Source organism: Lycium barbarum, chromosome 8, assembly GCF_019175385.1.
Source record: "Lycium barbarum isolate Lr01 chromosome 8, ASM1917538v2, whole genome shotgun sequence".
Classification (NCBI taxonomy): domain Eukaryota; kingdom Viridiplantae; phylum Streptophyta; class Magnoliopsida; order Solanales; family Solanaceae; genus Lycium; species Lycium barbarum.
The window spans coordinates 98,714,157-98,786,245 of NC_083344.1; the positions used below are offsets into that span (position 1 = coordinate 98,714,157).

A 72,089-nucleotide genomic window follows, 5' to 3' on the forward strand; every position below is an offset into this window, starting at 1 on the left:
TATAGCTGGCTTAGAAGCCCACGAATTACATAAACATGACTTGTAACATAGTATATAAGTATAGTTTAACATGAACATGGATAATAATACATATATAACTTGTATGAAACATGCAAGCATGTAGGATTTTCATGGTATTGATCATAATAGTTAATAACTTACATTTAAGAACCCATGGAATGCAACGTATGGGTTTTCATGGATTACTGACAGATCTGCAATAACCAAAAAAGAATATTAAGAACACGATAACTAACTATTAATACAAACATGGTGTATCATGGTGCATGTTCTTAGGGTTATCATGAACATGTCTAGAACCCTAGTTTTGGTGAACTTTTGTATAATCATGGAAGAGCATGGCGTGGGGAATAACAATGATGTTCCCACATGTAGATAGAAACCATACATACCTTTAACGCTCCAAAACTTGTATAAAAGTCTGAACTTTGAGAAGAAGTCCAAAAGCCTTAGTCTTGAATTCTTGGGATGGGCTTTCTATAAAACCCTAGGTTAAGAATAATGAATTCTTATTTAGAAATCATGGATATAGGTTAGAATTCACTTGAAAGGCTTATCTTGCTATTTGGGAATGATGGGAGGAGAATGACTTCGTTCTAGGGCTTGGAGAATATGAAAATAACATAAAAGACTGATCATTGCGTATTTATACTTTTGCTGAGTCGGGAAATGTACGGGCACCACGTATGACCCGTACAATGGGGCCGTACCTGGAATGGCAAATTCCAATAACTTCTAATTATTTCTGATGAGGTACGGGCACCATGTATGACCCGTACTTTAATGTATGGCCCGTACAATGTGGCCGTACCTAGAATGCCACATATCAGAAACCTTGAATTTTCCCTTATGAGGTACGTCCTCAAAATATGCCCCGTACATACATGTACGGCCCGTACAAATGATGTAACACGTCATTTTACTGATCTGAGGCAAAAGTTTCAATTCCAACATTCCCCGTCTTGGTCTCTAAGTCCCTGAATCTTGAACAAGGCTTAGGTAGAAGGTACGAGGTATTACAATATCTCCCCTTTGGGATCATTCATCCTCGAATGATGGGTCATGATTAAGATTGGGACTGGACATGGCTTGAGTACATGAACGTGAGGAAACGAGACAAGGAATATGGGGCTGAAACAACATGACGTGGTTTCATGGAAACATGAACGCTGGAACTTGAGACATGAGTAGAGAATACATGGACGTGAACGTGAAACGTGAGGCATGAATACCTAAGGGACATAACTTGGATATGGAGGTTATTTACCTTGAACGTTCTCTGCTTGCTCCTCAAACAAATGAGGATATCAGGATTTCATGTCCTCCTTGGCTTCCTATGTAGCCTCTTCAATTTTCTGACTCCTCTATAACACCTTTACTGAGGCTACTTCCTTAGTTCTCAACTTGCAAGTCTGACGATCTAGGATAGCTACAGGGATCTCCTCATAGGTTAGGCCATTTTTAACCGTTATAGTGTCAACAGGAACAACCAACGACGGGTCTCCCACACGCTTTCTCAACATGGATACATGGAACATTGAGTGCACAACAGCCAACGCTTGTGGAAACTCAAGCTTATAAGTGTTACACCCCGTGGTTTTTGTGCGTTGGTATTCGTCGTGTGTTAGTGGCCCTAGCCTTGGATACGGCAGATACCAAGGTTAAATGAGATTAGATGAGTTTATCTTATAGTTAAAAAGGGTTAAGTTCATGTTTAGTAAGTATTGCAAGGATTAAAGGTTGAACAAATCGATAAGAATATGTTTCGGAAAAATATGGGTCTTACGGTCAGATATACGGACCATATAATTTTTACGGACCGTATATCTGGTTGACCTCCACCGTAAATTGATTCCAGAAAAGGGTGAACCACTGGTGAGATTTTACCGTCCAATTATACGGACCGTATAATTTTTACGGTCCGTAAAGTTGACCGTAAATCCGGATCGACCTAGATTTTTTTAAGTTATATATTCGACCCTTACTCAATTTTATTTCATTTTCAACATTTTCCAAGTTCTTAAGAGCTCTAGAACCTTTTTCCAAACATATTTAACCAAACCTAAGTGAAATCAAAGATCAAGAGGCAAAAATCAAGAGATTCAAGTGTTGGGAGGCTCACTAGGGTTTGTAGAATTCAAGAATTCCTTTGGTGTTGAAGTTGGGGTTTCACTCAGGTGGATAATTTGATCCAAAGCTTATCTTCACGTGATAAAAGGTTAGTTTTCACATCTATTTCATGTTATTAAGAATGCTTGGTTGTTGAACAACTTGATTGAGGAAAGAAAGTGGAAGAAGAAGTTCAAATGTGGATTTGATGATATTTTGAGTAGTAATTAACTTAAGTTATTCTTGTTGGAATGTTTTGAGTATAGTATTGTTATGAAGGGTAATAATAATAATGAGGGAGTGTTGTATACAAGTACATAACGATTGTAATGAAGTTGTGGTTATAAATGGATTATGAGAATGAGTTTTGGAGTTATGTTGGATATAATTTGAATAAAAATCTCTTAATCATGATATTATTGAAGTTGTCATTGTTGTTTGGGAGTTGATTTGGAATATGGTGGAATAAGATGGAATAGGGGAAGTGCTGCCCAATTTTCGCTAGCTTACTAATTATTCTAGCTTGAACTTATGAGTATTTCTAAGACTTGACGTTAGTGTGAATCCTCTTGAATGTAGATTGTGAGCTTGGAAGGAGAAGCATTAAGTAGTTAAGGAAACGTACAGGTATGTAAGGCTAACCCTTCTTTCTTAAGGAAAGATTCCGCTGTTGTGAACCTATACATGAAATTCATAATGTATTCCATGATGACTCCATTCCTAGAAGTGCTAAAGCTCATAGTTCTTGATACTCTCATGCTATCATTGATCTCATCCTACAATAGTTGATCCTCTAAGGAAAGATATAGTGATAATGATAATGATGATGTTGTTTTTACTTATGTATTCCTATGTGTAAATAGATATATATGAAGCTATGTTATGACACCGAGCCTATATGGCCGGGTATGATATCTATAGCGCGCGCACCACTGTAGTTGGGTACGGACAACACCGAGCCTTGTTATGGCCGGGTATGGATAACACCGAACCTACATGGTCGGGTATGGTATCATTATATGTATATGTATGGAAAGCTTTCTTTAGAAAAAGGTTAAGTAAGCATGATAAATCTCAAGAGGTATAAATGGCCCTCATATCTTATGTTAATCTTTATACTCTTATCATGTTATTACTCATTCCTTACATACTCAGTACATTATCCGTACTAACGTTCTTTTGTTTGTGGACGCTGCGTTCATGCCCGCAGGTAGACAGAGAGAAAGACTCGACCCCTAGGCTTCTTCTTCATTTGATGAAAATTCGTGTTATTTGGCGCATGCTAAATATTAGTTAGCCATGTGGCTCACCTAGATGTGATTATGAGGATATGTTAGGAGGTGCTCGGTAGGTTAGCTTCGGGTGCCCATCATGGCCCTCTGGTTGGGTCGTGAAAATAAGCTACTTGACCAACCCTTCACAAGATTCTGTAAGGTCCAATATATCTGGGACTAAGTTTCCCCTTCTTGCCAAATCTCATCACACCTTTCAACTTGAAACTCAAAGTCTCTTCGTCACACATTTGAATAGGACGTCTGGCGACTCTGAGCCGTTCTTAACGCTTTTGAATCAAATTGACTTTTTCCATGGTCTGAGAGACCAAATCTGGTCCAAACAACTCTGTTCACCAACTTCAAACCAACCAATGGGTGATCTACACCTTCGCCCATACAGAGCTTCAAACGGTGCCATCTTGATACTAGCATGATAACTATTATTATAAGAAAATTTAATGAGAGATAAGTGATCATCCCAATTACCTTTAAAATCTAGGACACATGCTCTCAACATGTCCTCAAGAGTCTAAGTAGTACGCTCTGCCTGGCCGTCTGTCTGAGGATGAAAAGCTATGTTGAGGTTTACCTTGGTACCTAATCATCACTGAAAGAGTTTCCAAAAGTTCGCTGCAAACTGAGCACCACGAGCTAAAATAATGGACACTAGGGTCCCATGCAATCTGACAATTTCATGAATATACAACTTGGCGTAAACTTCTGTTGAATCTGTGGTCTTGACTGGCAAAAAGTGTGTTGATTTAGTAAGTCGATCCACAATCACCCAAATCCAGTCATGCCTTCGCGACGAGAGAGGTAGACCTGTTATAAAGTCCATATTTATCATCTCTCATTTTCAAACAGGATTATCAATACTGAGCCAACCCACCAGGCTTCTAGTGCTCGGCTCTCACTTGCTGACAATTCGGACACTTAGCCACAAAATTTGCTACAATCTTTTTCATGTCGTAATCCTTTAGCAGTTTGAACCATCTCCTCTGTCTAAGATTCAGCTCTATTTGCTTGAAAATATACTTCAAGCATTTGAGATCGGTGAAAATATCAACATGCACTCCATACAAATAGTGACACCATATCTTAAGTGCAAAAACCACAGCTGCCAATTCCATGAGTCGGATAATTCTTTTCATGAGCCTTAAGATGTCGGGATGCATAAGCCAAAACCTTACCATGCTTTATTAAGACATATCCGAGACTAATTCCCGAAGCATCACAGTATACCATGAACCCTTCGGTTCCCTCTGGTAGCGTCAAAACTGGAGCAGAAGTCAACCTCTTCTTCAAGTCTTCAAAACTTTGCTCACATGCATCTGACCATTGAAATTTAACTGAGTTAACTTAGTCAATGGGGCTGAGATAGAGGAAAATCCCTCTACAAAACATTTATAATAGCCTGCCAAACCCAAGAAACTTCTTATATTGGAAACTGAGGTGGGTCTGAGCCAATTCTTTACAGCATCTATTTTCTAAGAATCAACCTTCACACCTTCCCTTGAAATCACGTCGCCGAGAAATGCCACTGACTTAAGCCAAAATTCACACTTTGAAAATTTTGCATAAAGCTGACGATCCTAAAATATCTGCAACACTATTCTGAGATGTTCTACAATATCAGTTTCACTACGGGAATACACCAAAATGTCATCAATAAACACAATGATGAATAAATTAAGATAAGTCTTGAAGACTCTGTTCATAAGGTCCATGAAGGCAGCTGGTGCGTTTGTCAACCCAAATGATAATGACCAGAAATTTAAAATGACCATAACAGGTTCTGAAAGCGATCTTCGGAATTTCAACTTCCTTAAGCTTTAACTGATGGTATCCTAATCTGAGGTCAATCTTGGAATAACATTGGGCACCCTGAAGTTGGTCAAACAATTCATCTATTCTGGGAAGAGGATACTTTTTCTTAACGGTGACTTTGTTCAACTGGCGGTAATCAATACACATGCGTAAGGAACTATCTTTCTTTCAGAAAAACAAGACTGGTGCGCCCAAAGGTGAGACACTTGGCCTAATAAATCCCTTGTCAAGAAGATCTTTTAATGGGGCTTTTAACTCTTTTGACTCTGCTGGAGCCATTCTGTATGGCGGAATAGATATCGGCTCAGTGCCGGGAAGTAGATCAATTCCAAAGTCTATCTCCATGTCGGGAGGAACTCCGGGAAGATCTTCTAGAAAGACTTCTGAAAACCCATTAACGACTGGTACAGATTGGAGAGTTGCGGTCTGGGTATTTGTATCCCTGACTCAGACTAAGTGATAGATATACCACTTGGAAATCATCTTTTTGTCTTTGAGATAGGAGAAAAATCTACCCCAGGGTACTGTTACAGTTCGCATTTTACGGGCGGGGTTAGCGCTCGAAAAGCTACTTCGAACTTGCTGGTGCTCTTTCGGACTTGTTTTGAAAAAGAGTCGCCACCTAATTTTGAGGAAATTAGAAAAAACAGTTTTGAAGGATTTATTCATATGCAGTGAAAAAGCCTTCGTAATCCAGAGTTCTAGGTAAGGGTTCTGATGATCCCCTAGGGAAGGTATTAGGCACCCTAGTATTAAGGATTCGTATTATACGGTTGACCATTGAATTCCAATGTGTGAATATTTGCATGAACTGCTTATTTAAGTGCAACATTTCCGCATTTATAAAATCTGTCATTTTATTGCATATGTTAGATTTGGGAAAATTTTGAATATACTCCCTTATATATGGGTTATCTTAGGTTCGGATTTATAATATCCGGATAAGTATAATTCCTCTTAAATATGAGGATAGGATATTTTGTTTTGTAAAAGGAGTTGTTTTGGTTTTATTATAAAAATTGGAAAAGAAGTGTACACAATTCAATTCATGCTTAATTTACACTTGGCTTTCGGGTTGACCTCATACACGTTTAGAACGTCTCACTTATCGCTTTACGATTACGAATATATTTCAAACTTATTGAGAAAGACGTTTTTTAGAACTTTTTAAAAGGATCTGATTCGAGTTTAAAATTGGGCCGTTTGAAAAGATCATGGATCGGGACTTACTCTAACAAAATGGGCTAGACGCCCAAATAAAATTTTGAAGGTAAAAGGGACGTTTTCAACATTAATCTAAGTGTCTATTTGAGAAAAATGTTTCAGTCCAATTACTCGTTTTTTTTCCGGAAAAAAGATGTGATGGGCTCTGGCCCAAAATGTACCATCTTTGTTTTTGAAGCAAAAACAATTTAATCTAGGCTTAGCCCAATTTAAAAGAGACCTTTTGAAACGATAAGTTTGATGGGCTTCGGCCTAAAAATCTAATGTTCTTATCATGTGGACTTGGTCCAAAATATACCAGTTTTTCCAAAATGAAGCATGACATTTAATTTAAAACATGGGCGAATATTTACATAGAAATATTTTGTCCAGAATCCTCTTTAGAAAAAGGTGTACACTTTGTAGTTTGAAAGCAAGATGAACAGTTTGGTAAAAATGTTACTGCTACCATCAATCCCTTTTTTGCAAGTTTAAGGGTTGTTATGAAAAACACGTTTGATTTACCTCTTTTTAAACTTTCGAAAACGTTACTCGGGTTTAGAAAATTCGCTTGGGACCTAAAGTCAATCTAAACAGCATATGTACCGTTTGCCTAAGATGTCTAATTCTAACCACATTGGTTTCCAATAATAATGTGAGTTTTACAAATACGATACAAGCAATAAAGTGAATAATGAAAAAAAAAAAAAGGAAGTCACAATTCTTATCTCCTATTAGCTTTTACCGATAAGGATTTAAGTAGTGAAAAGGGGAATTCATCACCCCCCCCCCCCCCCCCTTATTCCTGATGCCGCACAAGTTCCAAGAGGTTTCTCGAACCTCCGGCATGGCTGGACACCAGGGGAAGGTTCAAACTAGGCCCCCAAATAACCACTTTAGTTTCCAAATCAGTATAACCAAAGAAGAAGAGAGAGTGACACAGAACCCTTCATCCACACACAAGCAACAACACCAACTAATATATAGGTTAACCAACACAGATGAAGGTAGAGACATAAGGCAAATAGCAGCCAGAACCAGAACACAGAGTAAACAAGAATAGTTGCAATATATGTACAGGAATAAACTATAACACATAGCCATGGGACAGGTAAAGACAGTTACAGTTCATGAACATGAAGTGGGCAAGTAGCAGTTAACATGTGAACACAAACGAGCAAGAAGGGATTATAACACGTGATCACAAAAATGAGTGAAGGACAGGACCATAACACATGATCATGAATAAGCCAAATACAATCATCACATATGTGTACATAGATTAAATAGAAATAGTTAAGCAATGATTGAGTTACAAACTGTCTATGACTTTTCAAATATGGTATGGGAGAGGTAGTCACACACAGATGGGCACAACCAAGACATAGGACTAAACTGTAGGTTTCCAGGTTCATGGAGTGACTCAAGGAAGTACTTCACAAAAACAACAATCTATATAGCAACTTAGAATTCACACATATTGAACTAGAACATGTTTTAACCTCACAGAGATGATGGGTTCAGGACCATAGTATGGCATACCAAGACAGTCTAGGATTACAAGCAGACATGACTATATTGACTGTGCAACAAAAAAGTCCCATTGAGCCTACTGATCACTGCAAAGTTTGATATTTAAGGGAGTCTAAAGCTAATAAGGTAAGATGTGTATCTTTCTATACACACACAAGTGACAAGAAACATTTCCATGTTTTAAAACTGAGTTTTGACATGATGATAATAACAAGCAACAAGAAATATTCAGTTTGGTTTAAAAAGAGTAATCAGTGGAAAGGAACAATAAGTTTCACACTCAGACTTATCAAATAAACTAAACATGAGGACAACATTGTATTTTAAAACAAGAAACACTTTACTCAACACCCCCTAATGCTATGGAAAACTCTAAAATGGACTCAATGTTTTCATCTTCAAGGAATACTAACAGGGAATGATCTTTTGAAATGTTCATTAAGTTTTCAAAAAACGTTCATAGGTAAAATCCCAAAATTTAGACACATTTAGTAATTACAAAACAAAACAATTAAGGCATGGATAACATGTACTATTTTTAAAAGGATTTCTCTAATCTTCACTTAGATACCTGGTTTTATAATCTAGCTCCATTTTTTTATTTTTAGAAAGGTAGTTCAAAGTATGCCCTATTCATCCATTTAATTTTAACAAAGACTTAGCATACAAGAACAACTCATTTCTTTAAGTGAAGTAACACCAATTATATTGTTCAAAACAGGTGTATAGTTAGATTCCTTAATGCCTAAATAAGCACCATTATAGCATCATTAACCCATCATACAAATAATGAACAATTATCTTGACTAATCTGCCTAAGCTAGAACAGGATTGACACAGCAGGCTAACACTAATCACATCTAGTGGGCTGTCAACAATCAACAGGTGCTATACCACATGATAAGCCATAATAACTACTAAATAAATAGCCCTACTATAGAAACAACAACAGCTAAATGAACAACAACAACGACTGAAAATGGCCATAACCCATGATCAACAATTAATAAGCCAACATCAAATAGATAACAACAACTTGGATACACAACAACACCAACCAACACATAACAACAGCTGACTAAGCAACAAATGGTAAATGACAACAGCTAACTAAGTAACAGCAACAACAAACAAATAAACAACTAATAGCCAAACATCAAATAGGTAACAACAAACCAGATAAACAGCAGCAACACTAAAAAGCTAAATAATCAACAACTAACTAAGCAACAACTACTAAATGACAACTAATAAAAAACAACTTAAACAACAACTAATAAACAACAACTAAGTAATAACAACTAAATAAACAACAACTAAATAACTAATGACAAGATAAGCAATTACCTTTTTAAAGTGCAGCCGGACTCAAGAATGGATTTTGAAGCCTTTGTGCTTCCAAACCTCGTACTCAGCCACACAAACCCCAAACGATAATAAATTTTAGAACTAGAAACTTTAACCTTTTAAAAGTGAAAGCTAAAAAAAGTTTAACTGAGAAGCTTGAAATTCAAAATTCTAGCCTCTTGAGGTTGTGAAAACTTATTTTTGTGAGAGGGTTGGGGTTCTATTTATAGAACCCCAAAGTTCATTCAAAGATCTAAACAAACGATGTGGTACCAAGTGGTTTTCAGATGCAAACATTCAATATCAAGAAATTAACGGCTAAGATCTAAAGAAGACTAACATATGCGGTTGGATATGACCTCTTCTAGGTTGATCCGCCCTAAACTCTTAAGGACCAATGACAATAAAGTGCGTACAATAGAAAAAATGCAAAATTCGTGCTTTGATTTAGAAAAAATGAAAGAAAAAGGTAAAAGGAAGAGATCAATACTGCGTTTGGGGAGACAAGCATGAATTTGGATTTAAAACATTGATTATTTCACGCAAATAGCCGTAGCAGGCCTGTGTAAAGCCTAGGTTCTCTGCACCGTTGCCATATTTGGCATGAAAGAGAGAGAATACTGAGGCGACACTTTAGGGTTTGGGGAAAAGGGGAATGGGAGGAGAGAGAATGGCGTAAGGCTGCGTTTGTGTATGAAATGAAATGGAATGAGGGAGTATTACTCCCTTCCCTTATCTGATGCGTTTTTTGGGCCGGGTCTGGTCCATTAAGTGGATTGGGCCAGGTCCAATTTAATAGAAATAAACATGGCCCCTTTTCCCCATGTATATCACATGTGTATATTTATGTATACTAGATGTATATACGCGTATAGGGGTAGGATGGGTAATTTAACAAAATAGATACACACTTTAAACAACTAATTATTGACCATAGTACTCAATTACAAACAAATTAGGACGTAACTAATTTCGAAACACGGCTAATAAGCTCAATTTACAACCATAGCCTTAATTGGTTTTAAATTTAAATGAGTGTTGCAATTATGGTCCTCCTGTTAACTAATTGCAATAATGTCCTTAGTTAATCTTAATCTAATTAATTATTCCAATCATGACCTTATTTATCTAATTAGCCAATTAAAGCTAGATTTTCACTAATGACCTTAATTGATTTGCTAATGGATTTGGTCATTTCAATTAAGGCCACTGAAAGGCTAATTTTGCAAAAATGACCCCAATTGCCTCAACTATGAATGATTAATTCAATTGTGGCCATAATGTAAATAACTAAATAGTTAAACCAATTTGCAATAACGACCCTCTAACTGATTAATTAATCTAATTTAAGCACCAAACAATTTATTAATTTCAAACAATTATCCAAACACACAGGATTAAAGATTGAGGGGTAAAATGGTCAATTCTTTCAATTACTCAAATTCCTTGGATTTAAGGGAATAAATTATTATTTAATTTAGACTTTTGACAATTTAACAATTAAATAAACAATTCTTCAAAATTGATTTGCTCTTGATTAATTCTAATAAAATGTTCCATAAATGTCACAAAGATACCAATTAATTTCTAAATAATTTATGATGTCATAAAAAATCTCTTTATCAATTTAAAGAAGTATAATATTGACCTGAACAATTACAATAGAAATTATTTAAACCCTTTAAGATGCATAGCTCATTTTATTTATTATTCAAGGACTCTGAGTGATTAAAATAAATTACGGGAGGTCAAAAATTAGGTGTCAACAGGTACTACTGAATTGCCCTTACATTCTATGACTGGTTCATTAGGAAACTCAAATCTTATTATTTTGGTTCTACAACCTACTGTGGCATAACATGAAGCCAACCAATCTATACCCATGATTACGTCAAAGTCTACCATCTCCAGCTCTGCTAAGTCAGCTATTGTTCTGCGGTGATAGAGTAAAACTGGGTAACACCTATAAATACGTCTATTTATGACTGACTCTCTAACTGGAGTGGACACCTCAAAGTGTTCATGCAACTTTTCTGGTTCTATCCCAAATTTCTTACTAATAAATGGGGTTACATAAGATAGGGTGGATCCTGGGTCAATAAGGGAATAAACGTCGAAAGTGAAAATTGTTCATGTACTTATGACAAAATCTGCACGCGCCTCTATATCCTGACGACTTGCTAAAGCATACAAGCGGTTCCAACCTCCGCCTGCATTACCAGACTTAGCTGCACCATGCCCTGACTGGGCTTGAGAACTTCAAGAAGCTGCTGAATTTGTGGATTGAGCCACATTACCTCTGGTACCCTGTATCGCTGATGGACAGTCTCTCTGAAAATGGCCCCGCTAGCCACACCCATAGCATATATCCATACCCATACGACACTATCCTGGATGTCTCTAACCACACTTGCTGCAAACCGGATTATCATAAGTCTTTTGACCCATACTAGCTTGAGAATAGGAGTTTGCCGGCCTGAAATTCTGTCTCTTCTGATCATTCTTGAACTTTGGGGCTGGGGCACTGGTTGTAGATGGAGCGGGTCCTGATGATATGTTCTTCAAGAATTTTCTTCCTCCACCTCCCCATAGCTGAAGTTACCGACAGACTTAGCTCTTTTGTTGAACCTGTCCTTCTCTTTTTGAAGTGCTTCTTCTTCCTTTATTCGGTCCTCATTACCCTGAACAAAAGCAACCATCTTAGTGATGGCATTTCTTTATTATGAACAGTAATATTTACATCACCATACAAGTCGGGTATAAGGCCCAACACAGATCGCCTAACTCTGGCCCTCATATCAGGGACCATGTGAGGAGCATACTTGGCCAAAGAAACAAACTTGAGGTAATAGTCATTCACGGCCATATCATCCTACCTGAGCCTCTCAAATTCATAGGCCTTTGCCTCCCTGACCTCAAGCGGCTGGAAGTGGTTAATGAAAGCATCTACAAACTCCACCCAAGTTGCTGGAGACATATCTTTCCCGCGAGACTATTCCCACATCTCATACCAAATATGAGCAACATCCTATAACGGATAAGCTTCGAACTCTGTTGCCTCTGTCTCAGTAGCATGCATAACACGAAAGACTTCTTGAAGCCCATCGATGAAGTCTTGCGGATCCTCCGCCTTAATAGATACTGTGAACACCTGGAGGTTTCATATTCAGGAATTCCTTGTACCTAGAACTGTTCGGACCTCCACTAGCACCTGCACTAGGAGCCATTTCCTGACCTTATGCTTGAGTAGCAATAATCTGGGTGAGAAGCAAGATAGCTCCCCTGATATCCATGTCTGTAGCACTAGGCTGCAGAGTAACTGTAGGGTGGGTGTCAAAGTCATGCATGTTTTCATTATACTTATGATACACATGTTATAGCCTAGGTGGCTATATGATATTTTATGATGTTCATGTTGCGGCCTTGCCAGCTAGCTTATGTATACAGTTGTTCACAAAGAGGTTATGTTATCCTTGTGTTGGGCCTTTGTCACAACCCAATCACGGATCATGCGGGCACCCACACTAACCTTCCTTGGTGGGCGAACCCTTCCCTAACTAACTCAATTTGACACAATATACGGAATAACAATATGTAAACACACTCCAACAGTTTAAATATTAAAACCAATACGGAAGACATACCTTTATTATAAGACATTCCCAAAACCTGGTCTAGACTCGTACAAGAGCTTGTAAGAAGTTTATAATTTGAAGTAAATAACAGACTCAAACTGGATATGACTTCTGTTTAAGGATAAGGAATAATAGAAATGTAAGAAGAGACTCTGGGTTGCAAGATCTCAAATAGCTCACCCAAACGCCTCTAACGAATGCCTCGAAACGGTCGCGAGACTCCGAACATTGCCTGAAAACAACTCTTTACTCCACAAAGGAGTGTAGCTTGAGTAGTATGAGCACAACACAAGGCTTGTAGGTATCATAGGCTGACAATGGTTAGTTCACGCATATAAACAGGAAGCAACTAACAAGTAATAGCAGATAAGAAATCAAACACAGTCACAAATCTAGCAATATAGAAGTCTTGCAGTAACGATAGTGACAAGGATTTCAATATCTCAGGTTATCAGCCTAGGTGGAAATCTCTAAACCTCGAGTCCATCAAGCCTCTAAATAAATACCTTACAAACAATAACTCAATAATTCACCAATCAAGAATCAATCAGAGAATGTACCATGCAATGACATGAATAAAAATTCAATGGAGTGCGATACAATGCAATGTCGTGCTATGCAATGCAGTAGTTACCTCTCACGCTCCACTCTCGTACACACATGTTATGACAATGCCTCATAGTCATGACCCATGGGGGACCCGCGAAGTCCATGTACCACTCGTGCTCTCCGACAAAAACCTCGAAGGCTATAAATCACACTCAATCTCCGGTAAAGACCTCGGAATCTCTCTGTCACTCTCAATCTCCGGCAAAGACCTCGGAATCTCCCAATCACTCACCTCACCACCAGGACAACAAAAGAGTAATATGGAAGCATGTCATGTATGACATCAGTCTCAACTATATCACCAATATGCAATCAACAAGTACAAGTCATATTATGGTCCATGGTTCAATAATCAATATTACCCTTCCCTTTCATGGGATGAGTGAGCTAGTACGTGACAGAGATACAACTAGGTGATAATCACATCAAATAACACATAGAATATGGGATGCATGCCTCACATGAAATCAACCTCAATAATCACCGTATCATAGATTCCACAGATTCATACTATGAAATGCAATTCAATATTCAATTTCTCCGTAATAACCTTCCTCTCCCATATAACAAGTGAGAGAACAAGAGAGAGAGACAATTATATCAAGTACATGAAATCACAAAAATGGTGACAAGCTCACATAGCAATATCACAATAATGGCAACAAGCTCACATAACAATATCGCAATAATGGCAACAAGCCTACATAACAGTATCACAATAATGGCGACAAGCCCACATAACAACTGACAACACCAATCTAAATGGAATTCACCTCCACTTCATGCCTGAAGACCTATCATGCTTTCCCCATTAATCACTACTATCTACATACGTTTCGCTAACCGGATTCTAGACATAACGTAAGCCGTAACCTACCTCAATGCCGAGCGAGTGCCACGAACGATCAAACCAATGCCTTCCATTTGCGTAGAGTCTTTGAATGATCAAAAACTACCAAATATGCGATCTGCATTAGAATACGGATCTAAGGACACCCATATTGCTATACTTATATTTGAAATCCCAAAACGCACCCCGAAAAGTGATCCCGAGCCTACAAGAGCAAAAATGGAATATTATTAGAAAACCAGTTTACCCATAAGTGATAGAATCCAAATTTATAATCAAGTTTCAATCTGGATTTCAATTAACGGGTCAAATCTCATATTTCCTAATTTCAAGCTTAGGCTAAATATCAATATTCTACATCCCAATTCATGGATTTAAAAATGAAAACATATATTATTACCACAATTCATCTAAGTATCAAATGTTATCTACCAATATATTAACGTTCTTGTTCCAAGGTAAAACATCCTAACAATATATGAAAAGAAAATTGAACCAGTGGCTTCTATAGCCTATTCTAACTCTAAAAACAGAAGCTATTAAGCTTATGATTGCCATTATCATTACTTCATCCATATGAACTCACTACCGTCATTAATGCTTATCAATTGTTACTACGCAAAGCATTTTCAAAAGGACCCATAAAGCATTTACATGGCTAGAAGAAAAATTAAAAAAAAATAAAGAACGTGACCATTGTTTGCAGATGTTGATTTTGTTTAAGCTAACATCTACTCCATTCGGACTTTACATATATTATTGAGTTCTAGAAAATCCTTATCTAACAAAAATAGAAGAACCAATAATCTATAGACTAAGTAAACTTTTACCTTAAGCTTAAATTGAAGAGTGCTTCACTGTCGGCTCATCCAAAGTCCCAGTCACTTCCTTCGAGTAAATCTTATTTCCCAAGAGCCAAGAGCTCTTTTACCCTAATATATCTCACATCCTCATATGTGGGCTAGGAATAAATGGGCCTAGCCCACCTTTCTCGTATAAATTATTTAAATTACTTAATCACCCAACTAACCTGTAAAAGTATAAATTAGGCTCACCAGGCACTTATTTAATTCTCCAACTAATATCTTATATGTGTGCAAATAATATTCTTATGAATAAAATACTCATACACATTAAATAGATCAATTCTAAAATTTACCTGTCAATTATATGACCGTACCACCTATCCCCGCAAGTCAAGAATATCATTTCCAAGCTACGGAAAGGGTAATTTAGGGAAAGGACTGCAAAACGCCAAAATGATCAATCGGGTCGTTACATCAGATACCAATTAAACAATAGTTCCTCCTCGAATGATGAAGGAGAGTACGAAAGATGACAGTAACTAAGGAATCTATATTATAACCACATGGAAGCCTCCACGGGCAAGAAATACGCCGATAGTACCGCTTGTTCACCATATCAATTAAAACTTCCTTTAACTTAACTCAAAGACCCAAATTTCCATCTTTCCATTCCCAAAATTTCTTCCACCGATGATCCCCATATATAAATTTCATGATTTGATTATAATCACACCTCTGAACACGATCGATTGGTTCCACAAATATCACCTTAATCACCACAATCCTTGAGTTATAGCCACACACCATTGTCCAACCTGTACTGATAAAATATTCTGATTCTACTAATCCTCCTTCTACACCTTCCAAGGCCATCCTTCGCACCAAGATTCCTAAAGACACGTAGACATACATCGCGATCCCAAATCATGACTTCCTTTTTGCCCAAAAAGAAACCTTGCTTTATCTGAGAAAATTCTAAGCAATTCCATCAAATATTTAGATATGAGTTATTCGAATAGCCCTAAATCTCTTGGAAATATATCCACGAACTACCCGGCATAAATGCACAGACCTAATCCGGTTATAATGCACCTTTCCCTAAATGCCAATAACAATCACCCCAACTATCTTGAAATCTTTATTATATGGACCGTAAATATTCCATACGTCTGTGGTGACCCAATCTAATCTGTCGTTCCTGAATACTCATATTCGTGCTGTCGTTCCCAACCTCAAAAGCTGAAATTTCCTAAAGTCGTCAACCGAGCACTGATGAACTATACCTGATGTTTCAAAATCTTCCTGTTCCTCAACTCGCACTAGTCACCCAAATACGATAAATTCATGGAATCTAATTACATCGAACTCTCCTCCTTTTACTTTTACTAAACTCGCTCATAGCCTCTAGCACTCTAATGTAAAGCCTACGGCCCCGAACATAACCCTTCACAACCATAAAATATCTTAGTGCAATACCTTATTATGCCTTTTAGCAAAATCCAAAATCATCAAAAAAAAATTACAGTCCATGTGCCTTACCACGCCCAATTACTTCGACAAATTCCACTACCATTGACATGGTCTTACCTCGAAATTATACCCTCAACTTTCCATTGTAGATATTTCTTCTTATCAATCAACTTTAGCTCATCTATATAAGGATGCTCTGAAATTACCCATCTTGGTACCATACAATTCGCTTCCTCATCAAACTTGCCAAACACGGCATCCAAAATATGCATCTCTTCCGTCACCATCCGCAAAGTCCTATAGCACTTGCCATACCCCATATCGAATTGTCCATCGACTTCCTTCCTCAATAATACTTATCACTTTTGCACTCTATCTGAAAGATATAATATAATGTCGCCATAACTCGTACATGATTCAAGTCATCACATTACTAAAAGTTCAAACCCTGTCCTTTTCTGAAAATGTACCTTGCTCCCTCCGATTCAAGATTACTCATGTCTCACCTTAATTCCTTACTTCTCATATTCCATTTCAAGGTCACAATCACCGCTACCGACAAAACATCACTCAAACCCACTCGAGAGTGTACCGCAATATCATAAGTCTTACAAAATAGTTGAGTCAATCCTGGAGATAGTAGTATGCCACACACTAGAACAACCGAGAGTTTCCTCATCTCACCCGACTTCGAAACGGATTTCTTTGCTAAATTCGGCGCATTACCTATACAATTCTTCAAGAACCCGCTAGAAATACCGACATACTCTAGTCATCACCACAAGAATCAATCATTGTCGATGCTATATGCCAAACCACCACTGAACCGATTCATAATCTGTAGGGAGATCCTTAATTTATGAACTAGAATGACCCTAATCAAATCATGCGGTCAATCCTTCTCTTTGATTAACTCAATCAACTCGTCACACCAGTAAAATCAGGAACTAGCCAAAACTTACACAATAGATACATAGCCCACACCCCTTGTCCAAGATTAGATGCAATACCCGAAAACTCTTTGAGTAGTAAAATTTCACATTTGCCCATCACTAGAGTCATTTCTATTAGTCAACTACTGGCCCCCATTATCCTACGGCATAACCGAACATACCAACTCATCCATGATCCCTTACGTCTATTCTACAGTGTATAATCGCAACATAACTCTCAAATCAACAAGTTCTTGATTTAAACGTAACTCTCAAATCAACAGGTTCTTGATTTAAACGATCCCCTTACCAATCCTCTAAACACAATGACCCTGTGAACACACCCCTTACTGTAGGACCAGGACCACAACTGCCCAATACCTTAACTCCCCAGTCGTTACAAGTAACCTTCCTTCTGATCTAGAACCGATAACCATTTTCCAAAAGAAACCCATAAACCACTAGTTCTTACTCCACCAATACCATTTTGTCATGTCGAAGCCCAACTTAACTTTTCACAACCGAATACGAAATCCACTCTCGTGCATCTTGCAACCTTATCCTGACGAGCACGTCAGATACCAATTATTCCCTTCTTAGAGTGGAGATTGATCTATCCAAGTCCTCTTCCTTACGTCTTTGTCCTATAAGACAAAAAGTACTCTTACCAATATACCCTAAGAAATCTTACCTCGTTACACTTTACCACCAAAGGCGCCTTTCCTGTCCTTATCCTCAACTCCTTTCTCAATACCTTAACACGGTCACTATTCTCTTATTGAATCTGACGATCCTTCCCAAGCTACACTTGTTTCCCGATGTTGATATTAATACTCTACTGTTACTAAATTTTTGAATTGCCACTGATACACTTATGCCACAAACCATCACACTAAACTTGACGACGCTAAAAATTACCCATACAAACCACATCTCGTGCAAAACATTCTTGTGAAACCATAATATTACTCCTCGACTTCTGAGCAAGTCAACCGCTAAAGACATGGAGGTCATAAAGTCCTCTGAATCATCATACCACCTCTCCATACCGAACCTAAGAGTCTAACTCATAGCTGAAAGCTAAACTTAGTCACGCGTACATATTAGAATACTACATCTCCCACCGTACCCCGTCACGTCATATCAATTGTTTGCGTAAGAATTTAAGGACGAGTTCCTAATATCCATGAGAGAATAAGAAAGGGAAATTCAGATACCAATTTGGATCGACCAGATACCAATTTGAATGAAATAGCACGATAGTAATGAAAGAATGGAAGTTTCCTAAATGCCCTATAGCCTCTCGAGGATGGGTACGGACGCCAACGTACCATTCCTCAAGACTCTACTAGACATTGCGCTTGTACTCGTAAGACCGGTGAACCTAGAGCTCTGATACCAACTTGTCACAACCAAAATCACGGATCATACGGGCACCCACACTAACCTTCCCTAGTGGGCGAACCCTTCCCTAACTACCTCAATTTGACACAATATGCGGAATAACAATATGTAAACACACTCCAACAGTTTAAATATTAAAACCAATGCGGAAGAAAAACATTTATTATAAGACATTCCTAAAACCTGGTCTAGACTCGTACAAGAGCTTGTAAGAAGTTTATAATTTGAAGTAAAGAACAGACTCAAACTGGATACGACTTCTGTTTAAGGATAAGGAATAACAGAAATCTAAGAAGAGACTCTGGGTTGCAAGATCTCAAATAGCTCACCCAAACGCCTCTAACGAATGCCTCGAAATGGTCGCGAGTCTCCGAACATTGCTGAAAACAACTCTTTACTCCAGAAGGAGTGTAGCAAGAGTAGTATGAGCACACCACAAGGATCGTAGGTATCATAGGCTGACAATGGTTAGTTCACGCATATAAACAGGAAGCAACTAACAAGTAATAGCAGATAAGAAATCAAACACAGTCACAAATCTAGCAATATAGAAGTTTTGCAGTAACGATAGTCACAAGGATTTCAATATCTCAGGTTATCAGCCTAGGTGGAAATCTCTAAACCTCGAGTCCATCAAGCCTCTAAATAAATACCTTACAAACCATAACTCAATAATTCACCAATCAAGAATCAATCAGAGAATGTACCATGCAATGACTTGAATAGCAATTCAATGGAGTGCGATGCAATGCAATGTCGTGCTATGCAATGCAGTAGTCACCTCTCATGCTCCACTCTCGTACACACATGCTATGGCAATGCCTCATAGTCATGACCCATGGGGGACCCGCGAAGTCCATGTACCACTCGTGCTCTCCGGCAAAAACCTCGAAGGCTATAAATCAAACTCAATCTCCGGTAAAGACCTCGAAATCTCTCTGTCACTCTTAATCTCTGGCAAAGACCTCGGAGTCTCCCAATCACTCAACTCACCACCAGGACAACATAAGAGTAATATGGAAGCATATCATGCATGGCATCAGTCTCAACTATATCACCAATATGCAATCAACAAGTACAACTCATATTACGGTCCATGGTTCAATAATCAATATTACCCTTTCCTTTCATGGGGTGAGTGAGCTAGTACGTGACAAAGATACAACTAGGTGATAATCACATCAAATAACACATAGAATATGGGATGCATGCCTCACATGAAATCAACCTCAATAATCACCGCAATCATAGGTTCCACAGATTCATACTATGAAATGCAATTCAATATTCAATTTCTTCATAATAGCCTTCCTCTCCCATATGACAAGTGAGAGAACAAGAGAGAGAGAGAGACAATTATATCAAGTACATGAAATCACAAAAATGGTGACAAGCTCACATAACAATATCGCAATAATGGCAACAAGCTCACATAACAATATCGCAATAATGGCAACAAGCCCACATAACAGTATCACAATAATGGCGACAAGCCCACATAACAGCTGACAACACCAATCTAAATGGAATTCACCTCCACTTTATGCTTGAAGACCTATCATGCTTTCCCTATTAATCACTACTATCTACATACGTTTCGCTAACCGGATTCTAGACATAACGTAAGCCGTAACCTACCACAATGCCGAGCGGGTGCCACGAACGATCAAACCAATGCCTTCCATTTGCGTAGAGTCTTTAAATGATCGAAAACTATCAAATATGCAATCTACGTTAGAATACGGATCTAAGGACACCCATATTGCTATAATTATATTTGAAATCCCAAAACGCACCCCGAAAAATGATCCCGAGCCCACAAGAGCAAAAATGGAATATTATTAGAAAACTAGTTTACCCATAAGTCATAGAATCCAAATTTATAATCAAGTTTCAATCTGAATTTCAATTAACGGGTCAAATCTCATATTTCCTAATTTCAAGCTTAGGCTAAATCTCAATATTCTACATCCCAATTCATGGATTTAAAATTGAAAACATAAATTATTACCACAATTCATCTAAATATCAATTGTTATCTACCAATATATTAATGTTCTTGTTCCAAGGCAAAACATCCTAACAATATATGAAAAGAAAATTGAACCAGTGGCTTCTATAGCCTATTCTAAATCTAAAAAAGAAGCTATTAAGCTTATGATTGCCATCATTATTACTTCAACCATATGAACTCACTACTGTCATTAAGCCTTATCAATTGTTACTACACAAAGCATTTTCAAAAGGACCTATAAAGCATTTACATCGCTAGAAGAAAAATACAAAAAATAAAGAACGTGACCATTGTTTGCAGATGTTGATTTTGTTTAAGCTAACATCTACTCCATTCGGACTTTACATTTATTATTGAGTTCTAGAAAATCCTTATCTAACAAAAATAGAAGAAAACATAATCTATAGACTAAGTAAACTTTTACCTTAAGCTTAAATTGAAGAGTGCTTCACTATCGGCTCATCCAAAGTCCCAGTCACTTCCTTCGAGTAAATCTTATTTCCCAAGAGCCAAGAGCTCTTTTACCCTAATATATCTCACATCCTCATATGTGGGCTAGGAATAAATGGGCCTAGCCCACTTTTCTCTTATAAATTATTCAAATTACCTAATCACCTAACTAACTTGTAAAAGTATAAATTAGGCTCACCAGCCACTTATTTAATTCTCCAACTCATATCTTATATGTGTGCAAATAATATTCTTGTGAATAAAATACTCACACACATTAAATAGGTAAATTGTAAAATTTACCCATTAATTATATGACCGTACCACCTATCCCCGCAAGTCAAGAATATCATTTCCAAGATACGGAAAGGGTAATTTGGGGAAAGGACTGCAAAACGCCAAAACGATCAATCGGGTCGTTACAACCTTCCTGTATACCGGTGCTCTTATATGTACATGCTAATGATTACGATCTGGATTGTTGTATTAAGGTTATATTATGTCACGTCAGGTGGTACTCGGCTGTTAGGGTCGGGTGCCCGTCATGCCCCTCGCCGAGGTGTGACAGAGTGATATCAGAGCGAGGTTAATTCCTAGGGATGTCTATGAGCCATGTCTAGTAGAGTCTTTTTTAGGGGTATGAAGCGCACCACACTTCTAAACAAGAGACTACAGGGCATTTAGGAAATACCTCTTTTCTTCATGATCTAGATCGTGTGATAGAGTCAACAACGGAGGAAAGTTCGTTCCCGATTCTATCTTCTCGTTAGAAATTGCGATTTCGCAACAAAAAGAAGGGTTTTAGCTAAACAGGAATATGGGGTCAGCTCCAAGAGTGCATGTTACGCTAACGTCAACCGTCAATACAGGTCAGAAAGTAACAGAAGGGATAAGGAGGAATATAATTATACGACTAAGTTAGACCCTCTCGAAATTATGACCTTTATCGTGAAAAATCCATCTAAAGGACCCGATGAGACAACCGTCAGGGCAGCCGCGAGTTTGACCTCACCACAGACTCTAGCCCTACCACTTGGGCTGATGAGAAAGTTATGAGAAAAGTATTACAAGAGTTGGCACGTCCGATTTTCCATCTATTCCAGCATTATGACAGGACCGCTACGGACTTTAGTATTACGAAATATCGAACAGTTCTCGGTTTTGGGAATCTGTTAATCAAGGATCGCTAGGGTATGTATAGGAGTTATACAGGAGGAATAAGTTGGTCAACCAAGGGGAGAAGAGTAACTAAGGAGAATAGAAAGGTTCTACTTCGAAAATGCATCTGGTTAAGTTTCGTAGAAACAAGACCAAGGTAGGATGATTACAAGTCTAATGACCCCATCATTGAAACTGCTGGCACATGTTTTGGGAACTAGAATGCCATTTAGTACGCGACATAAGAGATGATAGGAATTCAAAGGGGAGTAAAGGTCAAAAAGAAAGTGGCGGAACCGTGGTACTATGCAGTAAGTGGATGATATGCAAGTGTCGCTAGCCAAGGCAATATAACACCCTATCACTACACCCCCTCTCATCAGGAATATAGAGTTAAGGGACCCAGATTTACGATTGTACCAAATATCTAGATGAAAGAATGTTAGAAGTAGGGCTTAGTTATTTATGGTGGAATATGTGATGCATGTATGTGAGTAAAGTCTTATCAAGTAGGTAGCTTTGACGATGGGTTAGCACAGTTTAAAGAATCTTGGAGGGTATGATGGGTTCCAAATGCAAGTCAGGTGACCAGGACCACATTAGAAAGTCAAAATGAATTAGAGTAAGAGGAAGTGGGGGCACGGATAATATATCGAGCAAGTTCCATAAATAATTAGGAGGAAGAATGCTAACGGACGAGTCAAGTGACAACTAAGTCAACTAAGTAAAAGGGAATAAGAGGACCTGGAGAAAAGAAAAGCTAAAGAGCGACAATGACGAAGAATCATAACGGAGGTAAACAAAAGTTATCAAGGGAGAGCACGTGAACATAGCAATTTTACTTGCCTTATGAAAGAATGGCTATGTAAGCAGGTTGTGGCTTAGAGCGAGTTGAGATTGATAATGAAGCAAACCATTAAGTGTGATAAACGCTACAAGGAAATGTTCGTCCACAAAAGAAGGGAGAAGGACACTAGTTCTGAAAGATAAGTTGAGTTAGAATTCACACCAGAATGCGGATGCAAAGGAATCACTCTAAGGAAAAGAAATAGATGATTAGACACATGAGAGATCATGATAAATGGGAAGGAGAATAGCCTCGTGAATCATTCGCAACAAACCATGTTATGAGTATGTATTACAGTACAAGTAAGGTTAAGTACCATGGGAAGACACATATATACCTCGTGAAGTACCGGAAGGAATGACAGGACTCCATAATAGGAAGAATAGTTCTAGCAAACAATGAAAAGTTTAATGAACCGGGTCTCGCCAGCAAGCTTCAAAGTATGTTACAACATGAGGAAAAGGGTAAAGAAACATGCAGCGAAGAAAAGAAAGATATATGGCTATGCATGACAGTATCGCCATAACAGGAAGAAGGCGGAGAAACAAAAGTTGGGCAATGAGGCACTCAAAAAGCAGAGGTCGTGAAGGTACGGATAATAGGAAGGAGATGATTTAAGGAGATTAGCGCTAGAAACCAAGGTCAAGGAACCGCAAAGCCAATGATACACTAAGGAACGCTTAGTATGAACAGGGAGTCATACAAAGGATGTGATGAAAAGAAAGAAGTACACGCCAACGTATGGGATCATTACATTCTTGAGGGATACGTCCGGCCACAGATTAGTTGGTAAAGGGGGAAAAGTAATTCGGTGACGAAAAATCTTCGGGCCATTAACACGAGGGGCATGTTTGGTAAGACCGACCAGAGGGGAGTTAAACAGGCTATGCCGGAAGCAGTAAATGAGCTTGTACGTATAAAGTTGAAGTCTCAACTTCAGGAACGACGGAAGTATGAGCTTAATTGTAGAAGACCAAAATAGTATGAAGATTTCGTGACAAAGGTCTTAATACATGGTATCAAGCACAAGTGGTAGTAATGGTGGTAAGATGACAATTTAGCTGCATATACAAGGAGTAAAACGTGAAAGGATCCTAATCACTCGATGACGCGAGGAGACCGCCAGAAGATAGAATAATCGCATTAATAAAAAGAAAGTAGTTCTCGAGAACGTCGGATGACTGTATCCCTATAAGAGGGGAAGCTATCAAGAAGAAGGGAGTTAAGAGCGTGGGTACAAGAAAATAATCGGTTATCAGAAGAAAGACAACGCAGAAGAGAAATAGTTGAGTAAGTAAGGGGAGGGATTCATCGGAATAACAAAAGGAAGCACGCTATCTAAAGACCCAAATAAATGAATATGTGGAGGCACGCACGGCATAGCAGCAAGATGATACGACAAAGTCATCAAAAGGACATACATTACAATCCAATAGCACTCAATGGAGAAATTGTACAAGGACGTAAGCAAAGAAAAGTTTGGTAAATGTAAGGCACGAAGAAGTACAACTCTAGGATAGGCATGATATTAGGGTAGCTTCAAGAAGCGAGTAAAAGCACTAGAAAAGGGTCTAACTGTGCGAGAAGACTTTTTGATAGGAAAAAGAGCAAGGCAAGAAGAGACTAACATAAAAATCATAAGTCAAGATTACGAAAGATAAAGAGTCGCAAGATTATATCCTTATTATGGAAAGAAAACTAATCATTGTCAAGAAAACTAATCATTGTCAAGAGGAGGTTGTCGGCCAAATGATTTAACATTCCAACTTGGGAGATACCACAGGATAACTAAATTAAGGACGCGAAGGACACACGGGTACATGTTACACAGAGAGTATCAACTTCGACCCGGAAGAAAATAAATGATGATGGTTTGACCAAGGTCGAATAGCTGAGTAAGAAGACATAGACAAGGGAAAACGATAAGAATTTTAACTGAAAAATCAAGTATCACCCATGGGAAACACAAAAAGATAACCCTATAAGAGCAAGGGAGAAAAGTAGTCATATCTAAAAGCTTGCAATAGATTATAGCCACAGTAGCTAAGAACCAAGGAGGATGTGAACAACGGATGACATGTTCTGACACTGACTCTCACACTAAGAATGCAATAAGAAGAAAATAAGGTACCTGGAATGTCACGGAGTCTAAGGAAAAGAGTCATCTGTGACTATAGGCGCAACTAAGGATAAGAGTGGCATTCGGCGACTAGCTCAGTAGAGGAAAGCAATAACTGAGCTATAAATAAAAGTGAAATTAAACCTCAAAAGATAAGGCAGGTAACCACGAATACAGGAGCAGGTTTTCACGGATAGCCGTATATAATCGGGCCACACGCATATGACGATAGACCTTGGCCTCTATTAACGGAACCCCCCTAAATTCAAGGACGAACGCTCCTAAGGGAGGAAAGAATGGAATGTTATACTCGGCACCAAGCATTTCAATTTTGTACTCTTCACACGGATAACCCGTTTTGAATCTATTAAAGTAAGTTTGGAGAATAGATCTTCCTTCGAGATTACAATTCATAAGTAAAGCTAAGCCAGCATCGATCAAGGATAGTTTGAAATCCTTAGGAGTCCTATTTCAGACGGGCGATGTGGTGAAATTCAAAATTTCATGCTGACTATAAAGTACCCCTAGAAGGGTTGTATAGGAGAAATGATATGAGGTTCGGTAAGAAGGAAAAACTCAGGCTGGGATTTATCAAGAGGTTAGTCAAAAGGCTCGTGAATAAAAGTTTCCGTCAGGATTAAAAGAATTGCGCTAGAACCAACTACTACCTTCAGCAGACAAGAAGAATGGACGTGGTAAGTTGAAGCAGAAGTGAAATTTGTATTATACTTAGGCTCCTCAGAGAATAGACAGTTACGGCGATTGCAGAGTAATATACTACTAAGAATAACACCTTGTGCAAAATTTCGGTTAAGTAAGGCAAACATTTTTAGTGCCCAAATGGCCAGAAGGAACTCTAAGGAATCAGCATAATGAGTTTTCCCCTCACAGTCCATTCGAGGACGAATGTTCTTAAGGGGGGAAGAATGTTACAACTCACCCTCCCAGCAGCTAAAAATGTTCCATACTCATGACATATTTTCGGGGAAAAAGCTTGTGGAAGGATAATGTCATGAGCTTACGCAGGCTATAAGTCATGACGAACGGGTGTTACATCTTGAAAGATTTTTGTATCGTTAGTGCTGTTAATAAAAACTAATGTGAGCCCGGAGGGGCCATGGAATTCTTATAAGGCTAAGAAAGACTTAAAGTAAGTATTAAGAGAGTATCTAAAGGTTCCGGGATCAAGCAGGTCGAAGGAAGTAAGTTGTTGAAACTTTGGGAAAACTTGGCAAAATTTTGAAAGAGATTTCTGGTCAAACTTGAGCGGGGTATATCTCCTAGCATATGAGGATTTTTGGAGTGAATAAACTATCCAAATTGAATTTCATCGAGTCTAGTTTCTAACGAAACAAACCGTTCATCTATACAACGTCGGAATAGGGAGTTATGGGCAGTTTAAAACAGGCTGCCAGAAGCATGTGAACCTGCGCGAAAAATCCGAGAACCCCACTTATGTGGTGACCCGGTCCAACTAGAGCTTGGCACCTATAAAAGGGCCTCTACACTTCATTCTTTTCATTTTCCTCAACTCCACAGCCCTCTAGAAAGCTCCTAACACCTCCACACACTTCTCTAAATGTAATCCACTAACACTTAGCCAAATTTAGTTAATTCCAACACCAAATTAATGCTCGGGAAGTACGTCTTGCTTGATATCTTGCAATTTTCGTGGTTGGGTCATCACAAGTAAGGGAAAAAATGTCAACTCAAGTGCCATATCATGCATGCAAGGCTGAACCAAGGTAAAATCCTCCCTATCTACTCGTAATTTAGAAAGATCAATTAAATCTCGCTAAGATCTAGCTCGTAAAAGTTCCAATTGGTGGAGATGTGAAGTAAATCTATGGAGATTGTTGTTAATGAATTTCAAGGGTTATTTGACAAGATGGTATGGAAATTGAATTGGAATTTGGATTGTTGGTGTTGGGTTTTTGTAAAATTTGAAGATAAATTCGTGAATTATGACGTTTTGACAAAATTAGCGGAATTAATCCCGTGACGAAAATTATTGGTAAAATCTCATGGAAATCGATATGGGTTAACATTGGTATTGTTGTGTTGTTGTTGTTGGTGCTGTTGTTGACACTTGGGATGTCACAAAAACAGAGGAAATGCTGCCCGATTTTCTTTAACCCCGAAATAATTGAGATATAATACTTAAGATTTTGCATGCAAGCAAAAAAGAGTTAGCCCAGATCTTATATCTGTAATTAGGTGCGGGGAAAGGACCAGCGTTGGAATAAGGAATACCTCCAGGTCACATTTTTGGAAGATAAAGGTATGTAAGGTTTTCGCTACCAATTTCCTTGGCACGAATCTTAGAGCCCACTAGCGTGCATAATCAATTCACTCGAATTTCCTATGTTTTTATTGAAAGGTATATTTTACGAAGAATTCGTATTTTATGAGAAATATATACATTTTATGAAAAATGTATATTTTATGAAAGGCCATATTTCTACGGATTTTTCCGACATCTTACGAAACTAAGTAAACGTTCGTTGTCCTGAAGTTTATTAACTCCTAGCTGAAATGTCAGTATACCTCACGAAATATTCCCATCATGTTATTATAATTATTATCATTTGAGTTATTCTTTGACCTCAATACGAGTCCCATAAGATATTCGGAGATTTAACGACCTTACGTCACTCCAAGAGGCCCGATGTTATTTTCTTTGACTCCTCATGCATTTATATATATGCACTATTTTACTACACCGAGCAACGCTATAGTCGGCCGAGTATGGCACGTATATGTGCAATCACTGATCAGTTGGGTATTCACACCGAGTCCCGTAATGGCCAGGTACGTTTCACACTGAGTCCCATTAGGACCGGGTACATTATGATATAATGATGTTTTCCCGACGCGGGGGAGGATGATGATATACACACCGAGTCCTGAAAAAGCCGGGTATGTTTCACACCGAGTCCCAAAAGGGCCGGGTACGTTATATATATATATTATATATATGTATATATTGCATAGGAAAAATGATTTTCTCATGCATGGCATATTCTATGGTTTCAGATGTCACAGGTTACCAGTTATCACCATTCTCCCATGTTTACATTTATATTTTACTGATGTCATTACTTCCCTGCCTTACATACTCAGTATTTTTATCTATACTGACCGTCCCACTTCCTGGGGCACTGACATGCAGAGCAGAAGAACCCTCTTAGTAGGACCGCCAGTTTCAGCGAGACGTCAGCGAGTACCATAATATCGAGCTTGCTAGTTGGGTTTTTATGTAGTCTGCAGGTTATGTAAGTGACAGATGTACGTACTCCTAGAGGCTCATAGACAGTGTAGTGGGTGTCAGAGTCATGCATGTTTTCATTATAATTATGATACACATGTTATAGCCTGGGTGGCTATATGATATTTTATGATGTTCATGTTGCGGCCTTGCCGGCTAGCTTATGTATACAGTTATTCACAAAGAGGTTATGTTATCCTTGTGTTAGGCCTTTCTGTGTGTCGGTGCTCTTATATGTACATGCTAATGATTACGATCAGGATTGTTGTATTAAGGTTATATTATATCACATCAGGTGGTACTCGGCTGTTAGGGTCGAGTGCCCGTCATGCCCCTCGCCGGGGTGTGACAGAATTGTACTGGTATGTAAAGCAACTGAATGAAATAAACATGGTACATGAAATAGTAGAACTGAAACTAAAACTATAACTGTAAGCTGAACATGAACATGAACATTAATATCATCTAACATGAATATGTATAACATGAATAAAATATTTTAAGTCTGTAAAGATATCTGTGGGAGTGCAATAGTACAACCGACATGTAGCCACCATGTAAGCATGTGGCGTCTGATCTCTGCCCGATCAGCTAAAACATCTCATACCTTGTCAGGTACGAGACATGAACATGACATGAATGGATCCAATATCCCGCAATGGCGAAACATGAAGGAATCGTCCTAACTGGGCGCAGCGGTCCTTATCCTATGCAAGCATACGTAGTTTCAGGTATTAAACCTTCTCGGTAATCTGTGCAACTCCTAAAACATGGATATAGCTGGCTTAGAAGCCCACGAATTACATAAGCATGACTCGTAACATGGTATATAAGTATAGTTTAACATGAACATGGATAATAATACATATATAACTTGTATGAAACATGGAAACATGTAGTATTCTTATGAGATTGATCATAATAGTTAATAACTTGCATTTAAGAACACATGGAATGCAACGTATGGGTTTTCATGGATTACTGACAGATCCTCAATAACCAAAAGAGAATATTAAGAACACGATAACGAACTGTTAATACAAACATGGTATATCATGGTGCATGTACTTACGGTTATCATGAACATGTCTAGAACCCTAGTTTTGGTGAACTTTTGTATAATCATAGAAGAGCATGGCGTGGGGAAGAACAATGATGTTCCCACACGTACATAGAAACCCTACATACCTGTAACGCTCCAAAACTTGTATAAAAGTCTAAACTTTGAGAAGAAGTCCAAAAGCCTTAGTCTTGAATCCTTGGGATGGGTTTTCTATAAAACCCTAGGTTAAGAATAATGAATTCTTATTTAGAAATCATGGATATAGGTTAGAATTTACTTGAAAGTCTTGGAATAGGCTTACCTTGATGTTTGGGAATGATGGGAGGAGAATGACTTCATTCTAGGCCTTGGAGAATATGAAAATAACGTAAAAGACTAAATATTGCTTATTTATACTTTTGCTGAGTCTGAGAAATGTACAGGCACCATGTACGGTCCATACAATGGGGTCGTACCTGGAATTGTAAATTCCAGTAACTTCTAATTATTTCTTATAAGGTACGAGCACCATGTACGGCCCGTACAATGTGGTCGTGCCGGAATGCCACATATCATAAACCTCAAATTTTCCCTTGTGAGGTACGTCCTCAAAGTACGGCCCGTATAAATGACGTAACACGTCATTTTACCGATCTGAGGCAAAAGTTTCAAATCCAACACTCCCCGTCTTGGTCTCTAAGTTCCTGAATCATGAATAAGGCTTAGTTAGAAGGTACGAGGTATTATAGTAAGGACACAACAATTTCTTCATGGAAACCAACCCGCTCACAAGGGTAAAAAAAACCACAACCTACACCTCTCTAGGATATTTTCCAAACTCCACTAAAACTGTGAGCCTATGCAATTTCAACTTACAAACTCTGTAACCTAGGAACTAAACTCTAATTCCTATCTCACTAATCTCCTTAGACTAATGAGCCCACTTCAAGTTATCCCAACTTGAAGCTGAATTTGACTAACGTTTATACCTACAATTATTGCTTCTTAGAAAGTGGATAAAGGTACAACTCGATAAACAAACCTAATACACGAATCTAGACTCAAGACTGTAAAACGTAAACTCTGTAGAACAAATTCTTTAGTCTTCTTCGTAGTATCAAGTGGCACTTCTAGAATTAGAACACTCAATATAACATTGACTGTATTCGCTCAATTTCTGACTTCTTCCATTGTGAGTATGCAAATCTTCTTCATGGCATGACTTGAATGTTTATAGTACTAGGTTTGCATCAAGTCAACTGAACTCAATCCTTACAACATAAGGCCCATTATGAGGGTTAGGGTTTGAGTTGACTTGGAATTCTTGCATTCACACGTCTTCAGTGTCCTTGTAGGAGTCTCAAGTATCTTGATAATTATGGCAAGAAATCCTGCAAACTTGTCCGCCAAGTCTTTACCATAAAACTCAAATCCTACTCGCAATAAGACTCTGAGCTAGAACATGTTCCGTGGACCTGATTCAAGCACCTGGTTCTTCCTTCTCTGAATCTTCTCACTGTCTTAGATGGAACATGTTTGCAGACCTGGTTCGTTCACCTTTGTCCTCATGTGTCTCTGAAATATTCACTGTACTTGTCTTTGCGATAGAATGGTATGCATACCTGGTTTACTTGCCTTGTTCATTTACTACGTCAATCACTCACATGCTTAATGCCAACACGATGCCTGGTGGACCGGGATCTGGGGCCTTTTAAGAAAATGTACTTGAATATATGAACAAGAGTGTGAAAAATAAATCCACAGCTAAGAGCCTCTAATTTTATTTTAAAGAAATTTGAACTTTATAACTTCTAACACAATTTCTAGTTTACTACTTTGTATTTTAAGTTCAAAAATTGCAAATATGTAGTGAAATTTTCATTAGAAAATAAAATTATAGTCTTAAAAACTTCTTTAAATTTTCCTATAATTTTGTGAGGCTCTCTGTTGGAATTGTAATATTTGATCAAGTTCTTCCCGCTCACCATCGCCACATCCGCTTCCCGATGACATGATCTTGTTATAATTTGCATCATCTGCTTCATTAATATTTGGTGGGCCAAACCTTCTCCTTTCCGCTTTGTCCCTGAATAAGACTGCAATGTCTAAGTTTTCCTCCGCCAACACATGTCTATGATGTCGGGATTTGAAACCTTCCACCACTAAAAGCGCTTTCAGAAGTTACAAATGACTCTTGAATAGTCAACACATCCTGAGCCATCTTTGATAGAATCAGAAATTGTCTTTGATGCAAATTTTCACATTCATTTTCATTATAAATGTGCAACGCATAATATCCTGCAATATAAAAAAATAAGTATCACATCCATTAATTTTTGAAGAGCGTGATCTACTGGACATCTTATGTTAAAGGGATTCAACACTACTCATAACGATTCTTATATGAGAAAAATAAGTCTCGCTCCGGTACTATTTCAGCAAGTCTTCACGTTCATTTCCATCATAAATGTTGTCACGTATATTACCCTGCAATATCAAAAATTACATATCAAATTTATTAATTTGTGAAGAGCGCAATCCACTGGACATCTTATGTTAAAAGGATTCAACACTACTCACATACATTCTTATATAAGGAGGAAGATCATTGTTGGAATCTCATTTAGTTTGTGTTTGCAACTGGTACTGGTTATGACTTGAGTCATAATTGTGAACACAAGTAACTAGATACATGAGATCAAGAGGAATATATCAATGTGATTAAAATGATCTTGGGCACTAAGAATAATTTTTATGATCTACTTGAAGATTTTCATGACGACGACGAGAGGTATATATTCCTAATAGATATATAACAACGTGCTCTCACAGTATGTTGGTCACACGGGCTATTTATCCAGCTTGAATGATGCAAGAGAAAGAAAAGGAAAATATGTTTCCATTTAGCTAGCTTGATGGAGCTTCAATCCATTATGTGGAAAAAATATTTGTTGGCTTAATACACCATAAGGGATGCTAACTAAGTGAGTTGGCCTAGTATTAGCTAATCTAACTCTATGCCCTAAGGCTGTCTATATAAAAATCATTATGAGTGTCAGAAGACCCACTCTAAATCGTGTAGAGAACGGATAAGGTTAGTTATCTCTACGTCATCGAAGGCATTTTTAGGTTATGAAAACCTAGAGTTCATCCATATTGTTAGAATTCCCAACGATCAGTAAGAGTCGGGTTGTTGCAAACGTTCTGCTTCCGCCAAAAAGAAAATTATCTTAAGTCTCCAAACTAGTTTTTACTTCACCTACAATGATAGGTACAAGCATCGTAGATGAACATACTACAAGCCAGGGCATTCCTTCTAATCAGCAGTTGTTTGGTGAGTTCCACTGTAGTTCATGGAGTCCAATTAATTATAATCAGAGATTCATTTATTCTTTTATTTATTTTGCAGATTAGTCGAGAAGTCTTTGTCATGCATAATCTGTCTCGTCTTCATATTAGAAGCTTCATAAACAGATTTAGAATTGGGTACTAAATTTCCATATTGCATTTTATTTTATGCGGTATTTCAGATTTTCAAAGAAACATGATTTGATTTTCATAATATTGTTTTGAATAAAGTTTCAGACGAAAAGTTATAACTTTTTTCCTTGAAGTATGTCAGTTTACATGATATGCTAGAATTAGAATATAATAGAACAGTCAAGACGGTTTGCCTAGTCAAATTAAGCTATCGTGTCACTCATAATTTGTTCAGAAAATGGATCGTGACAAAATGGGAGGTTCTCTCCTCATCCCAATTGTTATTCATGAATAATACTAAAACTAAAGAATAAAGTACTGTAGTTTATGTTACACCGACTTGTATATAGTTTTTATGGGAATTGACTTCTGTCCATTACACTTTCTATTTTCCTAAATACATATTTGTGCACGATATAAATATAAGTATTAGAGAATGTTACACTTGTCCCTCATCCGTTGTGTAAGGGTCTCTAGGAGGTTTAAATGATCCTCGGCTACTCCACTCATTGTCAAACGATTTTGGACTGGATGATCAAATTATTTCACATGGTATCAGAGCAAAGCTTTAGTTTGCACGAATACTTTCTCTCGTCATGGTCTATCAGTCAGGGCCTCTCTCTCAACTAAGTGCATCGAGCTGCTCAAGGCTTTCTCTAAATTCAGTCAATCGAGTCACCATCATTGCTACAGGCCTACTCATTAGCTTGTTGAGCCTAAATATTCCTCTCTTTTTAAAAAGTGATCATTTATACTCAGGTTTGAACTTGAGACAAAAAAAAAAAAAAAAAAAAAAAAAAAAAAAAAAAAAGGGTGCTTCTATCTTCTCAAGGTCCACCTCTGTTGAGCCTTCGCATCTCTACTTCAAATAAAACAAAAAAAAAATCCACATGTAAATAAGTCAAATCTATGCGTAAGCCCTAGAAGTTGGTTACACCTGCGGGAGGATATTAAAAGAATACTATACTTATTTCTCATCGGTTGTGTAAGGATCCCCGGAGGGATCTAAATGATCCTGGACTACTCCACCCACCCATTGCTTAAAATTTTGAATTGAATATTCATATTATTTCAATAAATATCTAGCTAGTTGAGGTATAAGCAATTTTTGCTGATTTTTTATTTTTTTGAAGAGTTCGTTTGAGGTGCGCGCACTCGTCTAACTAAGGTTGCTCCATTATACCTCCTTAATTCTTTTAAGGTTGCACAAAAATATGACCATGTTAATATCTTCCAATGGAGAAGAACTTTGTGCATTTTTTAAATGGTGTATATATATATATATATATCCACACACACACTAATTAATCATAATGAGGAAAAAACCAAGAAAGGTGAAACGAGTAAAAGGCAAAGCATTGATGTGGCGAGTGATGTCGATCTGTCATAACTCCGCGCCGAATATTTGTTTTCCGATCATTTGTATCTTCCGAACAATTTAACCCTAATTCAGTTACTGTAACATGACAATAATTTATTTATTGTAATTTTCATGTTAGAGAGAGTAAAATTCTAGCCATTCGTTAAAATAACCAAATAAAGTAATGGCAATGATTAAGTGGAAAATGAGTAACCACATGGCCGAAGGACCAACTTCATATCATTGTCTTGGAAGTTGGGAGCATCCATTTAAACTCACTGAACTTGGTGAATGCGTAGTTGGATTCTGAAAAAGTATGTACGGTATTGCACTTCTTATGAATGATAAAAATGATTTAGTACAATTATAAAGACAACCCACCAACAACGTTAGTACAGAATTACAAATATTTTCATGACATAATAACTACTCATTAATAATGCCACCAATAAATTATTTTTCTTTCAACACACTTTAATTTAGGAACCATCTTAGCGTGGATGACAGGGTTAGGTGGACCCATGCACACCCCATATATTAGAAGTTGGTATATATATAAAAACACATGAAAGAGGTCATGATATGAAGAAGGGTAAATGAGTGTGAATTATATCCAGTATCAGATCATATATATCAAAAAAACACCTTGCATTTATATCTCAAAAAAAAAAAAAAAACATCACACTAACTTGTGCTAAGAATTCATCCGTGCAAAGATGAATGAAAAAGTGAACTAACTATGCACTCAAAGCCGTTTAAATTGATTTTGTGAGAGCAATGATAGTGTTTGAGTTGTAAAATATGTGCAAGTGATGACAGCATAATTCCGTCATTTATAATCCTTGCTTTTTGCCTAAACAATTTGGGATGGACTTGCATTCTTAAGGAAGCAAACAATAGATGGACGTTAAGAGTCCACTGACATAAACAACAGGTCTAGAAATCACCTTGAGAGAGGGACAAAGTTTTGTTAGAAGGTCAGATCTATGAAAGTTGTAAGATAGTGATAACACTTCATTTATGCCGAGTTGCAGACACTTGGAACAGTGAGTGATGTAGTGATAAACTAAATGTCCAAAAACAGCAAATTAATAGAACCTTGATGAAACTCAGAAAATAGCTACATTTAAGTATGAATATTAATAAAGCAATTCGTTCATAGGCCGAAAGTCTGAAACCATGTCTTTGTCAATGTTACACATTCTAAAATTATAGAAGAGCTCTTCCTTAATTAATGTCATGCTTTCAGACCCACAAAAATATAATGACATATTTAAGACCACATTTCCAAAAAAATCTTCTTTTCTTCCTTAGGTGTTCCCCGTCAAACAGTGCAACACAAACAAGATTGTTTTAGCAGAACCGGTTTGAAAGTTCTATAACATCTCCTCCTTTCTAACTGGAATACTGTGAAATACATCTTACCAGCATATACTCACATCAATAGTCTCTAAACAATGTTTCTCTTTCCAGTTAGTCTCTCAAAAACACCCTAGAAGAACGTAAAGTTGCATGTTTTAAGGGAAATTTAGAGGATTTCAGGTTTGTAACTGAGAAAAAGATGATTGATTACATGTTAGAGGTTAAGACATGATAATAGACACTCAATCTCGGAGTTTGTTTCCAGCCAATTTTTGCAAACTCTAGTTCATTACTTGCTTGTGACACCAATATTTAGTCGAGACGAGACCTATATTTCCAGCTACCTTTTGTTTGGAAGACGTTGAGCACTCTTCCGGTCCCATTCCTGCTTAGAGATTTCTAAACTCTTAAGAGGTTTAGTTTGCAAGAAATGATAGAGTAACTCACAGTCGAATCAAGACTATTCAGAAACACAAGCACCGGTATCTTCTCATCTTATATATGTTTCTCCTCCAAAAGAAGATAACAAGAGATGATGCTGATAAGGAGATTTTTTCCAAGTAACTACTGATCAAGATAGAACAAGGATTACGTTATGATACGAGGCTCTTATGAACAATAGAACACGGATGCAAACAAAGTTGTACATGTCTATTAGCTAAATTGTACTGTTCAATGAATCATCATATAATATCATCTAGAGAGTAACAGATTATAGGATGAAGTCATATTTCAGCCTTGACAAAATAAAGGGACAAAAACCAATTGAAGAGCATAATTCAAACAATTACCAAGTATAGTTTTGGCTAATTTAACAGCCTTCAGATGTGAATACAAGGGAATCATAATAGAAGTTTCAATCATGTACAGGATGCATTGTCATTTCTTCATTCAATCTAATAAAATGAAGCATGCATTGGACAGGCATAATTACAGAATGTTACTCTTGCATTTAGTACCCTTCAGGAAGGAGACATCAACAACTGATGAATTAGCTACTGCCAAACTTGGCCTGCTGTGAATTAAGTTGCTCGTGAATGTAGCGAAATTTCTCTTTAAGCTTTTGTACCTACAAATTTTGTCAAGGTTTAGGAAACCAAAAGGGAGAAAGAACTCCAAAATTGACAAATACACAGGAAAGAGGAGAATAGATACCCTTTTTAGCTCAATTTCAGTTTGCCGCTTGTCTTGCGCTACTGAATGTCGCAGGTTAGTGATGTCAAAAACATTATCTAAATCATCTTCAAAAGCAGATTCTAAGTCCTCACGAAGCATTGCAGGCAACTTGTCAACAACGGGCATGAGGAGAAAACAGTTGAACTGCAGATAACAACAATTTCTTAGAATACAAACAAAAAGAGGAAGTAGAAGCAACCAAACTTAACATGAATTGATTTTGCAACAAGCAAACGATCAAACATAATTGAATTGCATTTGCTCCAATATAGAAGGATGATACAACCTCTAGGGATAGGGGCCAAGCTGGTGTCTGATACTCTGATTAGCAAGTTAGTGATATCACTCAGACTTCCATATAACTACTAGTAGCAATTTAATGGTAAGATAGTATTAACAATTTACTTGGGATTAAGACTTAAGTCCCCTTTTCTTTTTTAAAGATTAAAAGTCTGAATCTTACACAGATATTGTCTATAAATTTGACATTTAAGATTGTTTGTTTTCTCGACATCTGAATGCATATAATTTATCTGAATCATTAAGATCTCAACTCATTAAATATTCTCGTAGCCATGGATATTTAGTTCTGCTGAGAAAAGCGTACCTTTAGTTCTGTTGATGCCAGGAAGTATTCTCTTATGCCATGAAATATTTGTTGAACCAAGGCATAAACAATTCTTTCAGAAGAAGGGGCAAGCCTCCTGTTCCAAAGTGTGCTATCTAAAAGGTCAGCCAGTCTTGTTTCTGTTGTCTGAGTAGTCATATTTGAATCATTCCCTGAAGCCAAATGACTAAGCTTTACATCTGTCCTGGGCTTAACATCCTGCTTGTTATCGCTGGCTACAGACACAGTTGACAAATCTTGAGAAAGACCATTAGATGTGGAATTACCAATAATGGCAGACTGCTCAGATCCACCAAATGAATCTAGGAATTGACGTAATCCTGCCCGATTCTGAAAGGAAAACAGTACAGATGCAGATACATTAGACCAGCAAAGATTTATAGGAGGAAGACAGTGAACAGATTATTACTAAAGCAAATGATGCATGGCAGCCACTATGTTTACCTCATATATTCACTAATCCTATCAATTCAAACAACTATGAAACCCAAAGATCGATGAAAGATATAGTTCATGGGTCAACGACCATTAAATTTTAATTTACATGCAGTAAGCTGACCTTATTGTGGAGGGACCATGACACATAGCGGGTGGTGCTCACTAAATCCTCCATGCACCTGAAACACACATAAACAATAAAAGACTAGCTATTAATCAAATTCTGAACTAAAGCATTTTTCTTGGCATATCTGAAATGCACACGAGAAGTATCTTGTCTGAGCATGAAAATGAAGTTTCAGAGCTCGTGCTGCAAAAAGGTGAGGAGATACAAAACCAAGAATGCATAATGGGGACCACAAATATAAAATTGTAAGGATAGAGATTTCGAAGACATTCATTCTTATAAACTGGTAAGCTCACTGGGATATCTGGAAGCACAAAAGTTAGTAATGACAAGAATTGAAATTTAGATCCTGGTGTTATCAAAAGAGAAAACAGAGATAACAAGCTTACCAAGATAAAAGTATTTTTATTCAAACACACTAAGTTTACACCACCTTATGTTATGGAACATAATAGTTACAATAAAACTGATAGAAAGAGGAGGGGGAATCGAGTAAATTATCTCAAGATATTGAAGTCTGATATCTTAGACACAGTCAATGATAACCATCACAAATTAAAGAAACTAAAAGAAAAAAAAAGAAAAAAAAGCTAGGATCATTTGGGTTTAGACAGTTGGAGCAGAAGAACCTTATGAACACCACAAGCTATTCTACACAACGATGATTGGCAAAAGTAATTTGAATATATGAGTATAGATGGAGAAAATCATTTACTTTTCACGGCATGATTTTTCAGTGGATTCTGCAAAATTGTTGAAGGCATCTGCTACACGCCTCAGAAATACATCATGGCCACTCAGGTACTCCCCTTCTTTCTGTGGAAACAAGTCAAACACCAAAGCATTAGTTTTCAGAGGAACATGATGACATTACTTGCATGAATCTTCAAATATTGCAAGGGAAGAACAGCAAACAAGCAATACAAAAGTAATTTGTACCTGAAGAAGATAAACAGCAATTGGAAGTAACCGTTTCAGAATGTGCGATAATCTGCAACCCAACTGTAAACAAACGATGGCAGACTTGGTTAACTTACATAAACATGGGAGAGTAATAAGAAGAATGAAATGATAATAGAAAAAGCAAGAAAATTTACTGAGATTATTATAGATCTGTAACATGCCTAAAACTTTTATTCCTGATGAATTTTCTCCAGCCAACTTCATCAAATATCATTTTGCAACATATCATAACTGATGCACAGCTCGTGATCTCCAACTAAAAATGTTTTATTCATAGAGGAATTACATGTTTGTTACAAGCTACAATATAGACGGACATTTAAAATTTGCGACACATTCTCTTTCTTTCCCTAGCCCATATTACATATCCCAACTTCTTCTTGGCACATGACAAATTGAGAAACTGACTGCTATATTTAATGTAGGGATCTATATTCTCAGAGTCTACCCATATGGGGAGGTGTTTTGGAAAAGAAGGTGGCTTAGGGGCGGAGATGATTGATATTTAAGTATCCAATGCAAATATGAACGGTGTGAAGATTTTTCACCCTAGTGCTGTAGTCATAACTGCCACATCATAAGTTCTAGAAGAAACAACTATCTTAGTCTCTCATTGAGATATGGTTCTCTCACAAAAACTTAGAATACTTGTCTAGCCCTACCCCTACATAACTTAGCTGAGACTTGAATCAATTCACCATCTAGCATATATGAATTACAGATGATTTAACTCCATAACAGATAACAATTAGAAATTACAGAATATTCAGAAAATAATAAAAAATAAAAAATAGCACTAAGTTACCTGATGAAGGAAAGGTTCAAATGTATCACGAGCCTTGGCAACAGCAATTACACAGGCTGTTCTAAATGCTCAATGTTTCAAGCAAGGTGAAACAAGAAATTAGTAAACAGGGATCAGAGAATAAAAGGCAAACCTAGACATTAAATGTAAAATCGTGCTTTCAAGTGAACTCCAAGTGTATAGGCACCTGGAATAATTAGTTCCATCATGAATGTCTTCAACTCCACATGCATTCACTATTTCTTCCCGTGTAATTGGGGGGCATTTGATTCCTCCAACAACAAAACGAAACTCAGCCATTGCACGATGATATTGGGCACCTCCATAAAGACGCATACCTGCATTCTGCAAGGGATAACAATAACTTCACAAATAGCAATTTTGACGAAACTCCTGGTAAAGCCTTTTGCTAGAAGTCTAGATAGAATTGTCTTAGTCGATAACATAGCTAGTAAGCAGATAATTAAGACATGTTGAAAGTGATTCACTCTCCTCTTTCAGCTCCAATTTAAACAAATACTCCTAGTAAACAGCTTTGAAGATGAAAAATTGAATGACTTGTGGAAACAGCTTAGGAACCAGCATCTAATATTTACTAGGGAACTGCTAAAGTGTTTCAATCTTGTAAACAACACCTACAGAACAAACAAAGTGGTCTAATGTATGCAATTTGCTTCCCATTGAGACCAATTAAATGACCCAATCTCGCCTCAAGGATATAAGAATCACTGGAAGGACAATACATGATGTGCCTCAAGCAGCTGTCGCATGTGCATTGCATGTCTAAGTATCCACTTCCAAATTTTTTAATCTAACCACGGGATTAAAAACTATTCAAAATTTACAAATAAATAAATGCTTACAGGTATCAGTTTGTGTGGGAACTGAAGACCATCAGATCCAATAAATGCCCCTCCATTGACCCTCTCATCTTGTAGGGTTTCCCCTGCACCCATACACAGAGTTGAGTTTGCTGAAACAAACATATATTAAGTAGGCTTCTGCCTCCAAAAATATTAGAAGTGTGCAGTTTGACTTTATCATAAAAAACACCTTTTCCAATTGGGTTAATTCGGTCAGTTTCGCTCCTGTTGTTACGGTTCACTTTCCATCTTTTTAAATAACCAAAATACCGGAAACCCCAATTAAAATATCACAAGATAGAATAATACATCTATTTATTCTATACATACACACACACGCATAGAATATTCACTGAGCCTACTGGCCACAGCCCAGTAGGGTTTCTCATTTCCTACTCTACTACTTTCCTTGGTTTCCTAGTCCAAAGTTCCAGTCACTCTTTAATGTCACTCTGCCACTTTAACTTTGTTTCTTTAGTCTTTCAGACTTTCACTCCTTGACTACTTAGTTTCAGTTTTGACCTCTTCATTTTTTGTTTCATGCTGCTGCTGCTGCTGCCCATGCACTCTCTGCTGAGTGCTCACCCTCATTAACTTTGTTTCTTTAGTCTTTCAGACTTTCACTCCTTGACTTCTTAGTTTCAGTTTTGACCTCTTCATTTTTTTGTTTCATGATGCTGCTGCTGCTAGTAGATAGTCTCGTTATCCGTTCTTATTAGTAGTCGCAGTATCGCAATATAATTTCTTGTGCTCCGATTTATGCTATTATCTGCTATTTCCTGTGGTATCTGTGTCGATTGCATTATTTTATTTTATATTATTGCTTTTCCATGTCGCTTTGATTTTCCTAGCCTTATCTGACTTTTTTTATGCTTTTATGCTTTTCTTGAGCCGAGGGTCTTTCGGAAACAGCCATCCTACCTTGGTAGTAGTAAGGTCTGCGTACACTCTACCCTCCCCAGACCCCACGATGTGGGATTTCACTGGGTTGTTGTTGTTGTTGTTGTTGTTGTATGATGCTGCTGCTGCTGCCCATGCACTCTCTGCTGAGTGCTCACCCTCATGGACCTTGATCCTAGTCTCATAGCCATCGGCTATGGAGTAATGGCAGAAGGCCAGCCGCCCAGTCGTGCTTATTTTATGCGAGTTTTTTGTTTCCTTTTTTTTTTTTTTCAATGTCATTTTCAATATTCTTTATGAATATTTAAGAAAATGAATATTGGGCTCAACTCAACCCCAAAATTAGTTCATGATGTGAGAATTGTCCAAGACTATATAAAGATACTATGGCCCATACTTTCAGCCAATGCGGCACTCTAACACCCTTTCTTTTCCCCTCCACCCCTATACAAACACTAAGGAAGGGACATCTCACACGTGGATAACGTAATAGGGGGGTCCAACTTTGGGTAACTCAATACTAGGGATGGGTCTGACTCTAATACCAGTTTAACTGCATATTGGTTGAGGATATGGTTGTAAGTCTCTTTGTATGGTGTTTGATAATTCACACTTTATGGGCTAGTTTTTAAGGTTAAGTCTAAGGTCCTTTTTCTTTCCATGATTTCAAAGCAGACAGAGGTGCTGAGTTCAATTCACACCGTCGCCATTATCAAAATGAACTTCTAAGTACTTTTTTTATAAGGTAAAACAAACTTCTAAATAATTTGCCGATGAAAAAGAATTATGCCCGTACGACGTACGTGACGGAACGTGTTGCACATCTAACATAAATAACTATCCATATAATAGGTCCCCTCTCTAACAGCTTAACATTTGGTAAGGAGGACACACCAATTAAACAAGAATTAAGTCATAGCTTTAATCATAGAACTTTTAAGTGCTAATACTAAGTAGGGCTCCTCAGAGTAAACTACTGCGTTTAAGCCCTGAAGCGAGGCTCAAAACATGTTGAGCGCTTCACCTCGCTTTATGTGCGCTTCAATGTCATCATCAAGGCTCTAAGACATACTTTTCCTTGTCAATGAGCCTCTCTTGGAGAGGTGACACTAGATGATTACTATTTGTCCATACATTTGTTATTCATGCTTATTATTATTAATCTTGGACTAAACATATATATATTTGTATTTTTGCACCATTGCGCTTTTTTTCATTAAAGCCCATGCTTTATTTGCGCTTTGCACTTAAAGCCCCAGCTGACCTTAGAGCTTTTTTGCGCTTTTCACTTTTGATAACACTGCTTAAGATATGGTCCACAAGCCTTTTAAAGTTTATGATTACTTTGTGACATGTTATTTTTATTCTGCTGTAGAATTAGTTAATCTTCAAGCTGGTATATTCATTACATGCATTTTTCCTGTTAACTGAGTAAGAATTATTAGTTGGTTGTAGAAACAAAAGTGAGAAGACAGTAGAATTTTAAAACATAAGAATTACAAAGTGAGATTTGAGGCAACTAAAGAAAGCCAGAAAAAGAGACCCAAATCAAACTAAATGGAACCTAGCTAATAGTGTTAAGTTGTGGATTTTGACTAAAAACTTAGAACTAGACTGAATAAGCGGGACAGAAACAAATAACATGAAATCTAAAATTAAATACTCCATATAGTCAGTTCAATTTTGCATTTCCAACCTTCTCGTTCTTGAAAGTCTGCACATCTAAAATCTTCAATTTTATGAAAATGGCATTCCAAGATACAAAATTTTAGGCAAGTTACTTTGCAGAAAATGATTTACACTTCCAGTGAACTCCATATTAAGGAATCATCTCCAGAGAAAGACAAATGATCATTGGAGAGGAGAAGAAAAGTAAAGAAAATATGGTCACTCTTGGTTTAAGAAAGAAAAGTAAAGAAAATATGGTCACTCTTGGTTTATGTCAAGAAAGAAACTTCATTTGCTAAAATTGAAAGTAACATCAGGTAATGCTTTTAAAAGATACAGCCTTTATAGATCAGAACACCAAGCTGGGTCATAATTTACCGAATTTGTCTGGTGGTGCAATAACCGTTCCTTTCAACAGCAGTGACAACTGAGAAACAATCAAATTTCAGTCAGGGTGGCTTATCTACCAAAACAACGTCAATTAACTTTTAAGAATAAGCTAACGGTAAGACCAAAGTGAACAGTAAGAACCATTAGGCAAGCAAAAGAACCATGACCGGTGTATAAACTAAATTGGACCACTTGAAGGATGGCCTTTCCCCTCACTATAAAAGAAGAAAGATATTGTGTGATGAAGATAGAATTTAGGCATATACTGGTTTGGGACAAACTTTACACCTTGGTCAGAAATAGATCATGGAAAGTTCTTCCTTTCTCCTTCAGTTTTGCTTCATTCAAAGAGCTGGAACAGACGAATAAATATCAAATTGGAAAAGTATATAAAGATAACAGAGATACATTAAATATTCTTGCCAGGACAAATGACAATAGATCCCTCTATGAACAGTTAAGATGAAATATGCATCATTGCCACGTAAAATTGTCCCTTCCGCATTATCCAGCCTAAGAGAGTAGCTGCAAACCTGAGTTGTTGATCTAATTCACTCAGCTTTCTAGTGCTGCTCCGGTACTCTTTCTCGAGGAGGGGAATTATTGATGGCACACTGTCCATGTACCTGGGTAGCATTACATTTCGAAGGTTAAAGTTTCAGAATCTAATGAGAGATCAAATGAAAGACTTGAGGCATACCAAAGGAGAAAAAAATGTACCTTTTCAGGAGCAACTCCTCCAAGAACAGCCTAAGGCTGTTAACACCTATTCTGCTTCTTTCGTGCTTTGAAAGTGCTCTGCCCAACTTATCCTCTAACGCTACTAAATCTTCCACCTCCCTTGATGAAATAGCCTGTCAATCACAGTAATAAAAATGCATTCCACAGGATATTGCAACCTAGATCTATTCATCCAAATTCAACATGGAATCATAATGGTAAACCTGTCAAACAGATTCATATAATTTGTTTATTTTTCTTTCTAACCGTAAATGTACACCCCAAGTAAATAGTTCATCAGATTTTGTTATAATTGATTCAGGCTCATCTGCAGCTTTTTGAACTGCCGCTAACAAGATCTAAGTAGCTCCTACAATAACGTAACACACTTGAAACGGTAAAATAATCCTGAATTTGCTGGTAACCTAGAGAAAGGAAGACGCAGAGCCTGGGACGTGCTTCGCTAGCCATCATGATTTGGTCTTGTGGAAAGAGAAACAAAAGAGCTTTTAAGGGGATGGAAAATGACTTTGTACACTTGAGAAAGAATCTTTTATTCGTAGTTTTTGGTGCACCCATGAAATTCCTCTTTGTGTTGAAGATTGGATGTCATTTTTAGACAACCATATCATGGTGTAGGTTCTTTAATTTTCAGCATACAGGGATAAAAATTACTTTATCAAAAAATAAAAATTGGCAAAAGACTACTAATCAAAAAGGTAGCTCGCTGCACGAAGCATTGCATTCATCCAGGGTCCGGGGAAGTGCCCCCCCCCCCCCCCCCCAAGGCATCAGTGGCTCAGATCCGTGACTTATAGGTTACAAGGAGACAACTTTACCTTTTCCAAGGATCCCCCTTCAGAAGACTACTAATAAAAAAAAAAAATGCAGAAAACCTTTCCTGATAACATGCATTGTGATATCAACACCTAAGTTGCTCGGACACGGGTGCGGGTATCAGCAACGAGTGCGGGTATCCGCAACGGGTACGGATCCGAGTGTCTGATTCGGCAAAATCTAAATTTTAAGATCCAGGGGTGCGGATCCAGGTATGGATACGGGTGCAGGGATTCGGCTAAGAAAATTCAAAATTATAAAAATAGAGCTATAAAGAACACAAACCCTTGAATTCTTGGTTTCTCTCTGTTTCGCCTGGAACATGAAGCAACGAATATGAGACAAAAGGGCTATAATATTGAAGGTATGCCATTTCCCTTGTCTTAAATTTGTTTTATCTTTCTAAAGATTTTTAGCAAGAAGAAAGGGCTTCTTGTATTTCTGAATGAATATACAACCCATAAGAATGGGTACTTATACATGAGTTCTAAGACTAAATAAGGAAAGACAATATTACACAATCAATTCCTAATCATTTACATCAATACAATATATTCCTAAAATTAAGCTATCAATCTTAATCATTAATATCAAATCAACATCTCAATCTTAATCATTAATACCAAATCAACACTCCCCCTCAAGTTGGTGCAAAGATGTCGCACATGCCCAACTTGCAAACCAGTGTATGAAAAGTCCATTTGTTGAGGCCTTTAGTAAACACATCAGCTAGTTGTTTTTCTGATGACACGTGGAATAAACTCAAGACACCACCCGTGACTTTTTCTTTGATGAAGTGTCGATCAATTTCAACGTGCTTTGTTCGGTCATGCTGGACTGGATTTCGAGCTATACTGATTGCAGCCTTGTTGTCACAATACAAGGAAAGTTTCCTTTTTTCAGACAATCTCAATTCTCCTAGTAACTTTTGTAACCACAAAAGTTCGCAAACACCCTGGGCCATAGCTCTATATTCTGCCTCCGCACTTGATCTAGCAACTACACTTTGCTTCTTGCTTCTCCAAGTGACCAAGTTTCCTCCTACGAGTGTACAATAACCGGATGTAGACCTTCTGTCATCTAAAGATCCAGCCCAATCTGCATCAGTAAAGGCTTCTATTTGGAGGTGACCATGTCTGGAGTAAAGTAGACCTTTTCCTGGAGCAGACTTCAGATACCGCAAAATGTGAAAGACAGCTTGCATATGAGGATCTCGAGGATCATGCATAAACTGACTCACTAGGCTGACTGAATAGGCTATGTCTGGTCTAGTGTGAGAGAGATAAATGAGTCTTCCAACCAGCCTCTGATATCTCTCTTTATCAACTGACTTTCCAACTCCGCTTTGTAGTTTGTGATTGCTTTCAATGGGTGATTCTGCTGGTTTGCAACCTGTCATACCTGTTTCTTTCAAGAGATCCAGAATATACTTTCTTTGAGAAATAAAGATTCCTCTTTTTGATCTAGCAACTTCAATTCCCAAGAAGTACTGCAATTTTCCTAGATCCTTGATCTCAAATTCCTGTGCCAACAACTTCTTCAATCGGGTCATCTCCTCTTTGTCATCTCCTGTCATTACTATGTCATCAACATAAACTATGAGAAGAGTGAGTTTACCCTTTAAATGTCGTATAAAGAGGGTGTGATCCGCATTGCTTTGTTGGTAACCAAAGGAGATCATTGCTTTATAGAATCTGTCAAACCAAGCTCTAGGAGATTGCTTCAATCCGTACAAGGCTTTCTTCAGTCTGCATACCTTTCCTTGACTTTGTTTAGTACCAAAACCAGGAGGAATCTCCATGTACACCTCTTCTTCTAAGTCTCCATGAAGAAATGCATTCTTCACATCAAACTGTTGCAAGTCCCAGTCAAGATTAGCTGCACAAGATAGAAGAATTCTAATAGTATTCATTTTTGCAACAGGAGCAAATGTCTCTTGATAATCCACTCCAAAAGTCTGAGTGAATCCTTTAGCCACCAATCTTGCTTTGAACCTTTCAATGGAACCATCAGCTTTATGTTTTACAGTGAAGACCCATTTGCAACCAACCAACTTCTTGCCTGGTGGTGATGCGACAAGTTCCCAAGTCTCATTCTTTGATAAGGCCTTCATTTCTTCCATCATTGCTTGCTTCCACTTAGAATTCCGCAAAAGCTTCCCTCCAATTCTGGGGAATAGACACAGAAGAAATAGACAAGGCAAAGGCTCTATAGGAGGGCGATAAAGAATTATAGGAAACAAAGTTAGATAAAGGGTGTTTAGTGCAAGATCTGACTCCTTTCCTGTGAGCAATAGGCAAATCTAACTCATTAGGAAGTATAGATAACTCACCAGAAGAAGAAGGTTCGGCTTCGGCAGGTTGCATGATGGCTTCTTCTGCTCTATTTCTCCTTGAGTAAGTTATCAAATCAGGCCTATCCAAACGCCCAATAGTCTCCCCCTGAATTCTTTCTCTAATTTCACTTTCTCTTATGGCAGTAGTTTCAATAGTCTCCCCCTGAATTCTTTCTCCAATTTCACTTTCCCTTGTGGCAGTAGTTTCAACAATAGAACTAGGAAAACCCATCTCTTCTTCCTTATAATTCTCCCCCTGAAGAGGTGATGGTGTAATACTGAAATAGGGCTCAGATTCCCGAAAGGTAACATCCATACTGACAAAGAATCTCCTAGAAGGAGGGTGATAACATTTGTACCCTTTCTGTGTTGGAGAATACCCAATAAAGACACATTTAAGAGCTCTAGGTTCAAGTTTCCCAGAGTTCCTAGCGTGAACAAAGCAAACACACCCAAATATCTTTGGAGGAACAATATAGTCATTTTTACCCTTTAAAGCTTCTAAAGGACTCCGGAAATTAAGAGTTTTAAGTGGCATTCTATTGATGAGGTAGGCAGCTACTAGAATGGCATCCCCCCAGTAAGGCTTTGGCAGATTCATGGTAAACAAAAGGGATCTTGCTACTTCTAACAAATGCCTATTTTTTCTTTCAGCAACCCCATTTTGTGCACTAGTATAAGGACAACTAGTTTGATGGATTATCCCAAAAGACTCCAAGTAAGCTCCAAAAGTTTTATGCATGTATTCTGTGCCATTGTCAGTTCGAAATATCTTTATCTTAGCCTCAAACTGAGTACAAATCATCTTATGAAATGACTTAAAACAGGAGAAAACTTCACTTTTGGCTTTTAACAGATATACCCATGTCATTCTAGTGCAACAATCGATAAAAGTAACAAACCATCGACTACCAGACAAAGAAAGTGTTTGAGTAGGACCCCAGACATCAGAATGAATAGTCGAAAAGGGAATTGTGCTTTTATTGTCACTCAGAGGATAAGAGTTTTTAGTGTGCTTGGCATATTCACATGCATCACAAGACAAAGATTCAAAGTCAGTTCTAGAAAATAAACCAGGGTATAACTTTTTTAAAGCAAAAAAAAATGGGTGTCCCAACCGTCTATGCCACTGTATTATTTCTCGGTTAACATCCTTATTTCCTACAAAAAAGGCCTGACCAGAGTCTCGAGTTCCATCGATCAAATATAAGCCATCATGCAATCTACCGCTGCCAATCTTCTTCCCTGTATGAAGGTCTTCAAAAACACAATAATCAGGAAATAATCTGACACTACAGTTTAGTTCTTTGGTGATAGCGCTAACAGATAATAGGTTAATAGAAAAATCAGGCACATGAAGAATGGATGATAAGGTAATATCAGGAGTACAAAAGATTGAACCTGTTCCAGAGACAGGGGTTAGGGAGCCATTGGCTATTCTGACATAATCCCCTTTGGGACTAGGAGAGTAATTTTGAAGGCCTTTAGAAGAGCCTGTCATGTGTCTATTCGCACCAGAATCAATAATCCAACAATTAAGCTGAGCATTAAAAGCAATATCTGACTGCACATAATTGGGGCTAGCAACACTAGAAGAGTCAAGTTTGTTCAGAAGATGGCGAAGATGTTGAACTTCATCTTGAGACAAAGTCTCTCCGGAAGTGGTGTTACCCATATTATCTGGATGGGAAGGGTTAGAATAGGCCTACGACCCGAGAACTGAAAAAAAAAAATCAGAAAAAAATCGTCGGAAAGTTGGCTGCCGCGCCGGAATCCTAATTCCGGTGATCGGAAAAAATCAAAACTGATAGGGATAGGCTCAGAATGTTCCAGCGACCCCAACAGAGAAAAATAATCCAGAAACGAACTGAACGGGAGGAGTTTTTTGTGCAGACAGCCACAAAGAGAGAGAGAAACTCGACCTCTTTGATAAAACACGGAACCCTAGTGCTGCGAGGGAGAAAACTCACCTCAAAAAGGCAGCAATGGCTCTGATACCATAAAGATTTTTAGCAAGAAGAAAGGGCTTCTTGTATTTCTGAATGAATATACAACCCATAAGAATGGGTACTTATACATGAGTTCTAAGACTAAATAAGGAAAGACAATATTACACAATCAATTCCTAATCATTTACATCAATACAATATATTCCTAAAATTAAGCTATCAATCTTAATCATCAATATCAAATCAACATCTCAATCTTAATCATTAATACCAAATCAACACTTTCATTCTGATAAATCAAAATCTCAATTTTCCCCCTAAATTTGTCCATGGACTCCGGTCAAAGTATCCGAAGTTGGTTGACCGTATCCGAGACGTATCCCACACCCGCACCCGTCCCGTGTCGAGACGGGTGCGGCTAAAAAAACGAAGAATCCGCGCAACTTAGATCAACACCATGTTATACAGAACCAATGGTGAGAGACTTTGTCAGACTGTATTATAACATGCATTTTATCTAGAGATTCTCAAGTTATTGCAGGACTGATACTAAAAAGAACCTTTTCAAAGTCACACAAACCACATCACAAGTTTAACATAAATCGTTGTTGTATTCTTGAAAATAGGTTGGAATTGCATATGTGCTCTTTACAGTTGGATTAGTTAATTGACCAGCAGCTCGCTCACCAATTCCCAGATGTGCACTATGTTTTGGTGTTCTGCTACAAACGATTATTGATACAACCAAGGAACTGAAAGTCAATATTGCACTCTCCTTAGTCATCGTTTTCTGTGAAGAGCCGAAAAAACCAAAATCAAATGGTACACGGTGAAGTATCACAAAATCTCTACTACATACTTAATGATCTTTTACTTGGTCAACATGGATTTTTTACCCTTAGCGCTCCCAACCACACGAGAAGGAGTTAACTTGGAGAAAGCCCGGTCACACTCAGTAATCCTATGAAATGCCAAAATGAACCCAGATTGAAATACAGTTTGTTTTTCACTCAAAGATGCAGCACCAATTTCAAGTAATGTTCCCCCATTATGGTATCTTTTTCATAGAAAAAAAAAAAAAACCATACGAACATGGGGCTTGAGAGGTCAGAAATTGAACCTGTTTGAACTCATCATTGGATCTGAAAACTGATTCAGCTCCTAAACCAACTCTCCCAGAAGGGACAGATGTAAAAAAAGGAGAATCACCCAACATAAATCCATCAAGTGTACTTGCTGGTGGCGACAGGAAAACTTCCACATCAGAAGCTCGTGCAAACTGAGGTATTTTGGTATCAAGCTTCGTTGCAACAACCACAGTCCTTGAAAGCTCAGGATCAATCTGTTTTATGATTCCACACATGAAAAAAGTAAAGCCTTCATAGAAAACACTCAAGAGCACACAAACATCTGAACATGCTGCGTTTTACAAGGTGACATGGAAAAGCATCAATCTTCATAGATTTATTTCAACCAGTTCGGCATATAAACAGGGGTTTTACCTTCATTTTTACCAGCACATTTCATACTGTAGTAAAAAATGTGCAAAATTTAGGCTATAACTTATCAGGTGCAAAATTATAACAAATTAGGATTAAACAGGCACTACCTGCATTACTACCCTTCTCGTAGTTGCATTGCTCCAATCATTACAATCTTCAAGGCACAGTATAATGAATTCTCTGTGCTGCATTTTGGCTCGCACCAACGACTCCACTGCACGAGCTTGAGCCTACAATGTATATGGTCTCAAGATTCAAATAATTGTGTTTTTCATATTTTACAATTTTTAAAATGATGGCAAAAAATTGGACCTGTAAAGCCCGATTTTTCCGACTAGGTGCTGGAGCAACAAGTCCTGGAGTGTCAATGATAGTAAGGTTGGGGCAATATTTGTATTCTATTTTGATGATTATCTCTTTTGCAGAAAACTGACATGTTTCCTTCTCCAACCTCATATTTTCAGCCTCAATATATGCCTACAAGAAAAATATGATCAGGAAAAACTTACTCCTTTATGCCGGTATTTGACTAGCACAAGTATAAGGAAAAACTTTTAACACAAACTAAATAATATGCAATGTTACGCCAAACCCTTAAATAAACAGCATGTCCTTATATATTTCTTCTCTCTCTTTTCTTACTGGTCTTATCTTCCTAATAAATGGGCTTGGAGGATATTACAATTGCAATTCCTTATTGCAGCTCATGTGCTTGGCAGATCTTGAATATGATTTTGTCAACCCTTATGATTCAGCATTTCGGATTAACAGAGTAGTGGTGCCAGAATTTGCTCTTCAAGGAGCGCTGTGCTTCCTACATCTTGTGACAGGGCATTGGTTGGTGTTTCTGATATGTCTGCCATACTTATATTATAATATCAAAGTGTAAGCATCTATTAGTGAAACATGTAGAAATTCGTTGCATGTGACAGTTGTTAATCACTTTTAACTGTTTCTTAGCACTGGCATCTCAACATATAATCTGACAACTGATGTTAACCCTTGATCAGCTATATCGATCGCTGCACTTGGTAGATGTAATTGAGATTTTCAATCAGCTTCCGTGGGAAAAGAAGATACGGTTGTATAAGCTTGGATACGTTGTGATACTTCTTGCCTTTTCGATATTCTGGTACGGTGTCAGCAAGAAGCTGCTAGTCCTCATCTCTGAAACAACTCGTAAACCTAATTTTATCATTAGTTTGTTGTAGCTCATGACTAATCTTGTTTGTGATTTTAGGATGGTTTGGAGCATTGTGGATGAATGAAGTAGAATTTGATACAACCTTAGGAGAACCACATCCCAAAAGCTAGCTATTGAGGTGGGAGAGCCAAAGCTATATAATTCCCACATCATCTTCCTATTTAACCGATGTGGGACTCAAGTACCATTCCTTGTAATAATATCATAACAAACCACCACGCTCCGCATCGCGTCCTCGACGGCTGTGCACTAGATATTACTAGCCCCAGGCGAACACTGCCATAGCGGCTTCACCATTGGCACGACGGCCACGAAGGGCAGTGAGTGGCCCTGATACCAATGATAGTTGAATTGCAGGAACTATGATTGCTCAAGGATTCAGAAGTTAAGTCAGGAACTATACAGAATAGTTCGAGAAGATAACCTAATCTATGGAAGGAAAGAGATGAGTTTAGAAGTAGATTTGTATTTAGACAAAGTGTAAATGTATATTGATGATTCTCAATGTAATGTGTCGAAGCCTATATATCTGAATTACAATGAAAGAACATAGTCGGATACTTCTAACTAACAATTCAACTAATCAACTAACTAACAATGCTGACTAGGATGTTGACTCAGCTCAATTACAATATTCTGATGCCAGAATTGCTGCTGTCTCTGAGGGTTTGTAATCTTTCTCAACTACTCCTAACAAGTTTAACTAAGATGGGAATGATAAGATTAAATAGTTTTCAAGTATATACAATTGTGACTATCTTTTTAGACAAACTAAAAAGGAAAGTGTGCAAATGAGGCATAAAATGAGACAGAAAGAGTAACTAGGATATAAACTACTCCCTCCATCTCAAATTATTTGTCGTGCATTCTAAAAATAGTTGTCTCAAATTATTTGTCATTTTAAAAGTTCAAGAAGAATGTATTATTCTTTTTCCATTTTACCCTTAGTAGTAATTGTTATTGAAGATTACAAACACCCGCAATTATGGGGAGATGAGTGACACATAGATAAATATTAAATGAAGAGATATTATATCTTAAAACATAAATAATGGCAAAATAGTCAAACCCCTCCTAATTACTATTCACTCAGTCCCAATTTAGGTGACTTACTTTCCTTTTTGGTCTATCCCATAAAGAATGTCTCTTTCTATATTTAGTAAGTTGATAATTTAAACATCGGCAAGTTTTAAACCACAAGATTAAAATGACATTTTAGTGCATTACACACATCTTTTAAGACCACGAGATTCAAAAGTCCCTTTTTACGTTCTTTTAACTTCGGTCAAACTAAGACAATTGAATTGGAACGGAGGGAGTAATATTTTCTTAAGGGCATGTAACGGAGAAACACATAATTTGAGACGGAGGAACTACTGCCCCAAAACACACACACACAACAACAACAACAACAACAACAACAACAAACACACATTCATAATAACATAATCTTGATTACCTGAATTTCTTGTAGCGATTTTTCCTGAGAAACAGAGGGGTCAGAATCATTCAAGAGATGACAAAGTGGAGTATCAAACTCGGGGTTATATTTCATATGAAGTGTAATAGGTCTACGAGTCTTAGTTCCACCACCAACATGATTAAACTGAAACCCCATTAGAGCCTCCACTAATGCGCTTTTCCCATCAGTTTGGTGACCAACTACCAACACTGCAGGTGCATCAAATGGAGTGTCGAATTCTTGAGCTAAACCGTGTAGCTCATTGTATGCCTCGTATAGCCTCCATTGTCCTTCCAATTCTGGTGTACTTTCTTGGCCCGCCATTTTTTTAAGGGAGTAGTGAGTTGATTCGAGTGTGCGACTGACTATTTTGTGAAGCTTTTATCTCAATTGGGAAAATGGTGGAATGCTTGGGCTGTGCTTTCTTTTTCTTTAGTTGGGCCAAGAAAGGAAAGTCTGGTTTGGATCTTTCCCTTCCTGCTGTTTTTTCAAATGGTTTTCTTTATTGAAAAAGACAAAAGAGGAATAATCAATAAAGCAAACCAAGTTCTTTTTTCTTTTTTCTTCTTCCTTTCTTTTGGGAAGTTTAATTAAGAGAGAGGCTGTGATTAGGAATAAAGAGAATGAAATGAGGAAAGAAAGAAACACAATCACATACTATATAGTAAAATTTGAAAGAAAAAATATGGAAAATATTTAGACTGTATTTATAATACACAGCCATAGTTGCAAAAAATTACGAAACACAGCTACATTTAGGGTTTTGGGGTAAATACACAATACACGCGCGTAACTGTATGCGCTAATACAGCTCTTTCGCGTGATTTCAGCTGATATCCGCCTGATACAACTGATATTCACCATATAATATAGCTCTTTCCCTAATATAACTGATGATACATATCTTCCGCCTGATTCAATACTTGTAGTTATATTTTGTAATTACACTCTATAGTATAGCTATTTATGAAATATTCTGTTTTATGTGGATCAAGTGAAGTGCATTAAAGATGAGCATGGAAAAGTATTGGTAGAGGAGACTCTCATTAAACAGAGATGGCAGTCATATTTTCACAAACTCTTGAATGAAGAAGGGGAGAGAGACATCGTGTTGGGAGATTTGGAGCATACAGGGAGGCGTCACGATTTTGGGTATTGCAGGAGTATTAAGGTCGAGGAGGTTAAGGGTGCTGTCCGTAGGATGCGCAGGGGAAGAGCGACCGGACCTGACGAGATCCCTGGGGAATTTTGGAAGAGCGCGAGCTCGGCAGGTTTGGAGTGGCTGACTAGGTTGTTTAATGTCATCTTTAAGACGGCAACGATGCCCGAAGAATGGAGGTCGAGCGTAATGATCCCTCTATACAAAAACAAGGGGGATGTCCAGAATTGCGAAAACTATAGAGGTATCAAGCTACTAAGCCATACTATGAAAGTGTGGGAAAGAGTGGTGGAGATGAGGGTGAGGAGAGGCGTGTCTATTTCAGAGAACCAGTTCAGATTTATGCCGGGACGCTCAACTACAGAAGCCATTCATCTTGTGAGGAGACTGGTGGAGCAGTATAGGGAGAGGAAAAGGGACTTGCATATGGTATTCATCGACCTAGAAAAGTCTTACGATAAAGTTCCAAGAGAAATCCTATGGAGATGTTTGGAGGCTAAAGGTGTACCTGTAGCATACATTAGGGTGATCAAGGACATGTATGAGGAAGCCAAAACTAGAGTAAGGACAGTAGGAGGGGACTCAGAGCACTTTCCAGTTGTGATGGGGTTGCATCAAGGATCAGCTCTTAGTCCGTTTTTATTTGCCTTGGTGATGGATAGATTGACGCGACAAATTCAAGGTGAGGTGCCATGGTGTATGCTTTTCGCGGACGACATAGTCCTGATCGATGAGACTCGTAGCGGAATTAACGCTAAGTTGGAGGATTGGAGACATACCTTGGAGTCTAAAGGATTTAAGCTGAGTAGGACCAAGACAGAGTACTTAGAGTGTAAGTTCAGTGAGACACCCCAGGAGGTTGGTGTGGAAGTTAGGCTTGGTGCTCAGGCCATCCAAAAGAAAAGTAGTTTCAAGTACCTTGGGTCTATCATGCAAAGCAGCGGGGAGATTGACGATGATGTCACACATCGTATTGGGGTAGGGTGGATGAAATGGAGGCTAGCTTCAAGAGTGCTATGTGACAAGAAGGTGCCACCACAACTGAAGGGCAAGTTCTACAGAGTGGTGGTTAGACCGGCTATGTTGTATGGGGCGGAGTGTTGGCCAGTTAAGATCTCTCACGTTCAAAAGATGAAAGTTGTCGAGATGAGAATGTTGAGATGGGTGTGTGGGCACACTAGGAGCGATAGGATTAGAAATGAGGCTATTCGGGATAAGGTGGGAGTGGCCTCGGTGGAAGACAAGATGCGGGAAATGCGACTGAGATGGTTTGGGCATGTGAAGAGGAGAGACATAGATGCCCCAGTGCGGAGGTGTGAGAGGTTAGCCATGGATGGTTTCAGAAGAGGTAGGGGTAGGCCAAAGAAATATTGGGGAGAGGTGATTAGACAGGACATGACGCAGTTACAGCTTACCGAGGACATGACCTTAGATAGGAAGGTGTGGAGGACCCACATTAGGGTAGAAGGCTAGTATATAAGTCTCGTTATCTTTCCTTATTAGTAGGCGCATTAGCGCATTATAATTTCTTGTGCTTTGATTTATGTTATTATTTGCTACTTTCTGTACTTTGATTACTCTATTTTATCTGTGCCGCTTTCGTGATTTGCATTTCCATATCGCTTTGAATTCCTTGATTATCCTGTTTTACTGTGTCGCTTGCATTATTTCATTGCAATATCGTTTTAAATCTTTTAACCTTATCTGACCCCCTTTTTATGCTTCTATTGAGCCGAGGGTCTCTCGGAAACAGCCATCCTACCTTGGTAGGAGTAAGGTCTGCGTACATTATACCCTCCCCAGACCCCAAGATGTGGATTTCACTGGGCTGTTGTTGTTGTCTGTTTTAACAGTATAATTAGGTGGTGCATACTGTAGAGTTGAGTTCCAATCTAATCTCAGCAACACAAATATTGGGAAAATACTGGAATTATTGGGCTGTGCTTTCGTTTTCTTCAATTGGGCCAAGAAAACAAGGTGTATTTTGGATCTTTCCCACCCTTTTTTCAATGGTTTTCTTATCTAAATAAAAATTACACAAATTGAAAAGATAAAAGAAGGATAGTCAATAAAACAAACCAAGTTATTAATCTCTTTTATTTTGGTTAAGTTAGGAGATAGGTTGAGATTAGGAATAGAGAGGAGGAATGAAGTAAGACAGAATCACACATATTAAGGCCCCCTTCAACATTAATTGTTTTTTGTCTTTTTCTTAAAAAGCAATTTTCAAAATATTGTTTGGTTATGTATAGGAATCAGTTTTTCGTTAGTTGTTGAAGCTAAGTTTTTCAGGTCTGACCGGTTTTTCAAGTTAATTTTTTTTTTTCTACTCACAAGACTTCAACTATTTTTTTTTTCCTCAAGTGAGATGCATGTCAAAATACAACTTCAACTTCCAAATACCATTTTTCTATTCAATTCTAAAAAAAAGATTCTTTTTTTTTTTTTTTTTTTTTAATTTTAACCAAATTTATGTCTAAACGCCTACTCAGATTTGAACTGTATAAGGTGGTACATGTTGTAGAGTAGAGTTACAAACTATTCTCAACAACACAAGTATTTGCATCACCTAATTTTTTAAATAACTTCAGAGTTTGTTCTCGCACTTATATATTTATACGACACTAACAGGTGCAAATTTACACCATCCAGCACACACCACTGGGGTAATACTAAAACTTGGACATAAACACACTTGACACTGCAATGAAGATTGGACCTCAGAGTCTCAGACCTCTTTGATCAAATCGCCTTCACTTCAATTGTGTTGGGTTTGATGAGTAATAAATCTGTTTCATATGGTTGAATTTATGTATTACTGTATTAGATATTTGTATTTCATTGAAAGTTCTAGTATAGTTTTTGCATCAACGGTATTATACCTTATACAATAGATACGGCTAGTATATACTATAAATAAAACTACTCTGTAGGAGTCTTGACCCTGAATTCAAGCATGTACAAACGGAAAATTGGTGACGCGTTTTTGGTAAACTACCCCTAATGATTCTTGTATTGATAGTGAATTGATGTTTGTGTAAATGAAACTTTATCATCTTCCATTATTATGTCTTCCCTATCAAAAGAGGTATTTATGTGATTGTGGTGTGATTCTTTAGCTTTGTCTTTCGTTGTAATGAGGACATGTTGACATGTTTTTTTCGTGGGGAGGTGAGCAATCCCTGTCTTCTCAATTATCATAACTTTACAAAACATAAATGCGATTCATGAATTTAAATGAGACATATATATTTAAAAGGAAAATACTGATTTTTTTCACGAGAATGCTCGTGCTCTTTGGTTTTTGGTTCTTTTGTCTTATATATTGATTGTAGATAATGCCAAATGTCCTTTATCCAAAGAAATTTTGTATCCAATGAGATTTTGCTTGCTCTCAGTTCCAACCAGAGGAAACTTTTTGTTTTGATATATCAAAAGGTCCCAGTTACCATCTAATATGAGAGCAAACAAAGATAAATTTTGCAGCTAAGATTGCATAACAATGGTCATCCCCTATTCTTCCATCTACTTTTCCCTATTCTTGAGCCCACTCGTCCCATGAAAATCATCATATCTACTAAATATTCACTGTTTTCCTTTGTATTGTGGTATGCAGTTACTAAATCATTTAAAGTCGAGGTAGTTGTCTTGAACATTGAAAAATCATTTCAGCCAATTTGGTGACGAAGAGTGGAGATTCGGGTTTATCGCAGAGCTGTTTAAACAGATAGTAACAATGGATATTCCTTTAAAGGATATGCTGACTTGCTACCCACAAGAGGCGAAATTCAAATGCATGATTCACTGGGGTTGACTAGAACCAAGGCAAACATAGAAAAGAAACTGGGAAGCATCACATTAAGAATAATAATTACTGCTAATAAACTACTACATTATAGTTACAGCGCACAGCCGCACATAGGCAAATGTGTGTTTCATTTTGGATATATTGTCCAATAAAAGGCTGTTGAAATGGATCTGAACCTTTTTGACCCATAAATGCGAACCTTCAGGACTGTTTTAAAGTTAAAACACTGTAAGGACGACCAGCAATTCTTTGTAAACCTACTCGCTTGAGCTAATAAACCCATAGAAATTGATTTATTATCAACAGAGTTTACTACTTTAAAGCTACACGTTGTGAACCTTATACTGGCTTCAAATACTAGCACAATAAGTTTCTGCAAAGACATTTCAATAGTCAAGATATCACAATTTGAATACTTCTTTAATGGTCAATATGTCACAATTTGAATAACAAGTTACGAATTTGAGTCGTAGTGTTTTCCTCTATCCCGAGCAAGTTTCTCCCTCTTACTTGATTTTTAGTGTAAAATGAAAAATACTAGTAGCACAACAAAAGAAACTGTACAATTGCAGAGGACTACCTAAATACAATCTTGACACGGCAAGGATCGAGGCAATATAATACCTCTCTCTCTCTCAGTTGATGGATGTTTTGAAAAAGCAACCAAATTCATCCTTTTTTTTTCCTAAAACAAAACATATCACTTGGTTGGTAAATCTTGAACTTAATCGCCTTAAACAAGCAGTCTCATAGTATTTCAGGGACTATCTGCCGTAATATGCAGGTGATGTTAAGTTGATCTTTCATACAAAAAGCTCAACATTCAGAAAAGCAATTCAAAAACAAGAACAACGAACACTTGATTCGGGTAAACTGAGATTATTTGGGGCTCAAGACCCCTGCCCTGCACTTCAGATCAACTATTGCTATGTTCCCAGCTTTATTCCGTGTCTCAGACGAAACACTATCAGCGATTCTATGTTATATGATATATGTCCAGTTTTCCATTCATATCCTAGAAATTATCTGAGTTTGTCAGTGTTGTGATAGTACTCTCAGGATGTCAAATCTGCAACACAACAAAAGCACCTACAACCCTTTTGAACATAATGAAGCAACTAACAGCTCTTGATTACCTTATTGGGAGTTGTCAGTCTCAACAAAGTCAACGAATACCGGCAATCGCTTCTTTCCAGAAGGACCATAGAGAACAGTCTGTACATGAGCATTAACATCTTCCCTGGAAGCACAATTTTCACCAGAAGGCGGCAAAGTAACCTCGATATTATCATCCAGGGGACACCAGTCAGTGCCAGAAATAGCAATGGTAGAGGCGGAAGTGGTGCTACTTTCACTGCTTGAAGGCTCTTTGTCTTTATTAGACACAGCAAGTTTATTAACAGTGGTGGTAGGGGTGGCCATTGCTGCTGATTCTGTTGAAGATGCGGTTGAGTGGACCTGGTGATGAACAGATCGACCCCTTGGTCCATATGAACATGATCTGCTAAGCAGTGCCTACAAACATAATAACCATGTGAAGGTGATCTCAATGAATTTTAATCATACATTATCATCCTACAAGAAGATAAATTCAGTTGTGCATACATTTGGTTCAATTGTTAATACCTCAGATTGATTCCTGTTGGCAAAAGCAGTTGGGCGTAAATCTTCTTTCCCGTGTACAAACTGTTTAATTGAAGCAATAATAAATGTTTTAGAAATGCTAGAGTTGTGGATTTTAGTGAAGTTGACTACTGAGAAAATTTGTGGTTGAGATCACAGTCAACACTAGAAAGTTGATCTCAACTGTACATGACTGACGATTATTCCACAACCACATGACTGACGATTATTCCACAATCATTTGGATTACTCTCTCTGCCCCAATTTATACTTCGGATTTCGAGATATTTAAATTTTTTGAAAATTAATTTACTTATTTAAAAACTGCATATTCTTTTCGTTCTAATTTATGCGGCAACTTTCAGATTTCGAGAGTCAAACCTGTTAATTTTAATAGTGTATTCAGACAAAAAAACCTTTAAATTTTTTGAATAAAATTTACATATTCGAAACAACGTAAGAAGTACTATAAGTCACAATAATTGATAATTCAAAATATTAAAATGATATATCAAAAATTTACAGTAAAAAAAATAACTTATTTGAATCTCGAAATTCGAAAGACACCACATAAATTGGGATAGAAAGAGTATTTTTTATGTAGTTTCTGACAATGTAAATTATTTTTAAAAAAATTAAAAATTATATGTCAAAATTCGCGATCAAATTAAAAATCTACCTACCACCTTTTTGGATTCCTATCTGAATCAAATTTGGAATTTGATTAATTTATTGGAATTGATAAAATTAGGAGTTCATAAAGAAATTAGTTTGAGTCTCGAAATTCAAACTAACCGCATAAATTCTGACTAACATTTTAAAATATATAGTTAACACCAAATTGATATGAAAAGAATTATTTTTCATATAGTTTTCACATATATAAATTTTAATTTTAAAATATTAAATGTATATAATACAATTTTGCTTTAAAATTTTATTAAATGACGTCTCCAAAAGTGAGAAAATATCTATCACATAAACTGAAGGGAGATGTGAAAGTAGAAAAGAGAGAGACCCGGCATTTGGAACCAAAGCGGCAAGTCCCCGTATCCTCCCACCACCTACAAGTTTCCGAAGACGACGACCGTCCACCTGAATCTGATGACGTCAATTTACCTCTCACACCACCATATTTCTTCTCAACTAAAATCCCATCCATAACCACCACATCATCTTCTTCAACCTTCACAGGGGTTCTAAACACCTCGATATTGTTCTCTATGGAAGCTAAAGGCGATCGAGAAAGGCTAGTAAATGGCACAGGCGAACCAGAACGAAGGTATCGAGATAAAGGAGAGAGAATATTATTATTGGAAGAACTGCTATTTGTACTATTATCTGATGATGAAGCGTATGGATCGAAGTAACGGTTTCCTCTGCTTATGTAGTTTTGAGCGTTGATTGGTGAAATGTTGCTGTCATTACTGTTACTGTAATAAAAGTCCATGATCTTCTTCAGATTTTTCTTCTGCAATAACAAGTCATAAGCAACAAAAATCTAACTAAGTTTGAATTGAATACTATTAGATAAACATGATCCTCAAATTCTTCAATTTAAATCGAATTATTAGTTAAACATCTTTATACTGAAGTTCCATCCTCAATTTCTTCTGCAATCACAATTCACAAGCGCATAAACAAGAAAAATCTAAATAATTTAAATAGAATAGTATTAGTTAAACATCTTTACACTAAAGTTCGATCCTCAATTTCTTCAATTTGAAATGAATATTAGTTAAATATCCTTACACTAAATTCGATCCTCAAATTCTTCTGCAATAATCACAATTCAGAAGCGCATAAAAAACAAAAATCTAACTGATTTTGAATTGAATATACTATTAGTTAAACATCTTTACGCTAAAGTTTGATTCTCTGACTTTCGATTTTTGATTGTGAGTTTGAGCTCCTGTCAAATTTTCAAACTTTGCTGTAGGACAAATGAAGTACTAGCAAAATAAAAAATAAAAAATTACATGAAAATTAGAAATTCATCGGAAATTTACGATATACGTTCAATCAATTAAGAAGAAAACCTCAGGAAGATCTTAATTCGTTAATTAAAATCAAATGCATGCGATGAACAGTTTCAGAGTTAAAACGCTTTCGAATAATTACCGTACAAAATTGCTTGAATTTTTGCTGCGATCGCAAACACATTAAATTCAAAAAAAAAAAAAAAAAACTGACTAATAATCAACGAGGTAGAATGTGAAATGAACATATTCAAAACCTAAAATCAGTTCTCATTTTCGATATTTGAGTTTTGATTTTGAACTCCGGCTAAATTTTCAAGCTTTACTGTATGTAGGTTCACATCAAGGTGATAAAACCGAATAATATATTAAGAACTTCATAAGGAAATTTACGATAAATTCAATCAATTGAGAAGAGAACCTCAAAGGAGAAGTGAATTCATGTATCCAGATTCATAAATGTGCTTCGAACTTTGTATGCGAATATCTAATACGCGCCAATTCTGAGGATTTTGAAATTCAGAGAACTGTAGCGGATTTTATGAACCCTAATTCCTAGCTGTGAAGAAGACGTGGTATTTATAGTGTCCGTCGGTCGACAGTCAGTCTTCTCTTTAGAGAGACACTTCCAAAACAGAGCCTTTCATTTTCCGGTGGAGGCTATGCAATAGCTTCCCCGATAAAGTCTACTTAAATGGACTATATAATCAATATTTCAAAAGTAACGATGCTATTAGCCAAGTTCGATTATTAAGTCAACTTGCTTTATTAGCATATAGAGCCATAGAATTATGGACCAAGTTCAAAACGTCCGGATATGAAAATTTCGCTCTGAATTTTTGATCTTTTGAATTCAAGAAATTTAAATTTAAATTTAATCTAAATAAGTTCAAATTGAGTCGGTTTTCTTAACTCCAGTTTCTAATTAATGGGCTTGGTTATTTTGGATGGTCGATTTTGAACCTATAGTTAAGTTTCTTTTTCTTACAAAAACGGACATCCTAATACATTATTTATGTAAAATTTCCTTAATAATTTTTCATTCCCGCCACAATCACCAAAACAAAATATTCATTCAAGAAATAAAACTGTTGTCGAGGAAATTCCTAATTTAAACAAAATAAAATCATGCCTATATATAAATCATACTACTAGAGTTCATATTCAAGTATACTACTCAATCTTTACGTAATGAATCGTCCAGTCATTTTAAGTATTTGAAATCTTTTTTCCCGGATGATACTTTTTGTAGGTTCAACATGCATATTATGACTTGAGAGAATGGTTTGAACAGGTCACGAGGCAGCTAGAATAAGAGTTGAATAGTGATTTTAAAATAAGAGTTGACCAAAGTCAATATTCAGGGTAAACGAAGATTTGAATTTTCCCGTAGATTTGAATAGTGATTTATCACTTAGTTGGATATCTTGGACGAATCCTGAGAGGTTCGGGAGTGATTCGGACACTTGAGCAGGATTCTAGTAAAATTAAAAGTTAAGAGTTGACCACGGTGAAATAGTTGACTAAACGATCCCTTGGTTTGAAAGTTTCAACAGGTTTGTATGATTATTTTGGACTTGTCCGCAAAATCTTGTTAGATTCCGAAGAGTTTCAGATGAATTTTAATCGCGTTGCGATTGTATTTGATGTGTGAACGTCATTTTGACTATAAATAGTATCACTTTTTTTTTTTTTTTTTGAATCAAAACTACCAAGCAGATTGCCTGATAGTGCTTTATTGCTTGATAGTATAAACAGTATCACGCGAAATAAATGAGCTCTAAATTGTGTTTTGATTGAATCATAGTTCCATTTCGGAATTTCTAAGTCATAGTAACAAGAATCGTCGTAGTATGTGATTGTTGAATGCAATGAAGGGTCCTGAGGACAATGAAGAGTCATTAATTGTTGAAATATGATGTAATATGGGAGTATATCAAGTATATCACACTGTATATCAGTGTATACAGGCAGAGGTAGTTAAGTGAGTTCTTAGATTGATAATTAGCTTGTGATTAGCTTTAATGATTGGATCACAACTGTCATTAGCTGTAACTGAATTCAGTTACATATGCACATTATATAAGTGCATGTGTGCCATGTAATTGTTGCTTGATCGATCAATACAAAAATATCTTCTTCTTCCCTCTCCCTCTCGACCACACTACAACTGCCATGGTAGTGTTGAGCTTCAGCTCAAGTTGTTGAGCTCATATTTGATATTAGTATTCATTAATCCCATGCTTAATGTGGAGGATTGATTCTGTCGGTTCATTATAAAAAAAATCTCCTTTAAAGCTTCATCTCCTCTCTTTTAGTGCACATTGAATTTATAAATTGTTTCCACCAATAAAATGATGCATAAATCTTTATGTAGAGTAAATTCTGCTAAGCTTTCAGGTAGTATGAGTTGCAGAAATCATTTTTTCCAAATTCAAGATCCCTCTCTAGATTACAAATAATTCTTCCTCCGGTTATCAACTGTTGATTAAACTATAGTATCTGGATTTTTTCTTTAAACTACCAAATATCCAATATGTAACTTTTCGGTTTTCATCTACTACGTTATTGGAAGCACACAAAGCCACAAATATAGGAAATTAAATATTATTTATGGAGCAACAAAAGTAAACGATAGTACTCCTTATCAGATACATTGCTATTGACTTTGAAATATGGAAGGACCCAATGAAACAATTATTTGCATTATAATTTTTTTTTTAATATTGTATGAGATAATAATATAGAGAAAAGGCCATAAATATGCGATTGTTAATAATTGTTGTCGTTCTTTTTCGTTTTACATTGAACTAAGTTATCGATTTCTGATATGCAGGAAAGCATTATTTGTGATTTGATGTCTGTGTTCCCAACAAAGTCATATCTGTCTTTGAGTTCTATTATTCTTGTTCTTTGTGATTTGTAAGTAATTTTCTTTATTTTTTTTCTCTTTTACTTTTCATTTTTAGCAAAAAGCAGAATATAGTTTAAAATTGTGATCTGCTATACAGAGTTGAAAGATGATTTCACCTTAAATCGGTTCTTGCATTTCTTTATCTTCTGGTTCTAATGAGCATGTACCTGAGTTCTATTTTGTTTGTAGTGTTATGTTGCAAACTCATTTTGGATATCTTTGATTAAAACTTTTATAATTGTTGGGGTGCATGATATCTGTTGATATTGCTCTATAACCTGTTAACCCTGGCTTAACATAGTTATTTCATCCGTTAGCTTTGCTCTTATAGTCAACTACGTACTTTGTGTAGGATTCGATAATCCTAATATCCTATCATTAACTTTTTTATATACTAGTCTTGGACACGTGCGTTGCACGTGTGTTTCATGTGTTTGTGTGTGCAAAAAAAGTATCACATTGGTAGCTGAAAAGAAAAAGGAGTTACATATAAAGTGTTGGATACTCTTAATGATGTGAGACATGTTATACCCCGTTTTAACCGGATTGATTTAGGAGTACAACATATTGGTGATTCCTATTTGTTTTATTTAAGGAGTCGCCACCTAATTAATTTAACGGTGAATTAGGACACCTAAATGTTAACTAAGGTAAAGTTAAAACTAAACCTCCGTTAATAATCTGCTTAACCAGTGTGATTCTAGGTAAGGGCTCTATATTATCCTAAAGGGAAGGGGTTAGGCATCCTTTAGAATCCGTTAACTTACGGTTATCCGACCAAACTTAGGTTAATTAATTCAGATTAAATATAATGCTTAAATCTTAAGAAAAATAGGTTATAAATGTTGTTGAGGTTTTTAAAGGAAAACATAATGATGCTATTTAAACTCACTTGAAGAAATACATAGTAGTCCACTTAAAAAAAAAAAAAAACTTATAAATGTTGTTAAGCTTAAAAATAATAATTTTTATTGTAAAAATGAGACTTGCAAAATATAATGATTTGTATATAAATAGAAGCTTTTAAGAGAAAACCTAGCCAATATGACATTATATCCGTATAATAGTGTAAGAAATCTAGACTTGTTTTAAATAGACGTGATTGATTCAAACTTGAAGAGTTATTTATAAAAATAATACTTGAGTGCATATTAATGACGTTTTGAAATGTTTAGATAATAAGAATAAAATATGATTCCTTTCATTTAAAATATATATAATCATTGCAAATCGATTTTTTAAATAAAGTAAATATTAGACATTGTAAATGATTTTAACATGAAAAGAAAGGAGTGATACTTATGAAATTAATGTTAATATCTCTCTTAAATTTACTACCCATTATACTAAAGCTAAACCCACTAATTTACTAAAATTCATCTAAGTTAAGGAAATAAAACAAGATGAGATATTAGTCATACAAAGCAAATAAAAATGCACAACAATAATAATAAGGAAAAGAGAAAAGAAAAAATTAAATGGATCTGGCCCATTCAAGGCCCAACATGCTGCGAACTATTCATGTTATTGGGCTTTGGCCCAATAAATTTTATGTTGCTGCTGCGGATTGGCTGCTGCTGTATGGGCTTTGACCCAATAATAATTTCTATATGCTGTTGCGGATGGACTGATGGAGAACGATTCGAGAGGATTTCGTTGGGCTTTTAGCCCAACACCGAATGTGGAAGAAGAACGAGTCACTCGGACTCGTATATGACGGTCATGCATGGAAAAAAAAATGAAAGGAAAAGGATTAGTATTCAATCAACGAATAAGGTCAAGCATACAAAATATAAACTCGAAATAGATCAGTAGGTTGTGTATATATTATGTATATCTGAAAAAAAAAATGAAATAGAGATAAGGAGGAAAGAAAAAGGACTTAAACCAATTCAAACAACACACAGAATGAGACTAGCAATCTCTCGACTATATGACCAATTCAATAGGCCAATGTTTACAACAACTACTATCATGAACAGTGAAGTAAATGTCAACTACAAAATAAAACATATATATGTCAAGATGGCCATATAGAACAAAACATCAGGCTTAAAGATTAAGGTAACAAAAAGGGAAAACACACACTCAAGAAATATACATTCCAGGAGAACACTGGTCAAACAGATGACACATTAAAATGCAAGATAGGTTATTTACATTGTCCCATTATCAAACAACAGCCCACATAATCCCAACAGGTAATTCAATGGAATATGACAATATCACAATTTCCGGTTTAAACAAGTAGTACATAGAGATATATACTCAACTGATCCCTATAATACTCTTAAGTGATATTAGTGGATAAAGATAGGATTATACATAACAGAAGAGGATCATTTCAGCATACAATTATTATTTTCAGCAAGTCTCAAAATCTTCAAAGGGTTCAATCAGGATACCATACATATTATAGCCTCCCAGAATGAGAAAATTGGATACTGCCCAGTCATGGGGATTTAAAATAAAAAAACAGTGATGCCAATACCCTTACTGAATAACTAAAGGCATCTGGTAATATACTATATATGATGACACAGAATGCTAGAACAACAGCAAAATTCAACTGGTTGACATTTTAAGACATCATTCCAAGGTATACAAAAGGCACAAAAAAAGGATATGACATTCAGCGAATATCCGCCTGATATACATACTAAATTCATGTTCAATTTGGCACACGACAGATATCTGGGAACTGCAGAATATACTAAGAAAAAGGGGGTCGCGGTATAATACAAGTGAGGCAAACAGAATCAGCAGATTTCGAATAAGGTTGATATAGTGCAAGTAGACATGTATAAGACCAGTTCTTAACTTTTAAGCTTAATCCTAAGGGAAAGAGAGAAGGTATGAAAATGTCTTAGCCATATTTGCTTAAGGAGGAAATAAATTTCAGAATTCACACATTAACAGGGAAATCATCATACTTCAATCGCCTAACAGAACTTCAAACATTCGCTAACTAATCTCGACAAAGCGCAGAATAGTTTTGAAAGGGGCAGAATGAACTTTGAATAACTTTACCCAGTTAAAAGAATGTATTCTGAGATATTTAGGCACTAAAGCCAATAGCAAATTAACAACACAGGTCACAGAGTCATTAAAAAGAGCATTCAAAAGCCTTGATCAGTTTAATAACTCAAGTCACATGTCTTTGACCTTCATGGGCACAGCCAGACAGACTTACACCAACTGGTATGCAATTCATCATGGGTTTAACAAAACTTAATTTTCTAAATACCATTTTGGGATAATAACTCCATTAAATAGCAATCGGACATACACGCGACTTTGTACTACCAAATACCAAACAGCTACATACAAATCACATACGGAACAGGTAAACCAATCAAACAAGATACATAAACATTTTAGTAATTCTGACTAAACAAGATACCCAGACCATCACAAACTAACACTTACATAAGTAAACAAATTCCTAATGGACAGATTCAGACTTATGTATGCAGATTACCAAAGGGCCAAGGTATTTTCTTATTCCTAAATGAAAATATGTTCAAGCTATTATCAAATTCTTCGTTCATTTAAGACTTCCGACAAAATATTCAATCTCACAGCTACGTTATTTATCAGAGGGAAGGATAAGAGAACTGAAAACAGGAATGTATATTTCATTTATACAAAGGCTTGAACATTCAATGTACTCACATGAACTACATATGAACACAAACATGCTAATAAGACTAAAATTATCTGAATTGAGTTAAAGCATGAATAGACAGATTCTGCTAGCTAACAGCCCGGAAACTAAACCACATTAAACATGACTATTTAAGCATGTTAACTACTAAAACTAAACTAAACTAATTAAAATGGGAATATGCATAATGCTACTAAGTTAAGCTAAACAGAACATAAGCCAATTGAGACAACAATCTTGAATGAATACATAAACACCTACTGAGCTATCAGACTGAAATTAATTGACTAAATAAAAGTTGCTTACATACTTAAGCAAACTAAACCAAATTACCATACTTAATCATACAAACAGATCGACACAGAAAACCTGCAAACTGACTTGTATGTCAAACAAAATTAGCTTATTTAAACTAAAATATTCTAATCCTAGAATAACAACCAAAATAACACAGGGCAACAGCGAGTGCAAAAAATAAATTAAAAAATAGAGGATTACCTTCTTCGAGTGCAGCGAAGTGGGTGTGAATCTTCGATCTACACTCAAACACTTCAAAACTCAATTCCCAGAAATAAAAGAGATTGATAAAAATTGAAATTTTGCTTAGGGGATTTTTTAGCGACAAAACGAAGGCTTTCAGTTTCTATGGAGTTTTTCAGGCTAAAAGACTCAAATTCTCAAGGAGTTTTTGTGTGACTGAGAACTTAGTTCTTGGGGGTTTTCCCCTCCAAAAATCCCTCCCAAACCATTCAAAACGCCCTTCTTTTATAGGGCTTTGTTTTTTGCGTTGTGTTGAATGAAAAGAGAGACGCGTGGGGAACAAGGGTAGTGGAAACGTGGGAGTTGGCAGTGCGTGGGGTGGGCGACACGGTGAAGTGGGGCGGCAGTGACAGAGGAGTGGCAGAGGGGTGCGAGATAAGATGGGCGAAAAGGGGAACGATGAGGGAGTGGGGGTAACGTGGTGAAGTGGAGTGACAGAAGGTAACGTGGGGGGGACAAGGCGGAGTGGGGGTCGCAGAGGTAACGTGGGGAGCAGAGGGAGGAAGGAGGAGGGGGAGGCGCGGCGCAGGTGAAGAAGGAGAAAGAAAAGAAAAGAAGGGGGGGGGGAGGAGATTTTAGGTTTTTTTTGGGAAAAGAATGGGTCGTCCGGGTCGGGTCAGGTAGGTGGTGTGGGCTGGATATTGGGTTAAAATAGTGGGCTGGGGCGGCTAAAGCATGGGTTGGGTCTGAAAATGTGGGCTGGGATAAAATGTGGGTTGATTTTATGAATTGATCCGAAAATAATATGAGTTGATTGGGCTACTACATTTAAATAAAAGACCTATTTAAATAACTTGTGTTAAAATATTATAAAATATGCAATTATTAGTGCTCAGATAAAAAATGGCGTTGTAATAGCCGTGCAATAATATTTCGAAAATCCACAGTAAATAAATACTATTATTTAATTATGCAAAGATAAATGCGATGTGTATGCGTAAGCTGATAAAATGCCGAAATGATAAAAATTGTGAATTATAATAATAATAATAATTATAATAATAATAATAATAATAATAATAAATGATGATGATGATGATGATGGTTAGTAACTGTAATAGAATAATGAAACGCCGGTATTGATAAAAGGCTAATAATTATAGTAAAATATAAATATATATGTTTTTAATTTTTCCAAAAATATTAGAAGCATAAATAGGTATTTCGGAGGAGAGGCGGGACAAAATTGGGTGTCAACAAGGCCTTTTGGGGAAAACCGTGTGGGCTTGGCCCAAAGCGGACAATATCACATCATGTTAAGAGTATCTTTGGGCCGTTTCAGCCCAACAACTGGTATCAGAGCCAATGGTTTGGCGGGACAAGTATGAAGATGGCGGAGTGTGGCGTGAGGCCCGGCTTAGTGCCTTTGCCCGTCTATGGATCGGTTTATGACCTTTACCCGTAGCTTTGAAGACGCATACACAGCTTTTGGGCTTCGGTGACCATAAAATATACCCACGATGTGGGTAGCACACAAACATGTTGAATCTCTGACCCGTAAATTATGATAATGAGCTATGTGGAACTTAGTTCGAGGGGGAGATTGTTTGGGTGTATGAACAAAGTACCACCTTATTAGCTGAAAAGAAAATGGAGTTACATATAAGGTGTTGGATACTCTTAATGATGTGAGGCCTTTTGGGGAAAACCGTGCGGGCTTGGCCTAAAGCGAACAATATCACATCATTTTAAAAGTATCTTTGGGCCGTTTCCCAACAACGTGGATGGCGGTTTCCTCCACATAGTCGGGAGGGGGAGAATTGTTGGATTTTTGGGTTTTTCCCTTCCTATGTGGAATTGGATTAATAAAATCCAATCCAATTTGGACCAGGCCACTTTTGCCCTAAAATCCTCTATATAGAGGATCAAATTAGGTCTTATTTTTATAACACAAAAGTGAATTCATAGCAACCATATAGAGAGAAATATTGCGAGAGAAGAGGTGATTTTCGGACCAGTGAAAATCAGCCACAGCAGTCCACTTAAAATTGCGTTTTCCGATTCGTTAACCGGTGGATCGTGCTGAAATTTTAACTGGGGGTTCTCAACATCTGGTTCTTGGATTTCAGTGGTGGAGATCGGATTTTGTGGTATGTAGCTCCAATTTTCAAGTACGAACAATAGCTCATTTTTTGGGGTGATTTCTCTCATTTCTTCACTAGTTTTGGTGCTATCTTTATGTTTTATTGCTCCGTGTTTGTTTTTGATGTTGTAGCCATTTGGAGAACATTGTTGTAACTCTTTTTAATTTTAGTGGAGCTTTTGTGGGCCGGAGGTCCCGTGGATGTTTCCTCTTCACCTTGATGGGGTTT

At 37.0% G+C, this 72,089-nt stretch overlaps 2 protein-coding genes across 6 annotated transcripts; both read right to left on the bottom strand.

Moving 5' to 3' along the window:
* Nucleotides 1–36,885: 36,885 nt before the first annotated feature.
* LOC132606401 (dynamin-like protein ARC5) lies at nt 36,886–54,669 on the bottom strand. Of its 2 annotated transcripts, XM_060319877.1 has the most exons (18): nt 54,085–54,669; nt 51,734–51,898; nt 51,529–51,651; nt 51,040–51,261; nt 44,799–44,932; nt 44,612–44,704; nt 44,367–44,430; nt 44,067–44,115; nt 41,121–41,203; nt 40,445–40,602; nt 40,258–40,318; nt 39,429–39,491; nt 39,205–39,305; nt 38,484–38,541; nt 38,191–38,254; nt 37,904–38,076; nt 37,276–37,440; nt 36,886–37,189 (listed from the first exon to the last, which is right to left on the bottom strand). In XM_060319877.1, the coding sequence occupies exons 1-18, from the start codon at nt 54,409–54,411 to the stop codon at nt 37,112–37,114; spliced, it is 2,181 nt and encodes a 726-aa protein (XP_060175860.1). In that variant the 5' UTR covers nt 54,412–54,669; the 3' UTR covers nt 36,886–37,111. The 2 variants fall into 2 exon arrangements, with proteins under 2 accessions (XP_060175860.1, XP_060175859.1); XM_060319876.1 differs by having other exon boundaries at nt 37,904–38,254; nt 54,085–54,667.
* A 5,164-nt stretch (nt 54,670–59,833) lies between these two features.
* Nucleotides 59,834–63,324, bottom strand: LOC132606402 (uncharacterized). 4 transcript variants are annotated; one of them, XM_060319880.1, is made up of 5 exons: nt 63,078–63,324; nt 61,696–62,148; nt 60,660–60,740; nt 60,191–60,569; nt 59,834–60,069 (listed from the first exon to the last, which is right to left on the bottom strand). In XM_060319880.1, the coding sequence occupies exons 2-4, from the start codon at nt 62,125–62,127 to the stop codon at nt 60,192–60,194; spliced, it is 891 nt and encodes a 296-aa protein (XP_060175863.1). In that variant the 5' UTR covers nt 62,128–62,148; nt 63,078–63,324; the 3' UTR covers nt 59,834–60,069; nt 60,191. The 4 variants fall into 4 exon arrangements, with proteins under 4 accessions (XP_060175863.1, XP_060175861.1, XP_060175864.1 ...); XM_060319878.1 differs by having other exon boundaries at nt 59,834–60,569; nt 63,078–63,323; XM_060319881.1 differs by having other exon boundaries at nt 59,834–60,569; nt 60,681–60,740; nt 63,078–63,317.
* Between the last annotated feature and the right edge of the window lie 8,765 nt (nt 63,325–72,089).

Excerpts from the sequence above, each read along its gene's own strand:
- LOC132606401 (XM_060319876.1), bottom strand. The coding sequence starts at position 54,411 with ATGGCGGGCCAAGAAAGTACACCAGAATTGGAAGGACAATGGAGGCTA. Across the intron at positions 51,899-54,084 it reads AATCGCTACAAGAAATTCAG|GCATATATTGAGGCTGAAAA; the intron begins GTAATCAAGATT and ends TTTTTCTTGTAG. Across the intron at positions 44,116-44,366 it reads ATGATCTATTTCTGACCAAG|TTGTCACTGCTGTTGAAAGG; the intron begins GTGTAAAGTTTG and ends ATTGTTTCTCAG.
- LOC132606402 (XM_060319880.1), bottom strand. The coding sequence starts at position 62,127 with ATGGACTTTTATTACAGTAACAGTAATGACAGCAACATTTCACCAATC. Across the intron at positions 60,741-61,695 it reads GCTTTGGTTCCAAATGCCGG|TTTGTACACGGGAAAGAAGA; the intron begins GTCTCTCTCTTT and ends TCAATTAAACAG. Across the intron at positions 60,570-60,659 it reads TATTAACAATTGAACCAAAT|GCACTGCTTAGCAGATCATG; the intron begins GTATGCACAACT and ends TTATGTTTGTAG.